Consider the following 72,089-nt stretch of genomic DNA (forward strand, 5'->3'; position numbering starts at 1 on the left):
GGTCATTGAAACTGTTTTTCATTCTAGCACAAGCCAAAAAGGTACCTTGAACATGCAGTGCAAGTTAAATGATTTTTTTAAACAAAGTAAAAATGCGACACAAATTGTGTTTTTCCATAATGAATGAACATATAAGAAGCTTATCTCTTCAGCCCTGTGGGTTACCTACAGTACACACTGTTTGTGTACAGGGGCATTAATATGTATATGTGAAAATATAATATGTAATACTGTACTGTATGTGCAAGACATCCTATGTATGCAGAGAAAATGTAAAAATGCAACTATTAGATCAAAAGTATTACTTGTACACTTCATCCACTCTACTTTGATATGAATCAGGTAATCCAGTCTGGATTAGCAAATGCTCGCATTTAGTTACTGTTTAAAATTTCACTGACTGTTGAATGTTTTTTTCACTCTGAGATTTGTTACTAACATTCATGATGTTTCTAGTTCATTGCTGTGGGACATACAGGTATAATGCTAAATAATTCTGGATTCATCAAATTTGCTGATATAATTATATCTCTAAAAAAGACTAATGTACTAGCATTTGTACTGTACATGGAATTTGTAAGAAGATGACTTTAAAAGCTATTCTTTAATTAATACAATTCGCAAATTTCCCCTCTCATGTTAAAAGAAATGAGGTTTGAGCAACCTTTGTGTTAAGAAGGATAACAAGATTCAGAATATTTCACTCTGTCAGATGAAACTGACAGATACACCAATCACACTGCCTTATAAACCAATCAATCCTTTGCACAGACTTGTAATTTATTGTAAGTCCTCAGTCAGCAGAGAAACCATGACCTCAGAAATAATCATATTTCACTATCTGCGCTGTTCTACTGAGACTTCAGTGCAGATCTAACTGGCAGATGACAGACACCAAATGAAGATATTTACCCTGACATTTGAAAAGACATCCTGACAAGAGTTGCCTGTGATGTCATTCATACTTCATGGTTTGCACTAGGTTTTCAGTATAGAAGCCTTTTATATCTGGGTATTAAACTCAAAGCAACTGCTTCTAGGACAGCAGGTCATTCAGACACTTGCACAGTAGTATGACGGTGTACACACAATGAAGAAATACCTCCTGGGACTAACTGTTCTATTGTTGAACACCCATTGGCATCACAATTCTATCTCCTTCCCAAGAATCTCAAACCTGCCTCTCCAGGATGCTTGATTGTGTTGGCCTGCCTAACTACTCACCACTCTGCTTTTGCCACTTGTTGTCTTTTATACCTTAATGACACTAATGTCACTCTACAGCTATCTGACATTTTTCAGTTTCAGGATCAAGAATGCTTCACCTTTACTACAGACATACATCTCTATACACCGTCATGTCCTACGAAGGCTGTCACGCTCGTTAACCCCTCCTTTTAAGGATGCTCCAGCCCTTCCTAGTTTAGTGTTTATATCTCCTGCACCTGCCTCCGGTTCCTGCCCCCGTCTTATAAAAGCCAGGTGTTCCTGCCAATCTGGGCTCAGCTTTGGAAGATGGACGCCCTGAAGCCCGCCTACCTGCGAGTCCAGGAGCGACTCGGTGGCATCAGCTTCAATGGCGTCCTGACCTTCTGAGTCCGGGACTAAGGAGCGTCTGGTCCCGTGACCCCCCTTTTATTCCCCCGACATTCTGCAGGATCCCGCTCCGGCTTTTAACTCTGTTCGTCTTAGATCACCCGGTCTTGGAGACTGCATCGTTCTCGGATTTGCCACAGACTCCTTTGGATTGTTTGCCGCGGACTCACCCCCCTGAACACCACCGCACCTTGGACATGCCCCCTGTTTTCCTTCCAGCCCCTTTGCATGCTTTTTCCCCGTGTTTTCCTCACTCCTCCCAGGATTGTGCTGTCTGCATAGGGTCCTGGAAGAATGCTACGTGACAACAACAGTCTTATACAGTAACTCTCTCAACACTTTCTCAGCTTTTTGATTGCTGTGTATAAGTCTATATTAACAACACAAGACTGAAATGCTCCGGATAATACAGCATATGCTAAAAACACACTTTGAACATTGAAAATTGGAATGCAAATCAAATCACAGAATCACCTTCATTCCCAAACATACAATCAACTCTCTTCCTTTCTATTCATTTTCTCATTATCATTGTTTTCTCACCCTGCCCACCCCTTTGTCTTATATTACAGCAGGACTGAGTTATGAGAGTCCATCATTATACTTCCAACCTTATACCAGCTATTTGTAATGCTGATGACTTTAATGCCTTCAGAAGTAGACATAAATCTTACAAGTAAACAGGGCTATTTCCCTAATCTAATCAATCCTCGAGAGGTGAGCCTGCCCTTTAATATAATGTTAAAAAGACTAATAGACAAGAATGAAAAATTCAGAATGGAAGATTTAAAAATTAAGCTTAAACATTTCAAACTATATGAAAATATAGGTACTGTAAGTTCCCCAAATTTAAAATCCCTTCAGTTCTCAATACCTGATAGATTGATAGACCTCGTGGGTCAAGGAGTATTCGGGGCAAGACAGGCAGTAGACTGTGTCTTGCTCATTCTTTCTCTCTTCTCCTGTTCTCCCTATGTAATATGCATCAGCAAGCTGAATCATGGCCCAGTCTTGTGTTTATAGTTAGATTAAGAATTCAGCTATATATCACAGAACTTTTCAAAACCATTCATACTCACTTTATCTAGCGACCTCAGACACAGAGGAACCCTTTTCTAGAATAGGAGGCATTGACTAGTATTGGCATTTTAAATATCCCCCTACTCACACATAAATATGTACCCATAGAAATACATCTTATGGAAACAGTGATCTCACATAAAGTCTGTTCAAGCCCGGCTAATCAAAAATCAGACAAAATAATTCATGTCCCATATAGTGTGCCCATAGCCTCAAACACCCTTTGACAAGCTCAAACTATGCCTGTGATTGCCTGGTGTTCTGTGCTCAGTGAGCATGGCCACAGGGCTATGAAGTTGTCAAGTCTTGCTGTCTGTAGGGAGGTTTATTACACCAATACTGAACTCGGTGAGATCAAATGGTATGATAATGCGCTTCAGAAGAAGTGCTGTTAAGACACATAAATAATTTTGAAGTTTTGGCACCAGATGGAGGCTGAGATTTACCCTAGGAGGTGCTACCTAAGACACGAAAGAGCTGTTTTTCTTTTCTTGTTTATGGTTTGACCTGTCTCACTTGGTATATGCAGAAAAAATGCAATTTTTCACAGGTATTCAGCCCAATTTCATGTCCCAAATGCTACTGCTCTAAGGGAAAGCAAGAGACTAGACACTTGTCTTCAGTCTGCAGAGCATGTCTGTGTAAATGGGAGGATGGAGGATAAATGTGTAAACAATTTCCCACAGCACTGTGGCTGATTATTAGTGTCATACATCCTACAGGGGATGATAGACCATTTTAACTGACTGTAAAAACCAGACTGAGATACAGTAAGTTTTATTTATTACTAAATTGTATTTATTATTACTAAAATAAATATTTAAGTGATAGCTAAGGTCACAATGGAATGTGTAGATAAAATATTTTAACATTTTTGGTTTCTTTTATCTCTTATAATATTAATACATAATATGACAAATCAGGGAATCAATATGAAAACTAAAATCATATTATTACTTTAAGGAAAACTGGAATTAATCAATTACTGTATTTTCTCTCATATAATATCTCGCACATTCTTCTCTACATTCCAGCTTAATATTTTCATCAACATGGCTTCACAGCAAATAGGTGAGCAAAAGAGAAAACACACATGTTCCCTCACTCGATGAAGCACAGTCGGGGACTCTTTGCTTCCTGCTACAAAGCAAGGTCATAGTGCCAACAGCAGGAATATACTGTAACAACATAACATCACTTTATTAGCCCTGTACAATTTCTTGCATTAGGACTTCATCTTTTCACATACCCCAGCTTGCTCTCCATGAGACACACAGACAGGGAGAGAAGCTTGGGGTCAGAGCACAGGGTCAGCCATTGTACAGCACCCCTGGAGCAGTTGGGGTTATCGGCCTTGCTCAGGGGCCCAACGGAGTAGGATTCCTCTGCTGGAGGCTGGATTTGAACCGGTAATATATACCGGTTCCAGCCACAGCCACAGGCGCAGCCACAGGCACAGATCCTTTGCCACAGAGCCACCGCTCATCCCAAAAAGGGTCTAGCAGAGGATGGTTTCGATCCATCGACCTCTAGGTTATTGGCCCAGCACGCTCCTGCTGGCCACTATGCAGCGAGTGAATGGAAGGGAGACACAGCTCTTACTGATTACACCCCCTACACATGTGTACACAAACAGCCATACGGGCCCTGCCATAAAGCCAACCAAAATATCCTGAAAATGTCTTCTAATCTTACCTTGCTGGTCAACTGTGTGACAGTCACAGTAGGCTAGTGACTTATCCCAGGAATTTTTTAACTTCAGGAACAGATTACTGTATTTCTTTAAGGACTCCCTTTCATGACGTTTTTCACAGTTTAGCTGCCTAAAGAGCGCCTGATGATTTTGAGTACTACTGTACTGAAATTCTCCATACTTACATTGAAAATACAGTTCTTCATCTCCATCTTGACTGGCCTTACTGTAACCACATTGCCTGAAATAAACACAAGAACACATAAAATGAATAGAGCACATGAAACTCTTCACATTATACTGATATGTAGTGCTCTGCTGTGCCAGAGTCTGGGCAGAAAGAGAATTCAATAAAGACGTTCATTGAAACTATTTAAAGACAAATCCTGTTAAAATAGTTAAACCTTGTAGACATGTATTTTGTAGCACGACAAGATATCTTTGCATAATGGATTTATAGAAATGAACAAATTATGCTAATGAATAATACATTGTCATGATTATCTGGCCATGAATACATTCAAAAACAACCATGTTTCTGAAGAATCTGATTGGTATAAATTGAAGATTGCTAAATGATAAGCTTGTTTTCTTCACACCTTAATAAATCATTATTAAGTGATATTATTATTAAGTCATATTAAGTGACTTTACATTGGTGTTTCCATTTTGGTTCACTACCTGTATTCTCAGTAGGAAATAATTAGTAATAAGGGCTTGTTTGTCCAAGACAAATATCTGATTTCCTATTCATATTTATTTATGAATATAAAAATATGTTTCCTAAAAGGAACTTTTTAGACATCTACTGTATGGACTGAACACTAATGGTAAGAAACACAGATCTGTGCAATTTCCATTCTGAATGGTTTCTTTTTCATTGACAATTAAGAATTATTTTGTGTTCTACCCACCCAATTTCAAATCACCAAATATCTTTGTCAAAATATCTTTCTCACATTGCAGTTGTGCGCATCTACACACAGGGGAGAATGGGGACTACATTATTTCTGATTGCTTTGTTAATTTTGATTTGGAAAAGGGTTCCTGTTATTCCTCAGTGTTTAACATTTCTAATCAAATGTGTAAAGTCAATGTTTAAAATGGGATCTCAAGACATGACCAAACAATCAAAGAGAGGTTTCTGTGTGCAAGCATTGCATATGACTGTTCATGGAAGGCTGCCATAGGGCTACAGTGGGGAGAACAAGCACACTCTAATTGTAAATGACTTCCATATCCAACTGTCACTGTTTTAAACACAAAACAGGCATTTTAATAATAATATTTAATATGCAGACAGGCCTATGGAAGATAATTGGCCATATTAAATCAAATGCCAGTAAAGCTGATAAGGAATTACAGAGCACAGATAAACAAGGGAATTTCACTGGAGTCACTGCAGTGCAACTGACAGCACTGGAATAGGAGAAAATTCATTGAAATGCAATTCTGTAAAGAAGAAGGAATTATAAAGGGCTTATCAGATTAGCACAATAATAAAAAATAAATAAATACAAAGAGATTAGACAAAAATGCTGCATCTCCTTTGTGTTTTTAAGTATTCAGTCCATGCTACAAAAATAGTTCACAGCACAAGATACAATACAATGAGACTCTGCTCTTTCGTCTCCTGTGGGGTTTTTTTTTCATCAGCTGGAAGGATTTCTATCTTTCTCTGACTCTCTCTCTTATGGAAGAAAAAAAAACACTGCAATATTTTTCTCCAGCAATAGAAGTAGTAGATTTTTTCATTTCCGTATCATGGGATGAAAGTCTAACAAAGTTTTAAAGAATGAATTGTATTGACGGTCATTGACGTGTAGCACTAACAATGGGATGTGCGACAAAGCCAGAGGAAAGGAGCTGGATCAGACTAAGAGATGATCGGGGTCAGCTGAAAAGCACCGTGTTTGTCGAATCCTGTGAAGCACTGTATACCAAGCAACATTTACATATCCCTCGGAATATCTGCCCTGTAAGCTGCTTTGTAGCTTTTGTTCCTTTGTTTTAAAGCCCTGAGTGTTGCTTTCAATTATTCTGCTTGCACCCTTAATGAATAAAATGGATTGCCCACTAAAGCTAAAGGTCACTCAAAATGCGTTACAGAAGAATAAAGAGCACTCTATTTTCACATCAAGAATGGTACGGTGAGCCAGCAGAGCAGAGACATTCAGAAGAGGTGATCACATTTCATTACAAGGTTAAAATTGATTCTAAAGATGCAGAAGGACAAAGGCTCATCAAATCATAGATGCAAAAAATTACACATCTTTTCTCCTGCTTTGGAGCAGAGTGTGTTCCTACAAAATAGCCTGAAACTTCATAGAGAGAAACGACTTCCCGGATCCCACAGGGAGATAAATGTCTCAGGAGGATTATGGCGGAAAAGAAAAAAAAATTGGGAGATGCAGTAGATGCCAGAAGAAATAAAAGTACTGAAGTGTGAAAAGGTTGGACTTCAGGAAGGGTAGTACACCATGCAGGAAATTAGTTAGAACACACAGGCAATGGCATACATCGGTTCTAAGTAAGTACCAACTACCCACTCAATAAATAAAAGATCCTTTTCTTGGTTTGAAAAATAACCACTAAATAATAACTAGAAAACATAAATGTATTTGAGTTACAGGAATCTTGTGCTCATGACTTCTGCAAGGTCTGCAGTCTTTATAACTGTCACTGCTCGATATCATTGAGAGGAGAAATGATTCTTCACTAGCTAGAAAAATACATTACCACTTCGTGCAATGAATACTTTCTCTTTCACTGCAAGCACAGGATAGCCTAAATGCTTCAAGGTTAGAAAACCTCTCCACTAAGGAATTAAGAATGTAAACTGTACTGGTCAAGGAGAATTTTGGTGATACTAAGACTGATGGATAAATAAAATTAATCCTGCACTTCCAAATAAGATTATTTTCTTATTTGAAAGTGAAAACACCAGGCACAAAAAAAGAGCACATGCAAACCTTGATACAGTATGTGATAGTTTGACCTTGTGCATCATGCATCATAACTTGTGTACCACAGGGCTTTTACAGTACATGTGTGTGGGAAGGGGTATAACATAAAAATAGTAGAGTCCTTCTGTCTTGGTGAGCTCTTTGTTAGATGTCTGTGATCATAACCTATGTGTAGGAATGGGCTATTACAAAGGAGTAAAAGAGATTTTTCCTTCCTCTTTCAGCAAGCTTAACATAGTACCTGTGTAGATCTAGCCGTGTAGCATTATGAGATCCACAGTATTATCATTAAAAAGTGTCCTTTAACACTTATAAATGGAAGTTCTTAACTGAAGTTCGGCAGGAATAATTACAGACAAACCAGTCTCAGTCTCATCCAGCTGTTTTAAATCACAATCATTTTTTAGTTAAGTCAAAACTTATTGCATTAAATAGTCAATAAACATTTTTGATTCTTGGATGTCGTTATTCCTCATGAATAGTGAGTTGTAACTGTAATCATTTTAGGAGAACAAAGGCTGTGGTTCAAGCATATCAATTTAATAACAAATCTAGTTGGTACTACCCATAAAAACACAACAGCGGATGAGAGCCCTGGCAAAGGATCTTGTGGATGACAATTCATATTCGAAGCACACAAATTATTCCAAACACTTGGAGAAAAGGTAAACCACAGGGCACAGGGCATTTTAGTCATTTGGTATCGACCAAAAGTCACAGAACATAATTTTAAACACTTCCATATTTTAGCCCAGCATGGGCTCTTTCTGGGCAGAATCCATCTAGGCAGAGTTCATATTATATGGTGATGTCCCTACAGTAAATGTTCTCCCAAAGTACAATAATGTTTTTCTTCCTAGAAATATTTATTTCATTTGTACTCTTTTTGTATTAAAAAAATAACTATAGACCAGCAATCTCAAGGTTCTGACATACTGTAACTTGCAATCCTGGACATGCATTCAGCATTTGCTCTGCAAAGACGCACAGGGCATGCAGAGGGCCGGGCACAGAGAGGGGAGCAGAATTGCAGAGAGGGTTAGAAAGGTGTCCGAGGCTGGAGCTGGCAGAGCAGGCAGGGGATGGAGATGAGGCAAGAGTGCAGAAATTCATGTACCTCTGAGGTTGAATGGAGGCAGAAGGAGGTGGTGAGAAGGAGGTGGAGAGCAGGACCACGCTAGTTGGAGCTATATTGGAAGGACTGCAGATACTGCTGAGGAAGAAAAGGCATGTCACCTACCATGCAGAAGGCAGGGTGAAACAAGGCATGCCGTCGGAGAAACCCACCCCTGCCAAACCCCTGATGAAATTGTGGGAAAAGTCGTGTTTTGAAAAGGGGTGTTTGAAAATCTGAATAATAAATGCTGATGACTCATTTACCACTCAGTGAAGATCACGTGGGTTTTTTTTCCCACTGTGGTAAGTTTGATATCTCCAGCTTAACCTCGTTGCTCTGACAATATGCCAGACAGCAGACTGGCAACGGATGTATTCGTTTCTATTAACAGGCACTGCAGGGTTGTTGTTAAAATGTATATTATTCCCAACAAAGGCAATTAACGTTTGACATTTGTAAATGTTTCCTGACAATCAACTGTAACCTACAGTATGAAGATTCATCATCATCATCATAAGACACAATACTGATGAGAACTTTTTAAGAAATAAAAAACACTGTACAACACAATATATTACAGCACAGTATATATAATGAACAAAGAATAGTGGTGGGAAACAGTAAGCCGACCTATTGAAAACAAGTATAAAACTAAGTCAAACCTCAAAACATTAAGTCTTTAAACAAGTTTTGAAAATATCAATATTGAAAGAGTCTCTAATTGATTTGGGCAACATGTTTCAAAGATATGGTCCTGCACATAAGAAGGCTGGCTCTACTGAGCATTTTGTCAAGCTTGGTCTTTATCAGAGCTGGAAAACGTCTGTATCATCAGATCAAGACCAAAAACACGCATATGATAAATCCTTAAAATAATCTGGACATATGACCTACCTACACTATAAAGGACAAAGAACAAAGAACCTAGTTTTGAGTAGGGGAGCAGGAATAGGGTCTAGGACACAGATAGTCGTCTTATTTTAGCTATCATCACAGTTATATTGGAAGCATCAACAGCAATAAAAAAAGAAAAATTCAAACTTGTGAAATCAGAAACGAACATGGTTGCCATGGCTGCAGGAGTTCAGAAACCGTTTATTAATACTATGGATTTTGTTGTGAAATAATTGCATGAATGCACTACATTGCTCAGCAGAGGGAGGGAAAGCATACAGCCAGTGCAAGCAAATTATTGATATTGGAGAGGATGACGGAAGAATTCATGTAATTTCATGAGACTCGAAAAGAAACAAGAGCCGACTTCCTAATCTGGATCGTCTTCCTCAACGGTTACTCACAATATTGTCCAACTGCTTTCACAGACAGCAGCTCACTTGTGTCCCAGGGAAAGAGCAACCGCCAAAATGACTGAATTACGTTAAGTGGACCTTAGAAATTCCTGGGACTATTTGATAAAGTGACTGATTTAATTTCTGCCGAGAGCATGGGAAAATGTGAACTTGCTGCGAATACGCCCATGTCCTTGCCCATCGACTGTAACTTTCTATTTTACAAATTACTCTACCAACTTCTCTTTCTGTGCAAGCCTAAATATGCTGTCTAGCATTCTGCAAGGATTACCAAATGCAGCTTGGGTGATCTGCTTAGTATTAAATGGGTTATTTTGTTTGGTTTTATGTTGCACATTGTCTGGTTTTACATTGCAAGTTGGAAAGTTTTTACATTATCAAAGCGTTATAAAACCAACGAAAACTCTTTAAACCAAATCTAGTCTAGTGGAATGAAAAAAGAAAGGTAATTAACTGAGAGAGGGCAGGGGGTTGTTGGAACCATGGGGCTACATTGATTTAGCTGGAAATATACAGTATGTCAACATACTGCATAGTACATCATTCCCTGATAGAAAATTCAAATACTGTGTTTCTTCTTACATGTCATAGCCTGTGTCCTTTCTTATGTCCTGTGTTGCTTTTTATAATCTCGAGAATGCAGTTTTGAAGGGTTTACCAAATATTTCTAATAAGCCAGTTGTAAGAGGTGAAATGAAGAAAGCAAGAAGGTAGCATCACCTCTGCTCCGTCTCCCAGCCATTTGTGTTAATACTGACCTTTAACACACGTTGGTCCCTGTTTTCACAATTGAGGTTTAAGGACTTTTGCATATTTTCAAATTCCTTCCAAATTTCAAACAAAATACCACCTTTTTGTGAATGTGGCATGGAATATACACCAGAAGACTGATACATTTCATTAATTTATTTTTGTAATATTGTATTTTGTGTTATTTTTTTTACTTAGAGCACCGCACGGTGGCACAGTGGTTAGCCTTACTGCCTTGCAGCACTTGGGCCCTGGGTTCAACTTTGGTGGTATTATCTGCATGGAGGTGTGCTCTGGTTTCCTCTCACAGTCCGAAGACATGCTGGTAGGTTAAACGGGTTCTGGGAAAACTCCCTGAAGTGTGTGTGCCTATGTCTGTGTGCGCCCCGTGATGGACCAGCATCCTGTCTAACGTTTATCCTGCCAGAATGGGCTCCAGCTCCCCCCATGATCCTATATTGGTAAAGTGGTTTAGAAAATGGATGGATGGATTATTACTTACATGTATTTTTTTTTCTTGCATCACGTCTAATCTGCACAATACTCTTAATGAAAAAAAAATACATTAAATAAAGCAGCACAAAAGGGGCATGCTGTGTGCTTATTCTGTTCAAATTCCTTCACAATGTAATCTGGATGTGCAGCAATGGCCATTTATGACAATAACCAAACTTTAGCATTATATGTTATTTGCACATGCAAATACATATTCATATTTAAATAAACTGATGACTCCAGTTAACTGTCTTTCCCATTATGATACAGTGTTAGTTTGGGTCCTGCATGCAGAAACATTTTTTTTTACCGTATCATATCCTAGATGGAAAATTAGGCTCAGTCCCCAATTGCTTTTTTGACCGATGGATGTGTAAATAATTTTGAGAACAATTATGCTGCAAGGCAGAATGTAGAAATACTGACAGAACAGCATGTGACACATTTTGTTGTAAACACGGCACGGCATTCTACTGGAAGAGAGAAATGACCATATTTATTAATGCTGCAAGAAAACAATGGTTGATCTACAGGAGACTGATAAAAATGGGTAAAAGATGTTTTGGAAGTCTTTATTTCTATAAAAATAAGTTAATAATTCTATAATTAAGTATAGTATAAATATGTGATTAAATATAATAATTTAAATAAGAAGGACAATAAAGCATTACGAGGCTTGCTGCCTTGTGTGAGTAAATTATGCACATGTGGTGACAAGAAGTTTGGATGTGTGCGGACAATGGTTAATTAACTCATGGGAATTTGGTCCCTGAAGCAGAGCCTTTCCAGAGTTGACCTCTCTGCCTAATGTGTGCTGCTGCCATTTTATTCCAGGGACCTTGGATACAGAGAATGAACAATATCGCAGAGATACAATAACTGGAATACAATGAAAAAGGAAAGTGACAATAATTAACTTCTCTCGTTCCACATTTTGACACGTCATGTGGTATTCCATTCGGTTCTGCATACAATCACATAACAGATTCAGGGTTTTCCATACTGTATATTTTGTGATTTAAAATTTAAATAAACACTCTGTATGGAGAACCATGGAAGTAAGGGGGCATAGTTAAGAATTACTGTGAATATTTCAATATCTAGTACTCTTTTACATCAATTTATTAAATCACAAAATCTCGGATGAACTAATGACAAGTCTTTGACCCTGTCTCCATAGTGGCCTGTAGTAACTACTGTCATTATTCCTGCTACCATTCATAGGCAGCCTGCCTCAATTCCTCTACTCCTCCATCTCAGACGAATGCAGTGAGTTTCAGCACCATCTCACCACTGCTTTTTCCCTGGTTGTCCTACTTTCAGAAGGCCTAAAGCTCTGAGTGGGGAATCCCTCTGGAATTTAAACAGTTTAAATCTGTAATAAAGTTCTCCATATGGGCTTAAAGCTCATGTAAATAGATAAGCAAATTAAAGTTCAGTTCTCTCCACAATGGTGTGTTTGAGTTTTTCAATTACCTCTCAATACGATATCTTTGAGGCTTTACAATAACTACTAGCAATTCCATTGTCCCTGCATCCTTTCACAGAAAACCTGCCACTGGCACAAAATAAGCACATTTATGAGCTGTACTGTAGGTCCCAACCCACACTCTGAGCACACTATTTATCAATTGAGTTAACCCGCAAGTATAAAGTTCTTGGGACAAGCAACAGCCATAGTGGACACAGACCTGCTTAAAGTATCCACCATCTTCACAGTCATGAACAAAATCAAAATGGACTTCTTTCTTTTTCAATGGATGTGAACAGATTTTCATTTTTCAGACACAACCAAGTAACAATACAACAATTAAAATAAGTATTCCTCACTTCACACCCACCCATACTTCAGTGGTATTCACCTTCATGTTTCTTCCAAATGATCCCTAAAATACGATCCAATGGCTACAAGAAGAGACCTGTTTTGAGAAATAAACCACTTCTGAAAAGTGGAAAGTCCCAAAAATGTCACAAGATACCTGCAGTTACATACAGTGTGTAGTCATACACATAATATGGTTAAAATAACAAATATTAACAGGGGTCAAACTCCCTCTAATAAACCCTGTCTGAATGTATGAACTTATTCAGACTTATGAACCTCTTGCTGGTGTGAAAATACTCTATCACGTAGTTTGGCATCTGAGTAAATCAGTAAATCAGACAATATCTCACACTTTATGTGGGATATTTATTTTTTCAATAATAGTGATATAATGGTGGTATTAAAATCCATCTACAAAAAGCCTTCCTTCGATGGCTGTACTTATCACGTCAAGCAAAATAATTGGGGCCAAAAAGTCAGATAATATTCAGGGGGGACTTAAAGCCACTGCTTTTACCATTTGTCATGTCCTGAGCTGCCTCCTTGAGTTTAGACAAGGATATACAGTAGGTGCCTCCATCACAGCTGCTTCTGCAGGAGAAAGCCTGAGTAAATTAAGAAACTAGAGTAACCTCATACACATACCCTCATCAAACTATACTTTAGAGTAAAGAACGTAAAATGCATAGTTTCTCTGTATGAGATCTGCCAATAATTCTGTGCCAATCTGACTGCAGGAATATCTGCAACTGCAGGAATATCTGCAAAAAGTTCGATAACATAAAGTGGGTGTGTCAACAGCCATTAAGATTTTTTTACTACAACTACATAGATGATCAGTAACAATCTTCTGATAGCTTCTGATGCTGGTTCTCTCTCTATCCTTATACTGTATTTCTTGATCTCAGTGCTGCTTTCAACACTGTTAAGCATGAGACTTTCTCCGCTTGAGACTGTTTTGAGTTTTTGACACTGCTCTTAAATGGTTCAAGTCTTACCTCACTGATCGCTGTCACTTTGTCTCTCTTGGCAGATGTAGATCTAAAATTGGACTCTAATTGCATCTCTGACATAAAAACATGGATGACTCAAAGTTTCCTTCATCTAAACTGTGAAATGACTGAAGTCATGCTTATTGGCACCCCCCAATGGAGTGGCCCTTTTAGCCAATTTCACTGTCTGACTCTTTTAGCTTCTTGCTTGGGGTGGAAGCAAACATAAAAGTAACATGCAATCCAGTGACTACAGCTCTAGGCTCAGACTTGCATTCCAGCTTTTCGATCATGTGTTCTTTAGAATCAACAGTAAAGAGAGGATACAAGTGAAAACTAAGAAAGAGTGCATTTAAAAAGGAGCACAGGAGGCTGTAATTTGCACAAAGTTTTGTTTGAATATGGATACCCAGCTATGCTGCTGAAGATGATACCTTGGTTTCTTTTAAGAAAGAGCTAGACGAGATCCTTGTAGTGAAATGAGCTAGATGGTTACTGGCCTTTTAATAGTAACTGTTCTGACAGTTACCTCTCTAAACGCCTTCAAATCTAGACTCAAAACCTTCTGTTTTAGAAGGGCCTTTACTTAACTGGTTCTGTTCTTTACCCCCTCTGCTCCTAGTGTATTCAGTACCCCCATCTACTGTCTCCTCTGTATCTTATGTATTTTCTATTGTTGTTGTTGTTGTTCTGTAAAGCGCTTTGAGAAGGCACCATACTGTATAAGATAAAGTTTATTATTATAGAAGATACACAACACAATGTCTAAGCAATGAATTTAATTCTTCTCAGTGGCCTGAGAAAAAGAAATATTGAGAAAAGCCAACTCTCTGAATTCAGCTTGAATTCAGTAATTTTCCCAAGGCAAGATTGTTGCAATTGTGAGGCAAACACAGTATAATGGGGCCTTTGAATGTGTCTTTAGAATGCAGCGTTCATCTACAAAAGCCACAATTCAGGTTTTAAAATTCCTCCATTGCAGCTTGAAAATACACCCAAAACATCTCATTTTGTAGCAACAGATTGTTAAAATGTCTGCAGGGACTTACAGTATAACGATTTATCAGTTGGTACAACAATACAAAAATGTTACCACTGCGTCCTCTGTTTTCACAATTTGCGTTTGCAGACAATAGACAGCTGAAATGGAGTGGTCCTTTTAGCCAATTTCAGTGTCTGACTCTTTCAGCTTCTTGCTTGGGGTGGAAGCAAAAACATAAAAGTAACATTAAAAAAACATAAAAATGAGTCCAGTGACTACAGCTCTAGGCTCAGACTTGCATTCCAGCATCTCGATCACGTGTTCATTAGAATCAACAGTAAAGAGAGGATACAAGTGAAAACTAATAAAGAGTGCATTTAAAATGGAGCACAGGAGGCTGTAATTTGCACAAAGTGTTGTGGGAATATGGATACCCAGCTATGCTGTCGAAGATGATACCTTGGTTTCTTTTAAGAAAGAGCTAGACGAGATCCCTGCAGTGAAATGAGCTAGATGGTTACTGGCCTTTTAATAGTAACTGTTCTGACGTTCCTTTGAGTCTCCCTACCACCCAGAAAATTAAACAATTAAACAATCAAACATGTTCTTGAATAAATAAAATATAATTTTGTTTTAATATAGCAGCTAATTGAAGGTTTCACCAACCAGGAATAAGGAAATAATGGAAAATGTGTTTTTAAAAGAAAAACTCAATGTTTTGTACAGCAGTAGCTATACTTTTTTTATTTCAGAGTGACTGCATATTATAATTGAATCAATTTATCAACAACTTAGGCAATCTTGAGTTTTGGTAAATAATTCATTTCAAATATTTATTTTTGGTGAGGAACGGGTATCATGGGGTGTTTGTAATTCCTGGTTATGTCTGAGTGTAGTATTTTAGGACTTATTCTCCATTGTGCTAAAACCAGTTTTAGGTTAATACCCAGTCAAAGGTTGCAAAATGGAAAATGCAAAGATTTTTCCCTGACATAAATTGTTTTTACCATGTAAGTAATGGTTTGTAGGAGGATGAGGGTTTATACAGATTGTAAGAGAATCTTCCTGTGTTTACAATACCAAGGCATAACGACTTGCACACATACTGTCAGCCTGTCACCTTGATTTTCCATGTTTAAGTGGTCACTCCATGTCATCTTTCTGGGATCAAAGATGTTGGTCCCCTTCCATGGAAGACTGTGCATGCCTTCATTTTAATTTAATTGGCTCCAATAACACAACCCACAGCTAACACTAACACTTTTATATCCTCTCCACTACACCCAGTTTATTATACTTTTCAATAGGCACTACATGCTACAGAATTCATATTTACTCCATATTCTTGTCACTGTCTTACATACTGTAGCAGGCACTGGAAAATGCCACTCCACATCATCTAGTTCTCAATATTCACTTCGTTAATCATCTTAGAACACTGGAACACTACCTGGATGTTATCTCTTCCTTGATGTTAGAACAGCTACCCTTATGCTTCACATACAACCACTAACTTTTTTGATCACTAACTTTCCTAGCTGATCCTATTTGGCCACAGACGTCACTGTATAGTCAAAACTTGCATCTCTGACACAGTAACAGATGGTTTGCTGTATTCTCTCTCTTATCTCCCGCACTGAGAGTGCCTGTCTTTCCACTGATGGTAAGTCACAGGGGATATTCAGGACTTAACCTGTGTCATCTTGACTCCCATCTCTCTTGCCTCTGAGATCAAAGTACGCTTCTACAAGTGGTGCACAAGTCCTTCAAATCTTAACACCTCCTATCAGCCCAGATTCAGCTGGCCCGCCCTGTTCCTCCAGAGCACATGACACCCCAATTTAGCCTGGATAACCGACTGTCGAACAGCCGCCTGTCCTGTGCCTGTGACATCCCCTCAGTGCAGAGCTAAAAACAATTTTAATAAGTATCCCTAACTCGTAGCATCCCACAGGCCAGGAATCCAGCTCAATGTGCCACTAAGAACTCCCCTCCTCCCAGGCTAAAGCCCAGACACAGACTCTTCATTAGCCCAGAGGAGTGACCAATTTCACTCCCTCAATTTCCAATTTCACTCGCTCTGAGTGGAAATTATTTAGACAGCTTTGACTAATTTTGCAGCCTTAAAAGCCAACCATCCTGACTTTACGTCAGGATTTTGTAACAACACTATGTTACTTGCTGTCCTGTAAAAGGCTGCACTCAATGTTCTAAATGTGCGATGGTGATGACATATTTAAGTGCTACAGTGCAACATACTCATCAGAACACATTGCTTAGTAGTGTGGTCGTGTCACTGTGCCACAGCCACAGCAGTGATTCAAGTTTCACTGGGCTGAAAAAAAAAATGTGCACAGGAGAAAGGTGCAAAAACAAACAGAAGTGGAAGCTCTTTCACATCTCTTCTAAAAATAGGAGTTTGATTTTCTTTATAACAAAAATAAACATTTGATTTTATTAATGAATCACTTGACTGCTAAATGTTTACATCCATTAACTTTTTAGTGTAATGGAAAGCAAAATTAATTACCTTACTAGATTCTTATCACTGTATATGTATACATGCCTGTTTTAATTTGTTGGCATTTATCCTGTACTTGACACACTGTATTCATGAATGGAAATAGCAGTGTAGTGCTATGAACTACAATATTAATAGTTGCATAGTCAATGTCTAATGTTTGAACTGAAAATTGCAATATTAACATTAATACAATCATGAGAACACATGTGGCTATTATTACTTTTTTGCCCAGGTTCATTGAACCTGCTCATTTTGCTCCCTGACATCATTCCAGATTAGTAACAGCCATTTACCTTAATGAAAATTACAGCTAGTGAAGCTGATGGAAGTTTTAACAAAGCAGCAAGATCTACAGTACAAAGACATTAAGAAATCTGAATAAATAAAATGCCACTTCTGACATTAACACCAAAACAGCACAAAGTATCTATGTGCAGAGCTCTGATGACTACATTCTCTTGTCCCTGTGTAAAATGAATAATGACATACAGTATGTAAAGAGAGAAAACGTAGTACCAACATTTACAATGTCTCTACATGCCAAAATTGTCTTAATGTCATGCTGATTGTAAATGCTGTTTAATGTGCTGAAAATCTGCTACATGACCATTTCAAGCAAATGTAAATTGGGCACATTTAAATGGGTTTTCAGGAGGCTCTCACTCTTTCCCAAGAAAGAAAGAATAAGTTTTAGATGAAAGAATAATTTCATGTTCTAAGAAAACATGAAGAAGGGGCTAAATCTGAGTGCATACTCTTTAATTTTATCCAACAGATGACTCATCTGATTGGATGTGCAGATTACAACCATCTCTCCTGGCCTTTCCAGATTCATTGGCATATTTCACTTCATTATTAAAGTAAACAGATAGGTGCAATTCCCAATATCTCAGCAAGTACAGTATGAAGAAGCCACAAGCCACAAATTAAATAGTGAGATTGTTTAATAGCAAATACTTCAGAAAAACATCAGCATTACAGTGAAATTATCCTCACTAAAATTGTTTTATGTTCGAGAGCTAAAAAGTATTCTTCCGCTACCTTCTTCACTATCTGATTTACCGTTTAAAACAGTCTATACCATATATGACCAATCAGTTTAGCTTTAAATTATTAAATGTAGTGTTGAAAAAAAACTGGTTGTAATCACAAATATTTTAAAAAATGAAACCATTTTTGAACATGTGCTGAAACTATTGCTTTTTTTGTAGTAATGTACATGTTGAGACACACCTTCTCCCCCAAATTCACAAGACACATATTTAGGGGGGTAAAAACCTCTCAAGGCCACCATGATACAATTGTCAAGGTAATCAAGTCAGAGAAGCACCCTGTGACTTTACTCATTTTTATTATTTACTGTGCATTTTATTTTGTGTTCAATTACTGAACAGCAGTCACATCTGTAGAGCAATGAAATATACAGTGTTTACAAATTCATTAAAATGCAATTCTCTCTAATTTTCTGTATTTCTGTTATTGCAATTACTTTTTTAAACATTTTTTTTTATTCATTGTCATTTCATTTCTCTCCCCCTATTAGTCACTTCTCTTTGGCTCTCTACCCCCTCTGTGATCAGCACACAGTCCTGTTAAGCATTGAAGGGTAATGAACCCTGGAGTTCTGTCCTCCAGTCCCTACTTCCTTCTGCAGTATAATGAATGGAAATTCTCCACATGCTGTATATTCAGAGAACAGCTAAGACAGGTTGCTTCTGACTTACATAACCAAAACCCTTACATAACCAGGGGAGTGGATGTACTGTATATAATTATGTTGTACTGTATGTTTCAGATTTAAACCAGATAAGGCCAGACAAAAATGATTGTCAAGAATGAGTCCTAGCACAATGTCCTTATGGTACAGTACCTCCGCCTTTAACTTTCTTCTTGCTGCAGTTTAATGAAAACATGCTCACAAGCCTACCTGCAGCAGGGCAAAAGGAGTCCATTAACATGTTGAAGGCTTTAACCTTACAGGAAGTTTAATGACAGTAATATTACCAACTTGTAGCTTGATGTCTTCAGATCTTAGAGACTAACAAAGGTTGGTTGAGTCGGTTCTGAGATGGAAGACCTTTAAGGAAAATCAGATTTTTGCCGCACAGGGTATTGGTGAAGAAGTACTGTAGGTGGTGCTCTTCTCTCTGGACCAGAATTTCCGAACCAATACTACAATGTGGTAACAGGGGAAACTGAGCTGTAGGGAGTGCTATTATTCAGATGAAACATCAAACCAAAATCCTGATTCCTTAGGCATGAAAGATATTTTTGAAAAAGCAGAGATGAAGTGTGCTGGCTAAATTCCACATAAGCATTGAATGATCTGTGCTCTAAAAGTTCCACTTCTCTACCTGATCTGCTGTGTAGGGGGGCTGCTGGCTGATGGGTGCTGTACTTTAGTAGTTCAATATGGATTAACAGTCTTAGGGATCCGTACCAGGACCAATGCACTACTTAATTTACTGTATACGAATGATCTAGATTCCAGAAGAGTTAATAAACTTGTCAAGTTTGCAGATTATACTTACAGTAATTATATACTAAAGCAGGTGGACTAGTAAACTCTCTAGAAAAAGCAAATGAAATTTTAAAAGATTTAGATAAAATTAATTACTGCAAACACAGGCAGATGACTTTTAATGTAGACAGGAGCTGAGTATTGCATGCAGGTAGTAAAAAACATAAACTATAAATACAAAATAGGAAACACTAAGCTAACAGAGCGACTTATATAAAAGGATTTAGGCCTAATTGCTGCTTTGGAATCAGTCCAGAATAGAGCAACCAGACACATTCCAGGGCTTATGGGACTGTTTTAGACTGACAGGCTCAAAAAACAGAACCTTTTTAGTCCTGAACAGAGAAGACTATAAAGAGACCTACAGTGCTACAAGTATTGAAAACCCCCAAAGACAACTCAGCAGATTTCTTCCAAACAAACAGTGAAACAAAAAGTGAGAAAAAAAACCACAGCGCATTAAAAACTTAGAACAGGTGGCACTACTTACCCAACAGGTTGTGGGAGTGTGGCAGGACCTAGCCAACAATGATGTTAAAGCTAATTACATTATTTTTTCCACAAAATGGCTGTATGAGATCCTGTCAATTAACTACCAAACAGGCTGGATGGGCTGAATGGCTGCTTCCTATTTTTCAACATTTCTTCTGTTACATTCTAACAGTAAGTAGGGCCTTTCCTGTGTGTAATACCTTCAGATCATTTTGAATAAAAAGAGAAATATAACATAAGGGACTAAATTTAACCATTTTGCTAACTACATATGATTCCAAACTGAGAGGTATAAATTGCTGATATAAATCTGAAAAATCAATGGGTTCCAAATGGGTCCCTGTGGCACACCCTGTTGCTTATGTTAACTTTTCTTGCTTGTTTAACCAATTCCATATACAGTATATAATTGTTATATTCCTATATATAAAAAGATCTCCATGTATCCATTTTCTAGCTGCTTCTTTTAATTCAGGGTTGCAGAGGAGCCAGAGCCCATGCCAGCAAGCAACAAGTGCATGGCAGGGTCCATCCTGGACAGGATGCCTGTTTGTCACACACAGACACAAACATACCAGGGTCAATTTTCTCAAAAGCCAATCAACCTACCAATATGCACCAGCAGGAAACCCATGTGAACATGGGGAGGATATAAAAACTCCACACAAACAGCACCCCAGCAGCAGCACCACAGCACCACCATGCCACCCCTCAAAATACTTCACTTATTTACAGTATATACTGTATAGTGTATGTTGGTTCTCAAAATTAACAAAATTGTGTAAATATTCTAGCCTTACTTTACTGTCATTTCTATACATTTAACAGTACCAAATGTACGATGAACTGGTCTATGTTGTCCGGGTTTAGTTTTGACCCCCTGAATACTAAAAGCTCTCATCCTTTCTGACAGTAGAAATATCCTGGCTAGGGGTCTATAAATAACAGATCATAACCTTAATCAGAACACCATCAGGACTTCAGCAACATATTAGTCTTAAGCAATGTATAAGTCTAAAATACTCAGTGGACTAGGATGTCTAAGCAACATATTAGTCTTAGACATCCTAGTACCCTGAGTATTTAAGTGCCAGTTTCAATAAAATTACACAACACTGATGGAGCTTTTTGTATTATCTAGAGCACGTTGTTGAATTCTTCATTGATAAAAATCTACGTAAACATTTTGGACAGTCACTATCTCTGCAATATTATTTTTTCAAGTAGGTACTGTAGCTGCGTCAGCATTTGTAGGCTGCAAAGGAACAAGTAAAGGTGTATTCCATGCTGAAAACAGAGAACCCTAAGAAGGCTCCACAGCTGAAACATTGTGTTTCTTTTCTTCTCTTTTCAGCGTGGAATATTATTTTTTGTCTTTTTGCCTTAATTGACTCAATGTGCCTTTAAACAATTCACTTAAATTATTAGAAAAATCTGAGGAATTAGAGAGCTTCAGGACCAGGGTAAGAGAAGTCTGTATTACAATACACTAGGCATACAAAAACATCAATGTACACCGCTACTGACATACAACAAAATGTAAAAAAAAATAGCTGCAACAATTTATCAAAATGTTATATTCCGGCACAAAGGCCTATTGAATATTTTATATTTCTTTCTGAGATGTGATCATGATTGCTTGGAAAGGTCATTTGTATCCAGTCTTTTTTTCCGACCAAACTACAATATTTTAACTGCATGACAGACAGAAGGGCTGAGTTCCAAAGCTGTAGTGGACCTGGTCTGGAAGTGTCTTGTCTGAGCTGACCCGAATAGAAGGTAGTTAGTCTTTCCTCTGACGGTCAGATCCATCAGGCACTGTGACAATGTTTTCTCAATGATGGACGGTGCTCCCTGAAAAGTACTGTATATTCTTAGATCAGAATTAATGAAAACCATTTCACACTGGCCAGGATTAATCAATTTTTATCAGAAAGATTAATGTGAAGGTGGGATTGTATTTTCTCATTGGGAAGAGTTTGATAGACTTCTTTTCTGCTTGTCTTAGTCATCTGAGCCCCATGCGCTGTTGAGCTCTGATTGTGGTCCACTAAATATGTGACTAGTTTCTTCAAGGTCATGTATAAACAAAAAATCAAACTTCCAATGCAGCAAAGTATCAAAAGCAGTAAAAAATATTATGAATCACATGGACCTCACTTATTCTACAGTTCTTGGAATGTGAGCAGCTCCACAGAGTGCAGGGTATAGATGCACAGATCTACTGAAGAGATATTAGAATATTAGCTGACACTAAAATTAATTTATTAGGCAAAATGACATATCTACTTACAGTAAGTAATTTCTAATAAAGTCTGCATTGGGAAAAGACGATTAATCCAAGGCCCTAATGCATAAGACTGGACATTCCATCCTTATTTAACAACAGAATTGTAGTAATATTGTATGTACTGTGTTGGTATTTTTAATTCTAAAATCATATGGGTAAGACCTCAAATAGAATGCTGTACTGAATTCTGCTCACCTCATCACAAGAAAGATATCACTGTGTAGAAAAGGGTTTGCAGAAAAGTAACTGCAATAACACTCGGTTTCAAAGGAATGCCATACAAAGAGGCCTTAAAGGAATTGTCCCTCTTTAGTCTTTCACAAAAGAGATTATGAGGGGATTAATTCAAGTTTTAAAATCCTCAAAGGTGCCAACAAAGTCAAGCCATGCGATTTTGTGAGATTCAAAGTTAAAGCAAAGTGCAGAGGTCACAATAGGAAATTTAGAGCAGGTGCATTCCGGTTGTAGGGAGGTGGAACAAACCTCTTAGACAATTTAGTACAGAGGGACATGAGAAAGGTTACAAGCAAAAGGAAGCTTATTGATCCATGGATTTCTTCTAACCACTTCTTGAAGGAATATAGAGATTTAACAAAATAACTGAGCAGTTTGTTCCAGACACTCGCAACCCTTTGTGTAAAGAATTGCCTCCCATTTTCAGTCAAACTTAAAGATATTTTTAGTTTCCATTTTCTGTATGCCCTAGGGTAATTTTTTTCACTATTTATCCTCATTCAGTGCATTAGTGTGTTGGAGATCGAATGTGGGATGGCATTAGCTCACCGAGACCAAAAAAAAAATGAAATTCCTGCTCTGATATGTATCTTTACTTGTGCTTGTATGCAATAAAGTATCCCTCTTGTAATTTATGGTGCACTGGCATTCTTAAAAAGATTCCCACCCTTAAGATGACCCTGTCTAACCTAGTTCTACAACTTAGATATTGGTTTAGATTCTGAGTGCTGTTTAGAAGTTATATGATACACTTTTATTTCAATTTCCATACGCTACAAAACAGAAGCCTTAGGAAATTAAACTAGCAATGAAGCAGGTGGTCCAAATGAAAAATTTAATGACAATGGGTTGTAAAATATAGCCTCAAAAATGTGTGTAAATATATTTTTTTCTGGTAAACACTGTCATCTGTATTCATTGATTGGTTTGTTTGAAAGGCATGCATTTAAACCCATGTGTAGCAGGATCCCCAACTTGCACACTTGAATAGTTCAATACCTTACAACATTATAGTTACAAGTCACTTTGTTTGCGTGCAATGATTTCACAGAAGGTTCCTCTATCAGGTAGTAAATTTCAGATACTTCAAATATGAAATATTTAGCCATGAAGACCAAAGACAATTCAAAACTCAGGGATGAAGTTATACATACAGTACTGTAGGTACAGATCATAGACACAGAACGCACAATCTGTAATACTTCTTACTGATCAGGGTTGTGGTGCCACCCAGACACTGCCTAAATCAGTGTCCCTCCTAACTTAGTAACTGTGGACACTGGATAGGGATGCCATAGTGAGGTCAGTGCTGACTTTGAAAAAGCTACAGGAAAAGATATTAATATACAAATATTAATATAAAAATATTATACAAATATTTTTCTTCGTAGTTTTTGCTGACATCTACTTTCACAAATTAAAATAGTTCAGCTTGAGCATTTATTTTTTATTAAAAAATACTCACTTAAAAAGTGTATAATTTGTGTTTCCAAAGAAAGCGTCATTCTGGAGGAATGACAGCAGCCAAGTTCACTCTCGTCTCAGTTGCCTTAACTCACAAGCATTCCTGACTTCATTTCTAAAGTAATGAAATACCACAAGTACTGTATTTTTTTTTTCACATTCTTCTTTTGCGACACTCCTCCTACCCCTAGGTTAACTCCACACTTCACATGGGTATCCCAGGCTCCTTGTCCAAGGAGTTGTCTTTGGCCAAGGTGTCAAACCAAATCGTACTAAACATAAACATTTTTCAATAAGCTACAGTAAATTATCGAGTGTTGTTATTTCTTGTGAAATCATTTATTAATTTAAAATGAGACAAGTGTTCTAAAACCTGGAGGACGTGGAGGTGAATACTTTGTTGAGGTGCTGTAGATCTTGAAAGCCTTGATTAAATTAACTTACTGTACAATATGTTCCTTGTCACAATGCTCTTTTTTCATGTACATCTACCTCTTTTCCGGTCTTTCCGGACCTATTGTATGTGTTTCCACTAATGTTTCTTCCCTGTCATTCTCTGATTCCAGTGCCAACTTACCTGTACACTATGCAGTAGCTTCTATCTCTTGCATTTTGTTCCTTATATATCTGGCATTTAGATTTAGGCATTTAATCACCTTTTGACCTTTTAGCTTTCCCTGAGGTACTTTTTTTTTTTCTAATCCCTGTGTATTCCTGGCAGATTTCCCATGGATTTTGCAAGAGATACACCAGCAGTAGAGAAATTAATAAAATAATCAATAAAGTTGCAGTTATAATACGTTAAGTGAAATCCCACAATGCATTCTTCTGCTCAGGTTCTGTTGAAGGGAAAATTAGGGTTTGGAACCAGAAAATTATAAATATAGAACTTAAATAATTTATATACCTCACTGTGCACTGTCATCACATCATTGAAATTGCGTACAACCCTATACTTTGTTGTTGCTTCAGCTGTACTGTTCACTGCAATGTGATCATATGATTGGCACTATTCATTAGCTTGCACACGTCAATTTTCTAAGTTACAGTATTTTTCACACAAAGGGTAGCATACCGTTGCCTGGATGTTTTTTTAATTGCTCATCTTAGCTTTACATTAGCAAAGTATTCAAATTTTACAAGACGAAAACAGCTTCTAACAACGGAGAACAAGCGACTCATTAATTAATGAGTTGACTTACTGCTTATTAATCACAGTCCCAGTAAAAGTCATGGAAAACTTGACAAGATAGCAAGTGCAAATACTGTACTTGTTTCGCTTGCTATCATTTTGTGATCTGCTTCTGAAGATATAGTATACTGGGTTTAGTTTTTACACTAGCATTCTTACTGTAGATCTGCTTTCAGTAAAACATCTCCTTCTGTAGAAAATCAAGCTAGAAAAAGCTTTTCTTCAGTGTATTTGTGGTTAAAGTATCTGGGAAATGTATATACATCAGTTTTGAGTTTCAATCATATTTCCCCTCTCCCAAAGGATTACTATTCCAATATAGGAATGGAGAGGGCAAGAAAATATGATTTCAAACATTTCAAATGAGACAGATACAGAAACACACAACAACATCAAAGCAACCCTGAAAGAAAAAGTGTAGTAACACACACTGACATGTAAATAATTTACAGTAGTTAAAAAAAAATCTTGCTCCTTTTGCTTTAGGCATTCACTTTTTTTCTACAAAGAACCTTTTCATAATCATGGTATTCATAGTATGGGCTCCATACTCAAAAAAAGAAAAGGGGACAGATTGTTGTCTTTATATGGAATTAAGTTCCCAAAAAACACAGCACAAGTAAAACAAAATCTGTCATTGCAGCCCTATGCTTCAGACGTGGTGGGCATTTGATGGACTGTGGCTCACTAATAACAACAAAATATTGATCACATAAAATCAAGGAGGGAAGTGCAGTGTTTAAAGGCAGTGGTGCTGAGCCCTAGATTTCCGGCTCTGTTTCAAGTTATTTACATCTGTGCATCTGTGTTCTGAAGTGAGTTGTCAATGATCATTCTTATTTGAGTGTCCTCCTTGCTCTCAGATCTTGATGTTAGCACAACACTCTTACAAGAAATTGAAAGGGCAGAGAGCTTGAATGCCTTGAAAAAAAGCCTCGCTACTCGAGCAAGGCTTTTTCCTATTATAATTCTTATTGTGTGGGTTAATGTACAAACGTCTCTGGTTCCTGGTTGCATAATAATCAATATGTAGTTGGATTGTACTGCTGTACTGATTAGTTTGGATGTATTTTAATTGCAATTCCTAGGCATCGCAGAAAATTTTAAATCACCTATTTGTCACATTTTGTATAGTGGTATTTTAATGTGGTTGCAGTATGTAAAAAGAATAAGAGAGAAAGAAAGAAGACAAGAAAGAGAGAAATAAAAACTGTTAAGGCAAAGTCCTCAGACTGCAACACCACTTAATAGAACTGTGATAGCAAGATTGGCATTTTCTTACCTTCTCCAGATCATCAGACCAACGCCCATGGACAGCAGCATGATAAGCGCAGCTACAGACACCACCACAATGATGACTACAGGGTTCTGTTCACTGGAGGCCAGAGCCACTGCACACAGAAAGCAAAACACATTCACACTGCTGTCCATCTCAAGTGCATACCACATATAGGTCTGCAAGCTTTAGATGCTTATTAAAACCAGAACTGTGTGCTTTAAAATGTGTATTCTGCTGGCAAATCAGTTACCATTGACTGACTTCACAGAACTCATTGTACAGACAAAACACTTCTGTGCTCACTGATTTCAGTGCTGAAGCAGGTAACCTGTCTTGTCTCATACAGTATACAACGGAGTTGGTCCAGACAGAATTTCTATCTAAATAAACAAAAAGTGTGTATTGATTATGTTTCCTACAGCACACATATACAATATTAAAGGTGCTATGCGATTATTTTGCGTCTTCAAAGATGTTTTGTTAGAAAATCATTTGATCTTGTTTCCTCTTGATTAGGTACCTGTGATTTAATACTGTACGCAAACAGGTGCAGATTAATAATTACAGTTCTTAAAGTCAGGTACTCTAAAGAGGTAGTGCATGTTGATGGCTGCTACAAAATTATATACAGTCTTTCAACCATGTAACACTGAACTTGAAGAAGAAATCAATCAGAATGACTTATGCTGATCATCACTTTACAAAATAGAAATGTGATCATAAACGTTCCTCTTTCTGAGTTATCATACACAGTCATTTCAATGTAGATCAAGTTAGATAAGAATGGCGTACAGTACATACAGTATACTGTATGTAGATTAAAGGAAACACATCTATAGTATTTAGTTACAATACAATTACACGGGAACTTGACTCAGTTATGCATAATACTGAAAAGCATTGATCATGTTAATTCAAGGAACCTCTAAAAGCCAGCAACAATGGAATAATCCACGGACACAAGATGAAATTAAGTTTTAGAGCATTCAGGACCTTAAATGGGACATAATTCTTTACACAAAGTCAGAAACTCCCTAGCTGCAATGTGGAAGCAACTAGTGTCGGGTCCGTCGGGTCGGGTCGGGTCGGGTCCGTCAGCCTGAAGTATCATTCAGGTAACAAAAAGATATATAATGGGCTAAATGCCTCCTCTTATTGGAATTTTTTTCTTTTTAAAGGGCACGAGTCTCTTAATTTTCAACAGGGAAGACATGAAGGGGACCTGACTCAAGTTTTAAAAATGTTGAAAAAAAATCAACAACATGTAGCAGAACAAATAACTGAGGAAGGAACACAAGTGTACACATATTTAAGACTGGACTAACTGCCTAGCCAAGCTTTTTGAAAGTCATTCTCTGAGATTGATCAAGAAATGGCTGGATATTAATGCAGCAAGCATTGGTCGATTATAGATATAAACTGCAAACTCACCCCACCTAAGAAAGAGAAAAAAGAACTGTTTTGACATGCAATGTTACATGCAGTAAATCAAATGCATCAGGTAGTCACAGCAGGTTTCACTGATGAGGTGTTATTAGATCCGAAGCAGTTCTTTCTTTACTGATTTCCTGGAATTTTTAAATAAAAAAATAAGTTGTCTTTGAGATAAATAAGAAATATTTTGAAAATAATAATTAATACAATTATGTTGTATTCATCCTATCTCCATGTTCTGTATGACAAGAGAACTGATAAGCATCTTCAATCTTTAATGTGTAAAAATATATTATTTGGTGTATGTGTACCTGACCAAGTAAGAGAGACAATAAAGTCCAGAACCACTCTACCAAGACCAATTAACATGGAGCATACACTGCTTTAACCCAACTTGGTTAAGCTATTGAAATTTTTTATGCACTCCAAATAAAAGAATGATTGCTCTAGACCTTTATTGCTAACTATTTCAGTATGTAGTACTTTAAATTTTAAATTGAATGAATATAGATGTATTCAGACCTAACAGATAATGTATTTATATATATATGCACTGAATTTTGTCATCACCTATAGCCGGAGATGACACTCTTCAGACAGTTTTACTGTAAGCCTGTATGACACTATTAAGCTGCATTGCAAATAAATGTCACCGGTTTTTATTATTAAAATACATTCCTTGCTCCTGAAACTTGGTGTATTTGAGTCTGCTACACTTTTTTATGGAATAATATTGGATTCATTTCATTTTTGAAAATGTCTCCAGTGTGGTAAACTGAGGCAATTTAAAGCCCTGTTAAACTCAATCTTTAAAAGTCATACTCTGGAAGATTTCCTTCAGACTTTTTTTTTTTGCACAATTTACAACGGCCTGTGAAATGTCACTTTCCTTGATTCTGATTCTAGGCAAAAAATTTGCCATACTGAAACGATTAATAGAAATATATAGGGAAGCTGAATTTAAAGCTGCACAAAGGCTTAAAAAAGATGACATTTAAACTTCCCAACTATTCCAGGGACAGCAAAGTGTCTCTGTATTATAAAAAGAGGTCTCCAGCAGCTGGTGTGAATTATATGCTTCCAGTAGTGGCTCAGCTTCTTATAATAACAAGTTAGACTCAGAAGATTGCAGGGTATAGGTGTATTATGAGGACAGCATGGATAAGTAATCCTATACTGGTGAAAAAAAAACATTTTGAAAAGAAACATCTCACCAAAGTAAATTCAGGCTTGCATTTGAAGCTCTCCGTGTAATTTTAATATACAATATCTTCAATTAACCCTTAACCTCACAACCAAATGGACTAAGCAGAAGAAAACAAATCCGTTTCTTATCAATCCCAACAAAAAAGAGGGTGTGGCGGTTAGATTATGTCTCCTTTTTCAGTTTTGGAAATAGTAGAAAACACTATTTTGTACCTTTTTTAGAGTTTAAAGGTAAAGTTTGGGTAAAGTTAAAGTTCTTTAAATATGCATTATTCAATTATGAAAATAGACTGGAGAGATTTGAATGTGTTCTCTAATCACTTATTATTGTTATGTTTGTTCAAATTGAAGGTCTGACAGTTGCGTACTGTAAGTATCCAGAGCTGAATTCAATTAACAAAGTTCCTGGTTGTAGCAATACTAAATTTTCACTTCCTGAGGAGTGTTAGAACAGTGCTTGAACACTGTTTCTTGAGCAGTGCTTGAGCAGTGATTTCCTAGAAATTAATTTGTGGATCAAAAGAGCAGCAGCAGTGTCTGACTTAAAATATTAATTTACACCAAGATAAATTGAAATGAGATTATGGGACAGTTTAAGAGATAAAGAGCATATGAATAAGTAACTTTTGTAAAAGCAATATCCACATCAGAACAACAAGGCAGCTTCTCACACTATCTCCTCATATTTTGTAAAAACTCTCCACTAAAAAAGGCAACTACTGTAGTAAACAAAGGCTCCTCATCTTATGTCTTCTGGAACAAGAAACACGTTCGTTCATTTGGAAACTGAAGGGTTGTGTAGGTTTGGTACAAAATACTCAGCCATGTTTTTGAAGCTTATACTCTGGGTTCTTTCAAGAAATTGCTGGATGGGATCTTCATAAATTAGTATCTAACAACCAAGCAGGCTAAATGGGCTGAAGGACCTCCTCTTGGTTGTATTCTTATGTAACTGAAACTTATGTAATGTGCAAACTATAATGCCTCAAATGTTCCCAATTAATTAAAAACTAATTTTTAAAAATGAGTGGAAATAGATTATTGTCTACTTGAAGCTGTAGCAGATCTGCGGAGATGATAAAAATAGAAATTATAAAACCATAATTATATATTATAAATCCAGTATGTTCAAAATTTCAAGAATCTCACCAACAGCATTGTAGTGCGTATCAAGCGCTGATAAAAAGACAAATTTGAAAATGAGGTAGCACAGCTGGTAACAGCAAAGGAACATCTACACTATATAAATCTCAATTGTAAAGTAATTTAAAATAACACTCATCAAGTTTGGAGCGAATTGGTCACGGAAAGGGGCCATTAGAACAGGGTGCAAATATATAATGCATCATTACATCTGGCCATCTGTATATACAGTAGCTAGTTCCTCAAGGAGCCCTGTGCAGTTAGCTCTGTCCACATCGAAGACACATTCAAGACATCAAAGGGACACTTCCATCTTGCTGAGAATGAGTTAAGAGGCCTTCAAAATGCCTCAGTAAAGAGCATTCAAGGAAATATGGAGAAGGAATGACTGTGAGACAAAATACAGCATTGGACCCAGACTCTATAAAGAGCAGCTGAGGATGGCTTCGACATCACGTTCTACCCTGATGTTGGACTCAAAATCAAGAAGAAATCAAGAGATTCAGAGAATCCCTTGAGAAATCAAGGGATTGGTGGAACATGAATGACCACATTGTTTGGCACAGCCCAGACCAGAGAGGTGCCTAAGAATCACCACAGGAAGTTCATGGAGAAAAATGCTGCTGGACTGTTCCTCTGGGACATTCAGTTACGTACAGTAACTCCATGGGTTGCTTGTGCTGTTCTGATATGTGTGTCCTTTGGAGATATTTGAGTGTTGAGCAGTGTTAAATGTGGTAATTACTAGAGAATAAAAATGGTACTTAAGCAATACCGATTGTCTTATCTGGTCTGTGGATGCACTGGTGGTTCTGGGAGAAAATAAGAACCTATGGAAAAGAAAAAGAACCCTTTATAATTGCTAGGTAGTGCAGTCAGCTACAAAGCAAAAACAGTTCCTGCATGTACTGTATGGTTCATCTATCTGTGAGCAAGAAACCTGTTTTAACATTTGACTTGTTTGAAGAGATCATTCTGAAAACCATGAAAATAACCAACAACGAAAGATAACCAAGAAATTTGCTGCCTCCAGATAGTGGCCTTCAATGATTCTAACAAGCATGGCAAGGTGACCTACACCAGAATCAGCACCATTAAGATTAGGGGCAATTAAGATTAGGGGCTCTCTCCTTACAACATGGTGTGATGACAACAACCTCACCCTCAACGTCAGCAAAACCAAGGAGCTGATCGTTGATTTCAGGAAACTGCAAACCGGACATGCCCCTATCCACATCAACGGGACTGAAGTGGAAAGGGTCAGTAACTTTAAATTCCTTGGTGTCCATATCACCGAGGACCTCACATGGTCTCTCAACACCACCTGTCTGATCAAGAAAGTGCAACAGCGCCTGTACTTCCTAAGACGGTTGAAGAAGGCTAAGATATGTCCCCAGATCCTCACTAACTTTTACAGATGCACTACAGAAAGCACACTGACAGGCTGCATCACAGTGTGGTATGGCAACTGCAGTGCTGCTGACCGCAAAGCCCTACAGCGGGTGGTGAAAACTGCCCAGTCCATCACTGGGGTTACCCTCCCATCTATACAGGACATTTATGACAGACAGTGCTTGAGGAAAGCTCTAAGCATAATCAAAGACCCCACACACCCCAGCTACAGACTTTATGATCTGCTACCATCTGGAAAACGGTACCGGAGCATTCGGGCCCGGACTACCAGACTCAGAGACAGTTTTTACCCCCGCACTATCAAACTGTTAAACTCCCAGCCTCTTTCACTCTCACTCTCACTCCACCTCACCTCTCACCTATGATCTGAACCTCACAGTGCCTTCTTCCTTTCTTTCTTTCTTACCAAAAACCCAAACACACATTGAAAATCTACCTCTACCATACATGTCAAAAGCTCACTCCCCATAATTTCTATCCCTTTATTTTATTCTGTTGATGCATATTTTTGCACATAACCTATTAACTTTTTGTTGTTTTGCACATTGCCTGTTGTTGTTTTTTTGCACATTGCCTGTTGTTGTTTTTTGCACATCGTCTGTTGTTGTTTTTTGCACACTGCCTGTTGTCTCTGTCTTTCTTTTGCTACACAATTGTATTGTTGTTGTTGTTTTTTCTCTTTGTACTACTTATGTCCGAGAGCTAGCTAAATAGCATTTCGTTATATTATATACCATGTATATGAGTGTAATGACAATAAACTTGAACTTGAACTTGAAAGGAAGACAAAGAGCATTTGTTTTAGTGAAAGACAACATCATTACCGACACAAATCTCAACCAGACCACGTGATCCTGGATGGAGGTTACCTTCTGTGACCAAACAGGAACAATGAGTATCCATCACAGCCTTGAGTGACCTTTGACTATGCACTCAGATTCAAGGAATATCTAACATAGACATGAACTGGACAAAAGCTGAGCCCTGAAATAACCTCATCAACATACTATTAGGGGTGACTGGGGATGTTGGAGACTCTCTGAACGGCTGCACTTGCCCTTGTTAGTTCACTGCAGACTAATACTCCCCTGGAAAGGTAGTGCACAAAAACAAGAAAAGAACAGAAAAATGGCATCATGTGTATAGTTCTCATGTCCACCTCACTTTGAAGACTTCTGAACTTTCAAATATTGTCCAACCACAGTTCATTATTATTATTCATGTATACAATCCATTATTATTAATTAGAATCAGTTTATTATTTTTTAACTAATACTCTTCCTAAATCCTTTCAGCTCCAACTGGGTGTTGGGTTCCAGTTTAGTAGTGTAACAGACTTACGTTCTCCAAGAGTTTCCACTTCTATGGGAGGACTGTAGGCTCCATAATCCGTGGAGGAGAAGGTTCGGATGTGGAAAACATAAGCTGTCCCAGGCTTCAGGTTATTGATGGTTGTAGTTGTGGAGGCCGTTTTAACTGTAGAGTAACTCTGATCCTTCTGGTCCTTAAAAACAAAAACTCATCTTTATATATTCCTGAAAGAATGTGTGTCAATAACAAACTGCTGACTTGCTATTAGAGGACTCTTGAATCGAATACCACCTCTCAAAATAAAACTCTTACATTGTGTCACTCACTCTGTTTGATCTTGCAGAATATACAGGTTCAGGTTGCAGAGGTGCCATCTTGCAGAGTTTACGGCTTTCATTCTGTCTTAGCTCTTTGAGTTAATTAAATCAAATGTTCATTAATGTTAATTAATTATATCACATTTTCAATGATTTTAGTCAGCTCAAAATCCTCAGTGGCTCAATGCCAGCAAAGTCTATTTATGGCTGTGGGTCTGTAAGACCAGGACTGAGGTAGTGCTGCTATAACTGCATTAAGTACAAACCCACTTTTTTGGTGCTAAAACTTGCATCTTCCCCTACTCAACCTAAACCTTAAGACCGCAGAAACATGGAACACAGGCATCTGGTGTCAGTGGTGACTTCAGGACTGACAGAAGTGGAGCACAAATGTATGGATTAAGAAGGCAAAAAAGCAGTTCTGTGTTTAAACAATTTAATATTTGATTATCCCCTAAGAGAGCATGCAAATGCAATGCCTTAAATTATTAGTGGTATAACAATTATAATAATACAATTATATTTATGAATGCTTTATGAAACTCCACCTGCTGATTTTACCTTAGGTATTGATTATGGCCCATATTAATCATAAATAAATATTATTTTAAATATAAATAATTAATGTCAAGTAGTGAAAGTAGGGTATTTGTTAGGGTGATGACCAACATTACCTACAGCTGTGTCCACAGCGTGTTATTCTTACACCACCCTGCCGTTTTTGATCTAAGAAGACCACCGTCATGTCAGAATTAGCTTCCACTGTCTCAAATCAGTAAAACTGAAGCTGAAAGGTTTCACATTTATTTTTGCAAACCTAATGGATTCTCTCATCACGCTTGAATGGTTCAACGTGATAGGTTTGGTTCAACTGACAATGTGGGTGAATTGTTGGCAGCTTGTCTGAACCTGAAGTATGCTTATAGTGGTTGGGTGATCTGGAAATTAAAGAGCTGTAGCGAGAAATGCCTTTTCTGCTGAAAAGAGAGTGTTCTAGGAATTATAGGTCATCAAAAGGAAGTGCCTTACATTTTGACACTTTAAAAACATGAGGCTTGAGAGTAGCTGAGGTTCCATCAAGCAGTAACCTCTATCCCTGACTTTCTTCACTTTTGGAAAGTCTGGAGTCTGCTCCAAAGATTATGGGCACTCTTTTAGATCACTGGCATTGATCATGGATTTCTTAATTTGAGAAATGTTTTTTAAAGGTTTAGTTAGTAAGCTGTTCTTTACATGACCCAGTTTGCCGAGTTACAGTGTTGTTTTCACACTTGGAAGTGGATCTATTCCAAATACTGCTTACGCCTGTGCAGCTTTGTGAAAAAAACATTATTATTATAAAAATAACACCTGCTGCACAAACAAAAGAACAGGTGGTTGTTGCATCTGTTTGATTTAACTGTTTGCGTACTATTGTATTAAATTGCTGGATATTATCATTAAACAGGGCTAGTTTTTTTCTCTACTGTATATACAGGCTACATGTATTAGTGGTTGAGCTGTAGGTTTCCTTGATATCTGAAAACTGAGAGGGTCTTGAGCTAAAAAATTCAAATTCAAAGCAAAATTCACTTTTTGCCATTTTCACAAATCAGTAACTAGGTTTTCAGAGAAGGAATCTTTCACATGTCTGTAGAAAAGCAAGCACAATCAGCAGAATAAATTGGTTCTAATGTGTAAAATGCTATTCTGTGTTTAATATAAAGGTTGATGAAGTGGTAACTTATTTTCAACATGCTTCTTGGATATTACAGAAGACAAAAATGCTATAAGAATAGTTTTGACTCTAAAACATCCTGAGACAAGCATTTGTTAGCATGGAAATCAATGTGATTCGATGGTCCTATTGAAAAATAACGTCACCTCATTTAACAGGTTGAAGTCCTGCAGTACATCATAGCATGAGCATTGGCTCATCGTTACATGCACGTTATTGCCAAAGAAATGCAGAAATACTTTACCGCCTGTACATAATGTTTACAAAATACTTTTAAATTAAGGGATTCAGAACTCCTGTATATACTGTACTGTACTTTGATAACAGAATGGAAATAAAATATTTATGGCTAATATCCTTTTATGAAGGATATGAAGATGATTACATCTACACTAGAGTATATGTATTTTTATAGAGCAGCATGGTGGCACAGTGGTTAATATTGCTGCTTCACAGCACTTTGGCCCTGGGTTCAATTCCCAGGCTGCTATCTGTGTGGAGTCTTCCCGTGTTTGTGTGGGGTTTCCTCCAGGTGCCTCAGTTTCCTTCCACAGTCCAAAGACATGCTGGCAGTTAATTGGCCCTGTTCATAAAGTGCGTGTGTGTCTGTGTGCCCTTTGATGAACTGGTGTCTCGTCCAGGGTGTATCCTGCCTTGTGCCAGTTGCCTGCTGGGATAGGCTCTGGCTATCTCTTGCAAATCCTTTATTAGCAGTTAGAAGATGGGCGGATGTATGTGTATAATGTCAATAACATATCAACATATCTGCCTTAATTAATTGAACACATACTGTATATATACCCACATTTATAAGTAAAATTTTCTGAACAGTTTTTCATTAACTTTTATAATAATGACAATTACAGTATTAAACCCTTAACAACACCTTTATTTAATGTCACTCACTCTAAGTCCTGCAGAGCCGCTGGGTCAATTTAAGTTTGATTTGACTTTGATACATATCAAATAATCAAGTTTGATCTTCCACATACACTTTTTTCATAAAAAATAGTCATTTAAATTCCTCCGGCTATAGCATACATCTAGCATACATTTTAAAATTATAATACATTTCCCCTGCTTGAAGCAGAAGGATGAGAGCAATGATATCTCTAAAAGAAATGCAGCATGTGTCTTCAGCAATACAGTAAACTGCTGTTTCCATTTGCATGAAAAAAAAAGTAGAATGTACTGAACGGCTAAGGAGAGGCAAAGAAAATTTCTGCAGTTTTTTTTTCAGTTCACTGATTTCAGGATGATAGATAAGGAAATACCTTTTCATAATATTTAATTTCATATTCAGTTTTGTTGTTGCTGGAATAGCTGGGCTCTCTCCACACAAGCGTGATACTCTTTTGTTCGATTTTGTCGGCACGGATGTCGCTGATAAGGGAAGGGGCTGGAAAATAAAAGAGAAAGCATGTGAGAAATCAAAACTTTAGCACTGAACCGGAAAAAAAAACTCACTAGTTAGCTGAATAAATGATACCAAAATATAAATAATGATTACACAAAAAGTTACAAGCCATTGTTGGACACCATGACCATGTAGCATAAATACACACAGGGAATTTTAATCTGTCAGTCACAAAACAATGACAACATGAAAAGCAAGAAAGTCCCTTTAACATTTTTTAAAAGTTTTCTCTTGGGTTTATGTTAAAAGAGTGCCTCGTTAGAGTTTAACTTTATTTTCCAAAATTTCATTATGAAGTGTCTTTAAGATTCTACATGCAATGGCTAGTGTCAACATTTCCAGCTTCAAAGCAAAGGGATGTTTGCTGAGATGTACAGTAAGTGTCCCAGTTTCAGTGATCAAAGCAATCGTAAAGTTTACCTTGGTTTACCTTAGTTAATTACACTCTGGATATACAGTATGATCCAGAATCAATCAACAGTCAATCAACAGTCCCGGAACAGTACATAAAACAGGGAGTCAGAAGAGAAAGAGATATAAGAAAAGAGATAACTAGAGGAAAGAAGGAAAAGGAAGACAAGAGAAGAGGGAAAGTGAGAGCTCCTCATTTCAGATCACCTGGAAAAATCAGACTGGGGCTAGATATTTGAACTTTGTTAAGAGAGCTTGCTATTCTGCGATTTTTAAGGAACTCTGATTTCCCGTATAAAGAATCCCTCGGTTAAAAACAGCCTCTCCTGGTTTGCATTTTAGAATAGAGAGATAGGTTCCTATTCATTTCGCAGCATCTGGGTTTGCAGAGAGATTTAACCTAGATTTTTGTTTAACCTTTGTAGGCATAGACATACTTGATATCAATCTAGTTTTCCTCTGGGTGGTTAAGATATTAGGCCTCTAAAATGCTTTACAAGAAAGTTTGTACATAGTGTGACTTGTGTGTTGTATGTTTATGTTGCGTGTAGTTTAGTGTGCGTATTGTCACTGTTAATATCTGTTTAAGGCAGTGTGCCTGAATCATTACTCTTTTCATCATAGCTAAAGTAAAGAACTCAGGCATCTCTAATTATACCAATCGCTCAGGTACAGTATATTATTGGCAAGAGCTTTAGAAAAAGGGACTTAAGATGATTTAATTTACATATTGATTAATTAGCTTGGTTGTTTCATGTTACTGTCTAGTTTCATAATTACCTATCTGCAACAGTACATTTAAAGCACTAAAGCTAAGCACTGTAAATTTAGGGAATTTATTGCAACTTGTATAGTGCACTGGACAGGGATAAAATGACAGGCCCACTGCTCATTTTTTGTTGTCTCTAATAATTATACATTAAAGACTATAGAGGCGGTCTCTCATATTTGTTAACTCAATATCTTGTACTCTGCATTTAAATACACATTTACATTTAAGATAAGATCACTTTATTGGCCATATACAATTTCTTGCATTAGGAATTCGTCTTTTTGCATACCCCAGCTTGCTCTACAAGCAGTTCATAAAACATACACCACGCATGCTAAGATTACAACCTTTTTGAAACTTTGTATTAACACAACACATTTAAGCTGTAAGATTTTATATAAATCTGTGCAAGTGCTCATTTAAGAGGCCCTATAGGCAGTTTCAATATTTCTTTTTAAATTTGAACACTAGGTCATTTTTAAAAAGTGAAGCAGACTTTCTGTGACAGAGGAAACAATATAAGTATGCCCCTTAGTCACACTATATCAGAAACCACATGCAGTATTCTCAAATTAAGTGTGTGAAAGAATATTACATGTGAGGGTGCCATTTGCAATATGGTTAATTCAAAATGGCACATATGGTCTGCAGCAGTAGATGGATGGTATATACCAAATTCACATTCTATATGCACTGTGCTTTGGTTTTCATCTGTACAGAGCTATGATTGCCTTCCTGGGGTTTTAACATTTGATCATTTTTCATGTTGCAAACTTTAGAACACTATATTAAAAATTATGAATATACAAATTCCAATTTCTTCTACGGCTTTTACATGTTTTAGACACCTCTCTTCCTTTACCCAGATCTCTTGTTATCCTTTAGATTGTATGCACGTTGGGTATGATGATTGAGTCACAAGAATTAAAATTTGAGGCAGCAAGTTTAAAAATAAAAGTCACTTTGTGCCTTTTATGCTATTAATTCTTTCTGGGGATTCAATGACTGGAGCATGGGTTAATGTGCAAAATAATTAATTACATCTAGAATGAAAAAAAAAAACTGTTCTGGCATGTAGACAAATCAATAAAGGAAAATAGATTCAAATAAGAGTGACTAATTCTAATATTTCTACACAAAAATGTAAACGTTAGCACAATTTTCAAATAAATAGTATAGAGAAAAAATCATTTTCTTTTATACAGTAATTGTATACATTTACTTTTATAGATATTTTTCTCTTATGCAATGGTGAAAGCACAGTAAAGTGTAGGTACTGTAAACACAGCAAGAATAACCCACAGCAAAAGACATTTGATTTTTGGGAGAATCTCTAGACACTTAACTAAAAACACAAGAACAGTGTTCATATCACTTGAGAAGACCTTAAGAGAAATATCCCAGAGGCTTGTAAGGAGACATTTGGATTGTATAAAAGGAAATACTAGAACCATTTTGATTAAAATGACCATGCTCAGTGTTAACTCATTGATGTGTGAGGCTTTCTGTGCATGGACACTCTAAAAACATACACAATATCTATTGCTGTTTTACTGTCAGAAGGACTGCTTACAGCTAGAAAAGAATAGGTAAGAATAGTCAAGGACTAGCCCCTTTCAAATCTAAGGAAATGGAAGAGCTGCTCAAGCAAAGGCAGAATGTCAAAGGCTCCCATTATCAGGGTCATTTTAAAGATTTGTTCAATCACAAACCTACTTTTAAACCAACAGTATATCCAATTCCATTAGACAGCATCAATTAAGATGACTTTGGGATACTAACAATACTTAAAGAGGCGATAAAAAAACTTTATGCAAATAAAACACAACAAAACAGTAAGAAGTGCTAGATTTTTTTTTTTGCTGATTTTTCTTAATCATAGTGAGAAAAACAAAGCAAGAAAGTTGAAGAGATGACTATGACCAAACAGCATATCGAAACAGCCACCTTCTGATACAGTGAAAGTCATTCTCACCCACAACAGACAGACATTAAATGACCAGATATCTCAGTATTTTTTTTATCCAAGTAACATTTGTGATAAATTGTGTAATAACACAAACATAAAATGTCACCGTTTTTCTACAGTATGCGGCTCACCTGTGTTTGGAACGTGTAGAGGATAAGTAATATCACTCTATAAACAGTGGGTTCAAGAAAGTGTTTAAAGTCTTTAAGGTTCACTGTTTGAGTAGTTTCAACTACTCAAATGAAGTTTTCTTTATAAATAACTAAAATGTTTTTCACAGTGTTAGCCCCAAAAAGTTCCTCTTCAGAGTTCCCTGCACTTGACCACCCTAACAATGTTAGTAAAATTTCTTTCCTCAAGCAAGACCAAACTCCCTCCCTATCAAACAGACTATTAACTACAAATTAACTACAGTATATAAGACCTGACTTTACATCAGGGGTAGTCACATTTTGCACTTCCATTCCATGCCATCAGGACTTTGAACCTTCCAATATATTAATTATTGAACTAATCCTTAATTGCTTAATTAACCCCTGTACTGAAGATCCCTTTGGTAATTAAGGATTAAGAGGATCAAAGATTTGCAGTTTAATGGTAGTGCCAAGGCTGACCTCCCCTGCTGAACTCAGTGAATGATAAAGCATGTAGAGATTTGACAACAGCCAACATTCTTAAACTGCACTTCGAAACACTCCTTTTCATTGCATCTTTTAATGTATAACATCAGTAAAATGAAATCCAGGAATATCAGCTGTAATTGAGAATATCATCTTTCTGGTGGTAATGTGGTCATATTAATTCATATTAGCTTATTTTTTCTTCATAGTGATTTGAACACCTTTCAGTTTGAATTCCATTGTATAGTACTTTTACATAAAAAAATAATTCAATGTAAAATACACCGAAATATATTAGTAGTATAATGAAAAGTTCAACAGAAGATGCATGCAATCTGATCTGCAAAAGAATAGAGATTGCTTTGGAGTGGCAAAATTATTCAGAAGTATTAAACTAAGCATGACAAAACCAATTTTGGACTCAGATCTGGGTATGCAGTGGTTAAGCACTAAAACTGTAAGTGAACAAACCTTTACCTACATTCCAATGTAGTCAATAGCCTGTGTCTAATAGTCACAGTGAGATTTAGAGCTCTGCGGGTGTTAAAACATCTTATGCAGTGCAGCTACAAAAATGATATTGTAGCTTCACTACAATTCACAGATGATATTACTACAATGTAATTACTTTTGATTAATAAGTAAATGAAAAATAAAGCCCTGTTCAGGATGTTACATTTCCATTTGTAAATTGTTCCTACTGTATATCTGTGTAGAGAAAAAGGGTGAAGCACAAATTTTGCAAAACCTGAAAGGTTTGTGTCTTTATCTTCTCTGAAATAATGTAGCTAATTCCTACATAATAAAGGATAATTTTTACATATAAAGTATATATACAGTATATGAGTATCCTTCTATAAACAGACAAAATATTTTTCTAAATGAAGATCATTGCAACACTGAGCTGATACTATATCGAGAGTTTTCACTTTGAATTGAAAAAGATGGCATTATGTCAAATACAGTACACAAAAAGATTAACAGATACCTCATAAAAGTGAGATGCAACCAATCACTTACAATCTTTTTTCAATTAGACATTCTGTATATTTATACAAACTGAAAGACCATACAGTATTAACATTGGGGAGTTACAAACAATAATAATGTGTTATGAATAAATGCGTTAACACAGCACTGCTCAAGTAAAATGGGATTTGAAGTACTTCACACAAAGTTAAGAACAAACTAAAAGAAACCCTGAAGTAAAATGCACATAAAAGTTAAAACATTTCAAAATCTTTACTACCCTAATTAAAAAAGACAAAATCACACTACACAAACAGACAAGACATGAAGCAATTCTTTATAAATACAATATTTATAAAACAGTAATAACAAAACATGGAATTAGATAGTAATAATCCGATTACAACTCCCAGTGATTTGTGATGGTACTGTATGTCTAAAATAAGCATTGCTACGGTTAATACCTCAAAGTACCATGGCCATTCCAGTAAGGCACGTCTGGAAAACTGGAATATGAAACAAAAACACGCACAGTATGCCCACCCTCTCTATAGCATACAGTAGCTTTGGGGGTATTTCCTCCTATGTAGTCTGTGCCTCAACACACTTGTTGGCTTTTAATCTATGTTAGCACACCACTTGAGAAACATACTGTAAATGAATGTAGTTTTGACCACTATCGCCTACATTTTTTTGTCCAAATTGAAGGGGTAATCTGACTAAACTTTATATTACTAACATTTGTTGAAAACAAAATTCTTACACCTTTGAGAGAAAATGTCAATGTGAACAACACATCTTGAACTTCTGTGATAGTGTTAGATTTTGTGGGCTGGGTGTTTGGTCACTGTGTTGTTATTACAGAGCTGTCAAGTGTGGGCTGGGTGGTTGGGTAACTGGTCACTGTCCTGAAGAAAAACAAACAAGTTGACAAGTTCATTAAACAAATGTGTTTCATGAACAACTAATTATTATTTTACAAGAGATCATCAAAAAGCACCTTAAACAGGGTTGAAGATAAGGTTCTGGGACTGGTTGCGTAACACCTTAAAGATTTAATATGCATCCCGTTTCCCTTAACTGGGCTGGGACTCCATTGTGTTCAACTGCATTGTGAAACACCCTTAAATTCAAAGAAGATTTATGAGGAAAACTATGGAAACATTTCCCTAAAAGATAATTTAGGCAAAGTGCAAGTCAAAGTAGAAAATCTTAAAGGGAAACTGCAATGCTATTTTTAGATTTTGGCATCAGAAAGAATCGGTATCGATGAGTGTGCAGTATGTCAAACTGGAATGAAAGTAAAATGTACACAGTAGCATGTAAAACCGCCAATTTACGTAAAAGTTACAGATTGCGCAGCACCATGTTGCAATCACTGTCTGCAATTCTGAACAACACAACAAAACTGGTGACATGAACTGGCCCTATTACATTGTAAACAAGCAGGCCTGTGAATACATCTCTGTTAATTCAATAGAAATGTTACTCTTGACCTCAAGGCAGTTTTGCACAGGTGCATTTTAGCTCATAGCAGATAACAGTGCTCCTGCCAATTCTGTTCTTGCACTGAAAACTTGTAACAGGAATGTATTACTTTTAAAAAGAACTTTCCTGACACTGACATGAACACCTGCATTGTTTTTAATCTCCTTTGTACCATTACTGCCTCCTTATGTGTTCAGATAAGGACAGACTGTTCATCTGGATTAGTAATAGTGAGTGATACTAATACTAATACTAATATTTCAGTGTTCAAGACAGAGTCTTCTGAATTAAGATGCAGCACTTGCTAGTAAAATTAAAACAAGATTCAGGATTAATGATGCTGATAATTACCTGTATTGGGCTTTGAATTCATTTTGTATGAAAGGGTAAGAGGGTGAGAACAAATATAATGCAAATCTGGCAATTTTTAAACAAAAGAGAAAAAAAGTCTAGCTTTGTGTCTGCCTCAGGGCCTGTTCTGTCTCAGAATATTAATGAGAAAGCACTTAAAAGGAAATCTGCAAGATAAAGAAATTTTATATTGCCTTTTTTATTAATCATACTGTACATACAGTACATACTGTACTCTCTTCAATGGAAGATGCCTCCATGTAACTAAAATTCTGAAATGCACTACCTTAATTCTTCAATATTATTCTATGCAGCAATGTAAGATCAAAATGACCACCCTCAAACATACTGAAATCTTTCCATCGTCACATAATATTCCTGCAGCCACAGCCCAGAAATCATGACCATCTGTTGTACACCGGGCTATGCATTTATACTATAAATGAAATCTTTCTCTGCTATTTAATTTGAACAAAGAAAAACATCAGTAGTTCTGGTTGGAGCTCTGCGCGTTAAGAGAAAATCCCCAAATTGTACAATTCACCAAATGAATAATGTTCAAGTACCGTGAATTTATTGGACTTTTATCATGAAAGTTCAAGAGAAAGACAGACATCCTCTACATCCATGGTGTTTGATAAAACCACAGCTCCCATCAGACCGCCACTGCTGCTCCCACCTGCTGCTTACCAAGAATCTTCATTCCGAGCAATTCTGTTCTCCTTTGCCTTGTGTGTTCGATGGCAGGATACACACCATTTCAGTTTCACTGCCATGAAATGAATGCAATTGCATTTCACCGCCACCTACTGTGTAGGACTAAAAAGTGTGATGCTGTGACAACCCTAGTTCAGGAACCACACACTGGCATGTCAAGTTAAAGCAGATAGCGGTAGTCTGCCATTTTATTTATTTTTTTGCCTGAGACAGCAGCTTATACGGAAAGAAGAAGAACAAAGGTATGACTTTAACAAAGCTTCAACACACTAAAACCAATAACCCAAACAACAAAGTAGCCTAAAACCCCTCGACGGGGAAAACTCTAATTTGTAGTCTTCTGCAATCTTTGCCTTACTAGTATCTTCTGTCGCCTGGAGGTTATCTTCCATTGCTCTCACCCTTTCCTATCACTACGGCCCACCTCAGCAGCCCCCCACCCAGGCTGCTGCCACAAGCACAGTTCTGATTTCACTTCTAGCATTTACAGTAGGCCAGCGCATTCACGCGGAAGACCAGGATTCAATTCGCCAGAAGCGAGCTGTGTTTTCTTTTTTTTTTACAGATTCTCAAGTACAATTTTTTTCTTCTTCAATGCTTTCTTTTAGGGTAGCAATATAACCGACTGCTCTTGTTACTGCATCACCCACTACTTCATCAACTATATCCCCGTGAGTCTGATCTACAGGATCATTAAAAGTGACAGAACTCAGCCCGTTAAAAACGTCCCATTTCGCTTTACTGAAGAAACTCTGAGGATTTCCATTATCTTTTCAGGAGCGTAATCAAACCTCATGTCTACCCAATCTAAGATAATGATGACTTTCAATGGCAGATACATCTAAACGTTTCATACACTTTTACTTTCTGATGTAGTAGAAATCAACATCAGTTATCATTTCTGATATGATGTGTTAACATTCAAGCTAGTGCCTATTCTATAATTTAAACACATCAGGTTAGATTGCTCTTTTATTTGACCACACTCTAACTTTTATTCAAAAACCCGATACTAGCACTACCACACTATACACAAATCATCTTTATTATTGCTTTTATCTGCATTTCTAATGTCTGAAGAATTTGTTCCTTAGATGTTTTATATAAAATTACCAAAATAATCAAAATAAAGCTACTATGATATAAGGTCCTCAATAACACCTCAATAACATAACTATCTACACCAATACAACACTGAAACTGATTGCATCGCTAGCGATACCACACCCATCTCCATCGCCCTTCAACCTCTTATTATAAACTAGCTCATATAGTAGCTATAAACGAAAAAAAATCTCTAAAAAGGTTCATCCATGTCTCTTGCATGCAGGTATAGTGTATATTTAGTTTAGAGAGATGAGAAGTAGTACTCTAGATTATCACTCCACTCATTTTTTCAATTAACATATCACCTTTTTTCACCTGCATTTTTTAATTAACATATCACAGTTTTCTCCTGCTTTAATAATATTCTGTTTTCCTCAGTTTCACTACTAGTTTGTGAAGAACAATTTACTACTTAATGGTAAAAAAATTAAAATACCTTTTTTACTAACCAGCAGTGTTACAGATATAATTAAAATTCCACTTTCAATCCCCTTCGAGGCTCCAGACACATCTCCCACACCACAAAGACCCGCACTATTAGCCTTTTTACCCAAATTTCCTTCCCTTGAAGGCAACTGGGACCAAAATGAAGAAAATGCTTCATGAATGAATGAAGAAAGTCCTATTCAGCACTCGCATCCACCATTAACTTCACTATGTTTACCCCCACAATTGCAACACTTCACCTCCACTCCTGCCTCACCTTTCCCATAGTCCTGTTCTCTTCCACTTCTCCCACGTCACCCACCTCTGCAGACTGCAGCTGCTCTTCACGCCCAGTCCTTTGATGATTGAAACTCCACAGAGGAGGAAGAATGGAGGTACCCCCCCCCCCCATAAACCTAAGTATCCTACAGAAAAACCTGGTACAGTAGCTTCTCCAACAATGTCCCCTCGAAGCTCAATTAACAGAAGAATATATATTTCTTCTCACTCTTCGCCCTATGAATATATTTCTCCCCCCACCCTGCTGTTTTTCCACCCTGAAAATTGCCCTTCTCCTCTTTCATACTAAGACCAACAGACACGCCACTGATTGATTTCCCAAGCTTTCAAAATTCAGAGCTCTGTTGGACTAAATTGTCACCGTGAGGCAAAAGTTGCTTTAAAGGAATTTCTGACTTTGGACACTTTTTAATTTGTACTGTACATTTTCAATTAGAATGGAAAAAAAACCCCTAAGACCTGTTGATTACAAGGTTAGGTCTACCGCCTTTACGTTGTTTGAAATCTTAATTTCTTAATACAAGCAATCGCTGATGGGTGAAAAGTGTCTTCAGACAATCAGAAACTGAACTCATCACAGAAGGCTATCGCCACTCTTTTCTACCAATTCGTGAGGGTGTGCTAAGATATAAATGTAGACATAAATAAATGTATGCTACAATAGAAAAAAATACCACTTGGAAACAATTAGCAGTGAAATTAGCCTGTAAAAATATTCTCTTCATTTGTCAAGGAATATAATGGCAATTAACCCATTTAAATTGTTACTACATCATTTTAATTACCTGCCACGTTTAAACTGGTTAAAATAAAATAACAATACTATCCTTAAATTAGTGTGCTGTGTGTGCCACAGTTTGGGAGGCATTTACATTTCTTTTCCCAAGGAAGAAGGGACACAAAATACTATATTTGAATGCGCCCTTCCAGAAATCTCAAGGATCACTGGTACTGGAATCTACATACTGAAATATTTTTCACTTTTTGCTTTTATTGAAGTTTAATATTTAGATTTTTCATATATTCCTCTGGTAATTTAAGTAAATTACAACTGGGACTAAATCCTTATTAACTGGGAACTGCAGGGCTCCGAGCTTAAAAACAGGAAAATTCTGGTAGGATCAGAAAAGCTCTGGGCTACACAAAGAACTAACACAAAACAAACAACTCATCCATTCTTAAATGTTTATAGCTCAGTGCTGGGAGCATGAAGAATAAAATACTAGAACCTGAGGCTACTGTACTAATTTATAACTATGACATTATAAGAGTAACCAAACCATGTTTTGGTTGTTGAGGAGATTGGGGATAAATATAAAATTAATGGGTATAGACTTTTTTTTCAGAAAGATGGGACAGAATAAGGTGGTGGTGTGAGGCTATACAGTCTATAAAAGATAATGTGCAAGCTAGAGAACTGAAATAAGAATGTACAGGTGTTCTAGAATCTACTGTATAAGTGTTAATCGGTAAAATAGAAATTCAACATGACTATCAATAGGTGTATGCTACAAACCACCTAATACAGATATGGTACAAGTAGCTTGCTGTATAATGGGAATATTGTGATGGTAAACAGAGAAGCTGAAAATTACTGATGGTTGAAATGGTTTATGATTGCTTCTTAACACAGTCTGCAAAAGCACCAACTAGGGAAGATGCTATTATTGACTTAATCTTTTCAAACAACCAGGATACAAATAAGGGAACAGATGTGATAGATCCACTTGGAAATTGTGGTCATAATATGGTATCTTTTGAGTCTAAAATGAATGTTTTTAATTTTAGAAAAATAGACCTTGAAGGAATGAGGTAGAGCTTACAGGCAGTGAACTGGGAACAGATGGAAGTAGAGTCAAGAGAATAGATGTTTCTGCTTAAATAAACATAAAGATAAACTTTCAAAATGAAACAGTGAAGTCTAAGTCCAAAAATTCAGAAGGAAGAGACCACTACATGGACTGCACAGAAGAGTCCATGACTCAGAGACAGAAAAATAATATTTAGAACTACAGGCATAGTTAAACAAAAATATTACAATTGTCGAGAGGGAGGCAGAAAAGAAAATAGCAATAAAAGCAAAATCCTGTTTAAGATGAAAGACTTATTCCAGTATTACAACAATAAAAGAACAGTTCATGTGGGAGTGAACATTTTGGAAGATAATATGAGTTCAATGATAGAAGACAATAAGGATGTAATTAACATACAAAATGAATATTTCACACAGGTGAGTAGGAGACGTCAATAACATGCCACATTTTTTAGATCCAGTTCCTGCAGTACTGGAACAGATATTGAGGTTTTAGAGGAGCTAGGATAGTAAACAAATACATTTTTAGACCTGGGGTCTGACAATATTTTGCCAGTCATCCTTAAGGAAATGAGGGGAGTTATTCATAGACTCCGAACCAGAATATTTCACCACTCGCTTAGAATGAGAGCAGTACCCACAGACTGGAAAATCAGAAATGTAACACCAAGCCACTAAAAGGGGAACAGAACTTGTATAATCATAGGATCTACTGATCAAACAACAAGGACATTATATAACATTAACACAAACAGTATGAAATGATCAATTTAGATTTACGTAGAAATCAAACCTTATGTACAGTATATACAGTACATGGATCAAGAACTTGTTAATGAACAGTAAACTCCAAATACCCTTTCCTTAAGATCAGGTTGATGTGCATGAAATTAACCCTTAACACACTTGTAGTGCCTTAGACATCCTGCTATTGTGCAGTCTAACTTCAGCTTTCATAATTGCCTATCTTATGCATGTGCTGTAAATGCTAATTGTGATCTTATTACTTACCTGTGGATTTTTCTGCACGCGGCTAATTTGGCTTACTCACTTAAAGGTGTGAATAATCAGGTTTTTTCTCTCTAACCAAGAACATCAATGTTAAAAATACCCTTAATGTAAATGCTTCTGTCAGGAACTGTTCTTTCCGGACCCTATGCAGACGATACGATCCAGGGCTGAGTGAGAAAACTCGAGGAAAAAAGGCATGCAGGAAGCGGGGATGAAACCAGGGGGGGGCGTGTCCATGGAGTGCTGGTGGTCGGGGAGGTGTGGCCGAGGCAAACGATCCAGGGATGAGACAAACGGGAAATCCAAAAACAGGCGCAAGACGTCCAAGGCCAGGCGATCCATCCGGGAATGACCATTAAAAACCAGAGCCAGGTCAGGACCGGCAGGGGAACGGGAACAAGCTAAAAGCATAACGGAGCCAGGCACATCCAGGTCCAGGTCCCGGGATGATGCGGGAACCAGTGCGGAGCCCGGAATAGCTTCAGCGTCTGGCTTTTAAGGGGGAACTGAAAAGGGGCTGGAACAGGGAACAGGTGCGGGAGATGAGGCAAACAAGGAAGGGCTGGAGCGCCCTTAAGAGGAGGGATTAGCGATCGTGACAGCTCCATCTTCCTATGATTACATGGTTGGGTTTACACACTACATTGTAGTAAATTTGATCCTTTCAATAAATATGGAATTTAAATGCTAAAGGTTGTGATCAGGTTTAGTCCATCAGTGTGTGAGGGGCTTGTCCGGTTGATTCAGCCTCTCAGCCTGGTCACTGTGCCTCTAAACCAAGCAGCTTAAAGCTATCTTATCAATAAATGTTGTTTCAATGACTCCTGCGCCTAAATTGGAGTTTGACTGCCCTTAAAGATATTTGAAAACTTATTGCAAGGGTTCACAGAAAAGGGCGGGTATAGTCAATGGCCCTTTCAATATCTCGAAATCCTAAATAAAGTAACATTGGCACTCAAAGATTTTTAATAAAGTCTTTGAGCACAAGGCAATACAAATGGCTACTCAGAACATGGCCAGTCAGTTCCAATTTATCATAAAGGCAAGTGAAAAAGTTATAATGAATATACATAACTTTGCAAGCTTCAGGCTTCTTATTATTAACATACAGTAACTTTTACATTTTCTACTAGCAATAAAACCACTGTTTCAGGATCAGCATGAGGACATGTGCTGTTCTGCTTCAAATGTAGTTACAATAGGAGGAAAAACAGCAAGTAAGGTCTTGGCATCTGTAGTGCAGAGCAATCAGCATTGCTGTCAATCACCTGTTGTGTCCAGATAGGTTTTAATGTAGTGGAGGCGGCAGTGTAGGAACAATCACAGAGATGGAACATGATGATGTGTCAATCTTGGTGTGCTGACATGACTCTTGACCCCTCAAACCATGGCCTGCCATTAACAGAATGTGTTTTGTTGGAATGGTGTGGCAGGTTAGCATTTGCTAGCTGTGAACACCCCAGACAGTGAGTGACAGTGCCCTGACTTAATCCAGCCTCCATCATGCCAACTGCACAAAGGTGTTGTTCTGCTGATAAGGTGAGCATATTGGTTTCTTTCTGTGTAACTCTTTCTTGATTTTCACCAGGCTTGACATTTAACAGGTAAAATCAGTTCATTGCTTTTTCCCAGTCAACTCTCCTACTAATAAGGTGACATAGTGCTCATGGCATAGTCAAGGTGACTTGTGTGTATCACAGTAATAAATGATGAATTCATCAAAATGATGCCAAAATATGTAATATCTGTAAACTTTATTTATTACATTTCTTCTGATGCTCAGTACATAAAAAAGTGCTCATCAATGCTACCTTTTTGTCAAGATTACCAGTTTGTTTTCCTTCCAGAAAAGCATATTACCAAGACTGAGCTGAATCAAACCAAGCATGAATTAAAGATTACTGACACATTACACAGAGAGAGGTATGCCACAATAAATTATAAACAGCAGCAATATGACCCAATGACCCATCATTGCAATTAAGATTCAATTAATAAGGCAGAACATCTGTGTGCAGTTGCAGATAATATTAATGAACTCTTCATTAATATAATGTCAGATGCAGACAGCTGTATTAGTAGATTGATCTTCAGGAACTGCAATGTGGTTTAACTGACTCCCCAAATGAATGAAAAAAAATCTTAAAAGCAGGTACTCATTATACACCAAAGGAATTTTAACCCTCATCAATAAGTAGTGCTTGCAAACAGGAAGATAAAATTGGTTTCAAATGGAATAGCTTACTAACAAATGCACTCATCATTGCTGTTTACATATTCCAATAAAATGTTCATTGTTTTTATTTCCACTAACATCTAAACATTTGTCACAACTCTTAATGGTTACTTCAGTAAATACCCAAAGAGAGGGAACCAAAACTGGTCCACATCAAAGTAAAAACACCCCCAAAACATTTAGCATATATATATACAGTAAATACAAGCCTTCTTTTATCTCCTTCCTAACAGTAAAAGCTAAATTTCTGACATAGTCCTATACACTGTACAATACTTGTGGTTTTTCCATCTTTGATGTAATTATTTATGTTAATAGGTCTACACTTGTTCTAAAATATTTGACAAGTTAAATCCATCCATTCACTTTTTAACCACTTCATCGAATTCAGGGTCACGGGAGAGCTGGAGTCTATCCTGGCAAACTCCATACTGTAGGTAGCACCCCAGATCCAGAACTGAACCCAGGGCCCGGCACTGTGAAGCAACAATGCTTACCATTGCACTGCCATGCCGCCTAAGACATTAAATTTAAGCTGTAACTATTTCTAATGTTTTCATTTTATAGCCCTCCAATTTAGACACGCTTTTTCCATATACTGCCCTGACTTGGCCTGAAGAGGAGAGCTGAATTCTAGTGGAAGAGTGGTGTATCTCTGGCAGATGTCACTACAGACCTGTGTTTGCCTGAAAGAGTCCTGGCCAACTAATCCCAACCCTATCGATGGATCATGGAAGGGATAGGGAAATTGCATGTCACCACTTAAGGGATCATTGTGATTCTTGGCTACTTTGTACAAGCATGAACATCATGTCCAGATCTGGACTTGGATCTCAACCTTCATTTGCAGACATCCCAGCTTTTTCGTGCTACGGTCCTAAGGAGGGAATACTGTTGAACAAAAGCCTTGTGCCATTGAATTTTCTTTTCCAAAGACCATCATCCAGTACTTGTTAAAACTGTGTCTTACAGTATATTAAGGAAGCATGACAGCAGCAGTAATTTTTTTTTTAAACCCATACCCTGCACCTTTCCTTAAAGGGAGAAAGATTTTTTTTGTCAGTCCGGGCTACTGTTGTGTCTAAGTAATGTTCAGATTTGCCTCAGTTCTTCTAATGGGCTGCTCTACAATGTCACGTGCAGCTGTGTCTACCAGGGGAGTCTGGGACTGAAAACATGGCAGATTGTGTGCTGTGAGATCCTGTCAGCTCACGCCTGTGCACCTACCGTCAGCACTTGGCTTAACAGTGTGGTATCTGGCTCCTGTACGTAGTGTTTACAGAAGGCAGCAACTAACCCCATACAGTACATGTTGAGATCCGTGACAATGCCAGAAAGCAGCAAGATCCAAAGTGTTGTTTATGCTCTTAGTAAACTGCTGATATACACTCTCACAGGCCTTAGCGTTACAAGGTAATACAGTTTTTATCACCCCTGACAGATTGATAAGCTCAGTAAGATATGTACTGAACTTGGTCATTATATTGACTTAATGTGCGGTTGCAAGTCTGACCACTTTATAATTTCAGATTGGGTACACAGTTCGCCACTGATCTCACAGCAAGCATAACCTCTGGGAGTTACACTTAAAGCTAATAATTTACTCAGTCCCGAAAAGAATCAAATCATGTGTAACTGAAAGGCAAAAATATTAACAGAAATATTTCCTTAGCTAAGTGCAAAGCATATTAAATTATTTGCTCAGGGACACTGCAAAAAAAGAAATTGTGACTGGAAGTTTATACCCCTTGTATTAATAGCAGTGTAGTTGAGCTGACACAGGGAAACATAATTTTCGTGGTGAAGCAGCATTTTTAAAGAGTTATTGGTGTCATATACACAGTTTTTACTTTGACAAATATGTTGAAATGATTCTCCGAGTTACTCTGCACCTGCCTAAATGGCTTGACTATTTCAGTGCAGCAAGCTTCTTGCTCAGAGAAAACACAAATGGAATTTCATGCCTTTTATTTTATTCTTTAAAAAAAAAACAACTCTCAGTGAGAGACTGGCAGATAATATTTAAAGATAGAGACATTTATTTCAGCACTGTACAGCAGAAAACCCAGACAGCTTTTGGAGAGACGCCAGAACACTTAAATTAAATGCAGGCATAGTGTACACAGAGACAGCCCAGGCAATTTCTGCAGTATTTATTTGTTTTTATCTGAACTGTATAATAATACAGTACTACTCTCACACCATACTGTATATTGAAAATGTAGAGGATGTTGCTTCCATTTGTTTCTCAGTTTCTAACAAGGAATCCCCAGGAAATCACAGAGTTTTAAGACTGACCCTCCACCCCAGGACGCAGACTTTCCAAGTAGAACCTGGGCCGTCTGTCAAATTATTCCACAGCAGGGAAATAGACTAACAAGCCACTAATGAATTTCTGTTTGTGTGTTGTAGGAAATGCCATTTAAATCACCTCAGATTGATACTCTGACAAGCTGATATTTCTGGAGCATTAACTATTACTCCCAGAGGTCTCATCTTTTTCAGGAACTGACAGGAATTTGAGAGAAATCCCTCTTATTGGACAATGGATATTTGGACAGATTATCTGTAATGTAATGCTCTCTAGCTGACGTGTCAGGGTATGGTATTTTGAAAAAGTCTCACCTGAGAAAAATTAATTGAAATGTATATTTTTTTTCCGATCACTTCATGATACGGCCTTGCCTGTACCACTTTTTGTTCACACAAATGAGTTTGGAGTACCCAGTCTCGATACCTGCTTTGGATGCACTGTTTTTATCAGAGTCTAGCGGCGAAGGCATGGCTGGTACTGTACCAATACCAGCTATATATTGGCTGGTACAGCCAATACCAGTTATCCAACTAAACAGATAAGGTGGAGCTCAGCCTGCAGTGACTCTGCAGGAACGTCAGGGAAATCTGCATGAAATATAGATCAGTTAAAGTTTATATAAAATGTGCAGCAAGATTCTCGGCCATAATCAAAACACTCTCTTCATCCATGACTTAAAAAAACTGAGAAAAAACAGGTAGTATAGTAAGCCTTTCAACTTTGATTTGCCTATTTTTTCTATACGTCAGGGATGTTAAGTTAAAAGGGGTCAACATTTTAGGTTGGCAGAATGTAATGGATCAGAATAGATATTTTGATCATTGAAATCTGTGTTCCTGTGTCTGTGTGTTTATGTAAAATGAGTTATTGTTATTTTTGTCAATGTGTTATTAACTCCCTAACTCCTGATGTACAGTAGATGATGGTCATAAAATGGTGAACAGAAAATGAATAGCTGTGTTACCTTGCACACATTGGTGCAAATGGTTGCTTTAATAAATATACCACAAAATCCTTTTTTTTATGTTTGATTGAAACAATGCAGCAAGATGCAGGGTTTTATCCCTGAAATTTAGAAGTGCTTTCAAAGAAGGAAATTTCGATTTTCTGGTGAAGTCAAGTCAAACAAAGTCTTACAAAACTTTTCAGTTATCATTTCATTTGTTTCTTAGATTCTTAAATAGTTTACAGAACCAAAGTACAAACAAAAAAAGCACTAAAAAGATTCATCCCATTGCCTACAGAATTGGGATTTGGAAAAGGTAATCAAGCTCATTCTAAAACTTTCCAATGCATTTTAATGAACCTTTTAAGAAGTCAACCTCATAAAAGCGGCTTCAGCTCATTCTGTTCCTGCAAATGTTTTGTTTTTTTAAGTTTATTATGTATTTATCTGCAAATTCTGGTTACACAAAAGACACTGCAGCCTGTTTGCAAATACCCATAACCCACCATAAAACAGGATTATCTCTAAAGGTTATTATTAGCTGAGCAAAGGTCCAGAAATACAGAACATCACAAAACCAAAGGGAGCTCAAATTTATTTTTCTTTCTATGCATATTCACCATGATGCTTTCGTTTTGGATTTGTGCCTTTTTGCAGGCATGAGTTACTGTACAAGCAGTTTAAAAATCCTTATCTTCAGTATAAGAAGAACAATGTTTCACAGCATTTCTAATCTGTTTAATTTTACATCAATCTACAAAGAAGACAGGCAAAGGGGGATGATATTTGTAGTCTTGTACTTCTCATTAGGGGTTCTTTGGACTGTAAAGTAACCGAGAGAGCACGATAGACAAAAGCCTTAGGCTATAGTTTACAAGGTAACTTTTATTAATTAGCTTTCATTGATATATTTCAGCATGGCTACAGCATTTAAATATTAAGCCTTGAAAATTCATACACCTCTGAAATGTTTAACTTTCTTAGCAATACAGAAAATTGCAGAGATTTTAGTGAATTCTGTGGTGGCATAAATACTAGATGAGGTCTGAGACCCCACTTTTTATCTTTCAAGAAACAGCTTAATGGGATCATTGGACCGGTCCTGTAACCTTTTGTTTTTAACGTGATTTTATTAATACATTTGTCACTTCAGTTTATTTAGTTTAGCTTCCTGTCATGTAACTGAATAAGTGCTAAGTGTGTAAATTTTAAATATTGTCTACATTGTTGATAATGAAGTCTGGCCATTGGAGTGTGTAGTATAGATGAGGGAGACAGAGTAGAAACAAACAAAATTGTCTTTATTTTTTAGTTAATACAGGGTTGATGTACTATACTGTAAGACTTTACAGTTTTAGACAGGCATACTGTTCATTAGTAGAATCTGCAAATATAACTGTAACAAATTCATTAATTAAACTAATTATTAGAAGAATGACAATACCTTTATTCTAGAAGGTACGCAGATATGGTATTGCGCAGAAAATCATGTTAAATTCAATATGCTAACTAACATTTGTCACCAACAGGATTGATCCAGGGGGTTAGTATTGTGAAAATGACAGGCTGGTAGAATGTGTGGTTATCATTGTTGTAGTATACAATGTGCATTTGCATTGCATTCAGAATGTGGAATTCTGCCTAGACAGGCATGATCCTATTCACTTTTCTCATCTCTAGATGGCATCCTTGCTAATTCCACTAATGAATGAAAAGGTTAAATGACCTTATTATGTGTCTCCAATAAGCTATCTCACTATCTCACTCTCGCTTAAACACCAAGTCACTCAAGTGTATCACAGTCAAGTCATATTTGATCAATGAGTCACAATGACACCAAAAGACTTAATCAATTCTACAAATTGATACCTGTAGAAGGCTCCACGTTTGAAAAGTTATGTTTCTTTCCTTTATCTTTCAGCATGGGATTTACTTTCACCTGTTCCTTTGCAGCCTACACCCCTGTTCGAACTAATACTACAAACACTCAATGCGACTTGGCATCCTTAACACAACTGTGACATCTTTATCTTTATATCATAAGAAATCATGAGGCCATCTATTGTCTTGTTGGCATATACTGTAGTTACCTTAAGATGAGCCTGCATAAAAAGGACTTGATGAATGTACAGTAGTAGTCAGGCTGCCTTTAGTCACAAGAAGTTGCGATCTGTTGCGAAAAGACACTCCTGCCCTGTTCATCCCAGTAGGATGCTAACAACTCTCTCAAAGAGGTTTTGTGACTCACTGTCTGGCAGATCATGGACTATCAGTTTGTTTGGCTCAAATGTCTTGCCAGGTTAGAAATTGTTAACTGTGAACTTCACAGATGGTGAGTGACAGTAAGCTAATGTCACCCAGCCTTGAAAGTACCAGTGGCATGAAGGCATTGTTCTCTTGATAAGCATTTTGGTTCCTTTCTGTGGTTAAATTACCTCATTATCTGTGTCCAATCAACTCTATCACTGAAGTAGTGATTCATGGTTATACAACAAAGACACTTATGTGTATCACAGTCAAGTAATATTTGATCAAAATGAGACCAAAAACACTTAATAAATATACAGTACATATTATGTATACTGTATTTTATTTTTTTTCTAAAAATAGAGTATTTGATTATTAGTATACAGTAATAACTAGATATCAATTGTCTATTCTTTCCAATTTTTATGCGTGATTGTCAATTATTATTTTGCTGAAGGATTTTCTGAGAAAAGTTTAATCCTTGAGCTTCCTCCTTATTTCATAGAATCTTACAGATTGTAAAGTGAGGATTACCATGCTCAGATATACAGTACGTCAGTTGCACAAAAACCAATATTAACAGTATTCCCGTTTTGAAATTACACAATCACTACAATGAAAAGATCACACGTGTAATTAACCTTTTTTTAGAATGTTTTCAGAAGATTGGATTTAAAGAGTATTACTTTGTCAGAATTACAAAAGAATCTTTACTACTGCTGCATCAGTGGCATCAGTCTCTTAAATGGGCAAATTAAAAGGCACTGTATGAATGGGTTTGGATTAGATTAACCTTACGCAGACTGAATTAGCCACATTACATCAAAAAGGCATTAAAAGATATACTGTAAGAACGTGTACAATATTCTCCATTTATTCTTTATTCTTATGTCACTTTTGATACTATTATGGACAGGTGGTTGTCTTTTGTTGCAATATACCCCAATATAATCCTTTGAAATACAGTTGTTCTTAAAACCTTCAGAGGTATGTAGTTATTGTATCTATTAAAAGGTTAACACTTTCTTCTAGAATTTGTAATTACAATTAATTTAAAATGCTTTATATATATATTATTTCTTTCATATGCCAGTTTAGGAAGCTTGTTAACAACTGTTAATAATCACAGATCTCCAGTGCAAACAGTAGAGCTGAGGGTGTGAGACAGTGGACTGCATGAAATTCTTCTGTTGTATGTGCTGAGTGAGGACAGTCATGACACAGATCTGCACCTTGCTCATTCCACACATTTCAGGCAAGTACTAAACCCATTGTGCCTAAAGACAGCTCATTTACTTTAAGGAGCTTAAATTCCCTTGATAATCTGAGGGTGAGACAGCACTATAATAGTCCCACTGTCTGGAAGTGCTCCATCCTAATATTCAACTGGAGCTGACTTTCACTTTGTAGTGTACTGTACTCTTATTGAATGCACAATATGCAAAGTGAAAGCATTCTAGAAATTAAAGGAATGATCTACACTGTAAGGCTAAAAGAACTGAACATTTGTTTCGTTTTGAACAGACAAAACACTTAAAATAAAACAGGACACTTAAAATAAAATTGATAAGATCCTTGGATCAAATAACTATTAACTACTAAACAAACTAGATGGACCAATTGGCCTACTTTTGTTTGTATCCTTCCTTCTATTCTTACAAATGCCACATATACAGTATGTAAATGTAGGTGAGCACATCATGCTGACTTTGAGAACATCCAACACCTCTAAAGCTTGGACAATGGAGAATCACATGCTAATCAACTTCTTCAAAGAAAAATGTAACTTTTAAAAAAGATTTTATCCAGACTCAATGGTACTGGTCTTGACTATGGAAATATACAGCTGGGTTAATATCTAACAGTTTCTTCTCAAGCTACCACAGGAATGTTTAGCATAATATAAAATCGTCTGGGTCTATTTAATCTCAGCAATCAGTCTGCTTCCTGTTGGACAGGGTCCAGATAAATTTGAGCTGGGATTGAAAATTAATGCAATTCTAGCTGCTATTATGCTGTAAATTATTGCAGGTCAAACATACAAAATGAATATTGCACTGGATATTTTCACAGCCAGAGGCGTTTGATACAGAATCAGGTATTATCATTTATATTATCGCTGAAATTGAAAAAGTGCCTTGCGTTTTGGAAATAAAAGGTCCCCCAGGATCAAATCTCCACCACACTGGGTGTTTGCATTTCTGAGAAAGACATATTGCAATCGAGATTCAATAAAATACAGAGCAGCAACAAATAAATTTACATCTAAAGTGCACAATTATGTTACTTGCAGCTGCACCTCGCCTGACAGACTGCACTCCATCTGTGAGCATGTGTTTTTTTTAATGACATCCTCCTCTTCCCTCTAAAAGAAGCCAATCCTGAAACATTTTCAATATATCAAACTCTACAGATTTTTTATCACATTTCTCTTGTATCTTCTATATGTTCAAAATGAAATTTGATTACTGTACAACAGCTGTTTGATACTTGGACATCCTGAACATACTGTACAGTACTTGCTTTTAACGTTCATGGCACCTTCACTTTTCAAGAACAATTCTGACAGTGCAACCATGGGCATTTTTGAGTAGACACTTAAGTTTAGTTAGTTTAGTTAAGAGGATAATTAATCATTCAGAGGTTTATATAGGATTTGGTGTGAAGACCCATCCATGGTCTAGAGTTGGGCTAATTTTAATTCAAAAGGGGCATTTGAACAAATTCTGAAACCAACTTGACCTTTGCATTGAACAGACTCAAGAAACCTCAGGAGAGCACAATTCAAACACAGGGTTTGGAATTCGAGACAAGCCAGATGGATTGAAGCTATGATGTAATAAGTAGTCATTTCGTAGAAGCTTTTATCCAAACAAATTGTAGAATGAGACCCCCACTTGCCCCTTGTGAGCTTGTCTATACGGTACAAAGACATTGTCTATAGTACAAACCCACTGATGTGAAACTTCCTGTGCTTAATTTGTGCTGGAACTCGTACGCACTCTGGATCCTCTAAGCCTGTTACAGGCACCTGTTCATGACAAAAAACTGGGTTTAATTTACTCTCACAGAATAAATTAAGTCAGGCTTACAAATAAATTAATACATTAAGTAGCAGCTCTAAAACACTTCTAAAAAGCCATCTTTGGCTTATAAAAAAACAGTTAACTGAGCTTAAGATAGATGGAAATTCAGATGATACCTTGACTTCCAGAGCTTGAGTCTTGCACCCCTTTAGGCAAAAACAGGTATTACTTATGGGTTTTCAAATTCTCAATCAAACATCATTACTTTATTACTACTTACTATTCAAACACGGAACACTGCACTTGTTTCTCAATCTGCCCTATTCCTTCAGCCTTTAAATAACACAGTTTTCCACTTGGAGCAACAGATGTCACTCTGGCCATCTGAGTAAACTACAGTATACTAAAACAATAAGAATTATATATATTGTATACTGTAGTTATCCATTTGCTTAGCAAACTGGATAAGGGGAAACTTAAAAAAACATTTCACGTGTGTGTATTTATATTTTGTAAATACCTTAAGAACAGACAGGAAGTGTAAAAATCAGAACAGGCAGGATGTGGAGCCTCACACTATGCTGTGCTGTCAACGCACTGTGCACGCTGCCAGTACACAATGCAGAACTGGCTAATAGGTTTTTTTTTTCTTAACTTTTGTACAAGAATAAATGTAAATTAGACAAAGAACAGGTTTAATTTCATCAAACTTAGTACAGAGATAAGATTAAAAAGACATGCATCTTTGCATTGCAATGTTCCATGCTCAAACATTCAACAACACATTTCCTCAGAAATGAAGAGAAACTTATTCGACACAACCATACTGTACATTGGGCTCCTAAAGTTTGCCCTGTGCTAGATGAGCCCATAGTTTGAACAAAAATATGCCTTCATCATGTTAAAACATTCTTGTACCTTTGTTTCACCAAACATTAAGAAAATAAGGTTTTAAGAAAATAATGATAATGATAAGAATGTTCATTAAATAAAATAAACTGATATAATGTTGTCTTAAAGTAATTGATATACAGTATCCTTCCCCCTGCCAGTATTGAATCATGGTCACTTGAGTGCTCAAAGTTAGTCTCTGCTGTACCAAAGACTGCACATGACTCTTACATTGCATGTGCCATTTAAAATTCATTTGTGTGCTAATAATGGCATGCGTACCATAGGTTGCCAATGTCTGGTCTACACTCCATCTTAGGAGATGCTATTAGTTAGGGTGACACACAGTACACACTTAAAAAAAATCTGAATGAGAAGAAAAACAGAAGTAAGGCAGGCTCAGAGGAAGTCTAATGCATGTGCAGAACAGAGAGCAGACTGAAAACAGTGTCCACAGATTGGTAAACAACACGTACAGAAGACATTTATTTTCCAGCTTTTAACTTTTAGCACTTCACCAATTAGCTCTGGTACCTGAGTCAACTATTCCAGAACAAAAGCTTGATGACTTTTATGCTGTCTAATCTTTTGTGTTAAATTATAAAGCTCAAATAGACTGTTTATAAAGTAGAACACTGGAATTTTAAGAAGGAACAACTCAAACATAATAAGAGAATGTTTTAAGTATGGTTTGATTTTCCAAACAACTAATATACTGTAATACTGTACATATTACTAGATCACTTTCACTGAAACATTTTTCAATAATCTTTTAGACAGACGGAATGAAATGTAATTGTAGATACCTAAGAACTGCTATGTAATTTTCAAATGCTTTTAAATAGGCTGTAGCTGAAGCTTTTCACCCTCTGTATTCTACTGAATGAAACAACACACAGTACATACACTTAACAATTCAATTCAATTAGAGTATTAGAAGCAGGAAAACTGAGTGCTTTGCATCTACAAATGGGCCACTGTACACAATATCATACAGTAAATCTGTTTTTAACAGTTTGGGTGGGTCTGGTGTTTTTTTAAGCTACATTCTCCAGTAATGTACAGGAATTAAGCAACACAAAAATAGCAGCACTTTCCCTTGCTAGACCCAGTAATAAAGAAAGTTTTATGGAATTATAGGAAGTTAAGCATAATTCTTGATTCAAAATAATATTTGAGTTAAGAGCGACATTACTCACAGTCTCAGAGCTAGCTGTACATTAGTTGAATGCTGTATCATTATTTAATACGTTCAGTATAAAATACTGCGTGATTTAACATGTAATATTCTGTAATCTAGTGCTAATCCTTAGAGGACCATCATCTGGGTTTAATTTACTCTCACAGAATAAATTAAGTCAGGCTTACAAATAAATTAATACATTAAGTAGCAGCTCTAAAACACTTCTAAAAAGCCGTCTTTGGCTAATAAAAAAACAGTTAACTGAGCTTAAGATAGATGGAAATTCAGATGATACCTTGACTTCCAGAGCTTGAGTCTGGCACCCCTTTAGGCAAAAACAGGTATTACTTATGGGTTTTCAAATTCTCAATCAAACATCATTACTTTATTACTACTTACTATTCAAACACGGAACACTGCACTTGTTTCTCAATCTGCCCTATTCCTTCAGCCTTTAAATAACACAGTTTTCCACTTGGAGCAACAGATGTCACTCTGGCCATCTGAATAAACTACAGTATACTAAAACAATAAGAATTATATATATTGTATACTGTAGTTATCCATTTGCTTAGCAAACTGGATAAGGGGAAACTTAGATTAAATACAAGAAAATCTAAAATACAGAAAAGTACTTAAAGTATAGTAAAAAAAAAGAAGAAATACAAATTATATTGCTGTATACACACATTACAGGTGCAATTCTGTTGTGTGAAAATGGTATCCATTGAGTAGTGAACACATTTAGGTAAGGACTTATGATTACAGCAAGGAAGGAATGACAGCTAGCAGAGTGCAGGATCATCTGGTGTTAAAGAGATCACAGGGGCTGTCTAAATAGAATTAGAGCTGTCTCTTGAGATGCCAAGAGGTGGTCGGGGACTGAGCTTTTTGATTTCAATGGTACAGTAGTTTATACCATCACTGCAGAGCCATAGAGAGGAATAAATGGGTCTGGGTGGAACAAACAGTCTGATGGAGGAGAAATGAAGTGGTAGGGAGGGGAGATGGATGCAGCACGTGAAGAGTATGTACTGGGACAGTGAAGTGAGTGTGTATTTTTTTCTGTATACTAATGAAATGTGAATTGCAGGTCAAAAGAATAATATGAGGCAAACGTATAATATTTGTTTCAGGGTATTATTATACAGGTTTAGCCATGTTAGAACCAAAAGTGTTCTTGTGTTAAATCCTTCCCAATTTCAGCATTAAGTATTGTGGACAAATTAAAGTACATTAAGCTAGTGTAAAGGTAGCTGGTGTAGTGTTAGCATTTGGTCATGTCTGGAACTCACTGATATCACCAGACTCTTGATATGTTCCTTTGATGAACTTTGCCATGCCTTAACTGAAGTCATGGGCACCAGGAGCTGAATGAGAAGCTGTATAGAGAAGTTAGAGAGGAAGGGGCAACTTTTCAGCATGGAATGAACCTTTACCAGTGCCTTTACGGCCTATGCATGCTGACACAGCTACCTAGCAGAAAGAGACGTAGACAGAAGGGGAAGAAAAGGAGATCAGATTTTAAAAAGGTCCCTTTTGAGATGATGGCAGTGTATCTAGGTGGACTTGACTTGGAGAGAGGAATTAGTATGAGTTAATATGAGTTGAGAGGAGGTGTAGCAGATCCTCCTTACCAGGTAGTGAGGTGTGGAAGACTTCCTGTATGTGCACCTGAGCTCTCTCTGTTAAAATGGGGAGGAATGGAAGTAGGCTGGAGCCCTGTTGTTTAATCTTTCCCAACCTATTATGGTCCGTCACCCATCGGCCTTTCCATTTTCCCTATTTACTGAAGGCCGGTTCGTACTGGCTGATCCTATTTGGTTAATGTAATAATCTATTATATCTGTGATAGTAGTGTCCTTGGCACAACAGCAATTGGTAAGCTATTTTATTTTATCATTCTAAACCTTCTCTTATTTCAGTCCCAGACCCAAGACTGAACTTTTTAATATACGCATTCATTGGCGCGCCATGAGACTTTACCAGTCTGTTCTGAATTCAGAGCAAATAACCTCTGTTGTACAGTATTCCTCAACCTCTTTTAGAGGGAGAAATCAGCCTGCGGACAGTTGCGGCTGATTTCTCTAATAGTCTTGTGAAGAATGCCAAACCTTATTTAATTATTTTTCCCTCCGGCATAACCCAGTATTGACACTTCAGATCCAGCTGCTGCATTACAGAAGTGTATCAGCGGGAGGAAAAGAGAAAAAAAAAATATCTGAGTATCCCCTGCAGAGGTCCAGGGAGTGGATGGAAAGAGAGAACAGTAGAATCCCCAGGAGAGTCTTGGGGGATACCAGTGGAGTGTTTGAGGTACAGAGAGCCAGCCACACCAGGAGACCTAATATATATATTTGGCAAGTTAGGAGGAGAAACAGATGTGCTGTAAGCAGTGCCAGAGATCCCCAGGTCAGCAAGTTTTGACATAAGGAAAGTGTGATTCACAGTATCAGAGGCAGCAAAGACATCAAGGAGGATTAAGACAGATGAGAGGGATCAGCACAAGACGATTATAGGGCATTGGTCATTGAAAGAGGAGTGCGTTGTGTGTGTGTGCTGAGTGTGTTGGTGAAAGCCAGAGGGGTGGGAGTCAAGTAGCGAGTATGAAAAGAGATAAGAGGAAAGTGGCACAGCCACATCTTAGAGAGAAAGGTACAGTAACAACACAAACTCAAGATAAAGCAGCCTGGAAGAGGTGATGGATAGAGAGTCCTGAATGAAGGTTCTAAGTTTCCAGCCCAGCATCAAGGAGGAGGTGTAAGTGTCAGAAAGAACTGTGATGGAGGAGAAAGAAGGAGGGTTAATCAGAGGACCGAGAGGGGTTGGGGAGTGAGTAGGTTGAGGTGGGGGAGAATGAGGTGAAATGGTGAGGAACCTCCAGATGTCAGTGGTTTAGAGGAGAAGAAGCAAAATCAGGGCTTAAGGAGAGGACAGGGAAGGAAGGCTGAGAAGGCATTAGAAGGTGGACAAAAGCTTTTGCAGTTTGCCAGAAAAAGAGTGAATGATTTATTTATTAGTAATAGTTTGTAGTAGGAGCACTGGCAGAGGTAATATCTGAGGAAAAGCGTGAGAGAAAGTAGCGGCAGAGGTTTAAATTGGAGGTCAGTTTAGATCTCCTCTATGTATTCTCAGCTGAGCACAGCCTGGATCTAGAATGGACCCCATTACCTTTGTTCTAGTCCAAACCTTGTCCAGCCCCATCCTTCAGATGAGCTGTAAAAAACAAAGCCTAGTAAATGACACTGCAACAGCAGCTGTTAATACACAGTTCACCACACAAACTGTATTAATCACTTAAGATGAAGGTGTACAGTAAATTAGGTGTAATAATTATTTACATCATTAAACGGTAAGAACATTAGCTCCTTTAAGCACAGATGAAGGCCAGTTCATTGGAAACACTCTCTAAAAATAATGTTCTGTTTTCTTTAAGAAGAGCACCCATGAACAAGTGGGATACCGCCACCCACAAGGCTGGAGGCACTGAACTTTTATAAAAGTGCATGTTAACAAGCCAGTAAGGAGTGTTAGGCCATATTCTGTCTCTACTCTGTGGAGGTATAGAGGTCAATTCAATCGCTTCCTCTTTTGTTTCTCACAAGGTTAAGTGCTGAGCTATCTGTCTTGTCTAGCTTGAATGTGTGTGTGGCCTCTGCTCCTTCCCTAGATTGATCTACACTCCATGCTGTTTCTCTTTTGAGAACACTTTTACAAAGCTCTCTTTAGACTTACGTTTTGTAAGAACATGGTGGGGATTTGGTCTCATTCTGCTGCCCTCCTGCCTCAAATGAGGAGAAACAAATCTTTTTTCTTTTTCACTTCAACATTTTTTTAAAAAAAGAGTCTCACCCCTCCCCTGCTACTTTTTCGACCTTCTCTTGCTGAGTGTTGGCACCAAGTTCTTTGGTTTCTTCTCATGTTTCCCAGTGCTACGGACTATCTTCCTTAAGCGAAACAGAAAATATTTTCCTTTATTCTGTTCTCTTTCTCTGAGGGCAAGCCTCTGGGTTCCCCTCCTTTCAGTTTTGACTGTCTGTACCGTAACTGCTCAGCCACCATCTTTTCTGTACTCCTCTCTTTCGCAGGTTTTTTGAAGTTGAAAGAAGACAGAGAACGAGACAAATAACGAGGAAACCACTCCACTTTCAGCCTGTTTGCAGTTCAGTCTACACAACTGTTTTAGGTTGACCGCTGCCTTGGACAAACAATTCTTATTTAATGAAGTTCAAGTAGGTACTGTAGCTGTGTCAGCATGTGTAGACTGCAAAAGAACAGGTAAAAGTTTATTCCCTGCTGAGGAAAAGAAAAGAGACACAACATTTTGGCTGTAGGAAATAAACCTTTACCTATTCTTATTTGATGCCTTTGTGCACACCCATGTGCCAGTGTTTCTACTCCATGCCTCTATTCACCCAATGTGTTCTCTGACCCGCTGCTGCCATATTCCCATGCCCTCCAAGAGCCTGCATATTCTCTGATTTTCTGTAACCCAAGTATTTCCTCCTATTTGCTACTCTACATACACTTAATTGCATTAATTAATTTAAAAGCCCTATGGCACCTTCTTCCTTGCACACTCTGCACCCTTCTGGTATGTGGTGCATTCATGAGACCTGGCCATGCCACCTACATCTTTGAGGACAACATTATGTGTGCTATTTGTGACACTGTCTCGCATCATATTCTTGTGTGCAGAGCTTGTCAAGTGAAATGACAGGGAACCTAAGGCACCCCTTACACTGATAGGTACCAGGGTATGACCAGCCATTTCTCATGCCTGATGTGCTATCTGGAGCTCACTTCTAGCCTGACTTCACCTCTCATACAGCCTATATCCCAACCTTAATACTTCTACCGGAGTGTTCAAGACCATCCAGTTAAGGTACTGTACTGTATGCCCTGCAATTTATATCTCCCTTTTAAGAAAGCTGTGGCTACAATAGTTCATACCCTGTATCACAGTTCCTCTCTTACCCTAGAAATAGATGTGCTAAACATCTATTTGATAAGACATTCAATCCTCTTATCTGTTGAAGTCACCCTCAAAATTGTTCCGGTGCCAGAAAAGGAATGGGGACTCTGAGACACCTCATCAAGTCAGTCAGGACTGTATGCTTCACGGTGCATAATCACATTGTGCAGATTGTGTGGGTAAATTATTCTCTAAAATGGATTGAAAAAAGTACAAAACTTGTGCTGTCCCCTACAGTCAGGTTCTCTCTTCACATGTTCACAAGGCATGGATGTAGTCCTCCCCACTACTGTGGCTGCAGGACATGTTTGACTTGCACTATAGCTGTGTCTCACAAAGTTCTTGTCACAGGCCATCTCCATGGTCACGGTCTCACAGTCAATTAGGAGACATGCAGTCTCGTGCAAAGGCACTTCAATTTATTTCTTCACACGTACTAGTTAAAGTGATGAGGGCCTCGGTGTCTCTCGACATGTGTCTCTCTCACTTCAGGATGAGGAGGCAGTTACTGTTGCGGTGTGTCAAAGGCTCCTGGGACTGATGACAGCTGCTATCTTGGCCTTGCTCATAGGCCTGCTCCATGTTCAGCCACTGCAGGCATACTGTAGCTTCATTATTTTACTTTTTATTCTTAAGTTGCCTTTTCCTTCCTTTGCTAGTGTTCAGGCATATACTTGAACATGTTAAGTTTCTAAGTTGGATGCAAACTACTCCACAGTCTAAAAAACACTGACTCAATGCTTATGCAGAATATAGCACAAAAACATCACAGCTCTACCTAAAGCATGTTCAGCAGGAAAGGCAGTGTGCAGTAGCGCTGGACAATACACTGAACAAACTGTTCTCAGGTAATTAAAAATGAGGACTTTTGTGCGCTAATAATTTGGATTTGTTTGCCTCTTAGTTATATTTTGGTATGGCTTAGTTATATTAATAAATATTATAAATTTTACATGTGTTTATAACCATAGCATTACTTAAAAAGCACAACAAAAGTATACAACCCAAAAAATGTATTTTTTTTCCATATTTTGCCTCTTGGTGGTCAGTCATTACCTTTTATGCTTTTTTTGTTCTAATTGCAGTTTCTAAACAAACATATGAAAACTGAGCCAAGTATGCTCCAAACCTAGATGGGAGGCCAGGGTCATTATGTTGCTGTTGGTCATTGCTGTTAGTGACCCAGGACCTGGCACCCCTCCCTTTGGATCCAACTTCCCACACTAGCGTCTGGTATAAAGGCATACACAGTCGAGGAAGTGTTATCATTGGAAGATTTAAGATAAAATGTTAATGTTAATTGGTGGTAAATTAAGATTTAATGACTCTGTTCCAAACACAAGGGGTACATATTCCTGTGGTTCTCCGAACTTTCAAGTGAATCATTTTCACACTCTGGTCTAGTGTAATTCAGTGGCTAATTCTTCACTTCCCCCCATATCTCCAGTACAGAGAACTGCCAGGGAGAGAAGTGTGTGAGTCAGCCAGTTCAGGGTGAGCTACACTATAGTGGGGGGAGAATGACTCCTCCTCATTACCTTTGCAGAGGTGAACTTAAGGTGGTATTATTTCTTAGGACCTTTCCTTGATTTTTTTCCAAGCCGTAGCTGTACAGCAGGAAATCAAACAAGGCTTTCAGGCCAGCTCAGATCTGCATCCTCTTTGTCAGCAAGAGCTATGAAAAGGGGTATAAAGTGGAGAGACGCACAGAGAAGAAGCTGTGCAGCTGGGGTATGAAGTGCAATTCCTTTCTTCTTCTTTCTGTGCGTGTGTGAAAACAGGAAAATTACTTGCATTCTGTGGCCTGTTGAAGTGCTTCTCAAGAAGATTAAAGGCATCCCTTGAAGAAACGACAGGTTTTTTGTCCTTATTCTTTAAACATGAAAATATATTAAATTGACAGGTTGAAAAATGAGCAGTTCATTCGTCATTGTAAAGGAAACAATGTACAATGGTAGCAAATGAAAATTTACAACTGAAGCCTAAAGACATCAAGAAGACACCTAAACATTTTTTTGAAGAACAACAGACAGGAAATTTCCTTCCAACCTATGATTCTGAAGAAGAAGCTGAGTCTTCACTAGTTTTCATGAACTACTTTGAATCCCTGGAGCCTACACATCATGCTGATTAGTACCAGGGGAGGATCATTAAATGCTGGGCCTATTTCTCCCTCTGTAGCACAAAACCTGCGTTTTTCTGGTCTACAGAATCTCTGGTCTACTCTAATCATCTGAAGGCAGACAATGAAGCAAAAGACGATTCCAAGATGTAACTGTAAAGGTCAAGCAAAACATTGTGGTTTAGGTCGCATTAATTTGAAATGTCTACAACAGCAGTTTATTCATTATTATTAGGGCAATTAGTCCCATCGGCATTCTTATTCATTTCCGCACTTCCTCCAGAAAAGCAGTTATACAACAGAAGAAAACCTTTAACATGATTTCGTTTTGAAGGAGAAATATCAATTTATGTTTTTCTTGCTCAGTCATCACTGAATGTTTACACATTATTTTAGAGAAAAGTGAATCCATCAATGACTAAAATGTACATTTAGAGGTTACAGGAGTTATGTGATACATCTGGGAGTTATAAGAGCTACAGTATGTGATATATTACATTGAACTGCCACATCTACAGTACAGTTGTGAGAATGGCAACAAGATTGATTTCTTTCATTGTGTGATCTGTTGAAATTGAGAATTTGGATTCCAGTTGTGTAACACAGATTGTGTAGCATAGCACTGCCCTGTGGTGTGAGGTAACACACCTATTTTTCTTCTTTTGCCAAGTTGAACATGTTGAAAGAATAAAAAATAACACTACTTTTTGCTTAATCTCCTTAATCCCATGGCCTCTGGTTATTTTCAAGTGTAGAAAGTTTACTTTGTTCTCAAGGCACAAAAGATCATAGTTTATACAGTACAGTATGTGTGATGTTATGCTGACGATATCAATGATCATTATGGGTCTATACTGTATTTGTAATATTATTCATGCATGAACCTGTTTATTTGTTTAGTTCAATTTACTTACAATAAGAAGGAGAAAAAGAACACATCCCCATGGATTACAGAGTTGATGTTCAGTTAAAAATCCCCAAAACTACACTAGCAGAATTAACTGAGCACACACTACTTCAATTCAAAATAATTTAAATCGAGTTTCTAACAGACGTTCAGGAGGAAGGTTAGATCCTAACCTCATTCACTTCAACTCACCTACCTCTATGCACAGTATATAAAATACATACCTAGGTATTTTGTACCCAGGGCTTTCCTTTCACTTATCTCTCACATCCAGCCCCCTCCCCCCATCTACACCCTTGCAGCAAGGGGGGATTGAGTAGCTTATCCTCATAGGTAGGCTGCATATTTCATACAGAATTCATAAGAATGAATGGCTGAATTAAAATTTATCAGGACAAATATCTTTGATCAGACAGGGATCACACAAGAGACAATCATGGAATTCATGGCCAGATCCATCTGCCCATACAATTAAATTATTTTAGCATTTTATATTGAAGGGTTCAGTAAATATAAATCCATAAACTTTCAAGAATATAACTCCATTAATATAAGAAAAGACCATTGTGTATTTTTTTATTTTCAAACTATTTAATTACCATGTGTTTTATAGATGATGTTGCCATGACTATATACTGCATGAACAGTATATACTGTAGATTGTGCAGAGGTTTGGGATTCTTTTCCGGTGAAGGTTCTTGCCACTGTTACAGTTTGTACACATAAGACTGCACTGCTAATAGAAGATGATCACAAGGGTCTGTAATCATAACCAAGCAGTGTCTTTGTGAACTGCTCCCTGCTCCCACAGCATGTCACGTCTATTCTGTGGCATTCAGATTCCACCCAACTGGTGTTTAAGTAAATGATAACATCCCGCTGCCCACTCTCTCCTCAGGCCCCATGCTCGTAGCAATATGCTGTGCCGAGCACAACCCATAGCCAGATCTCCACTACTGCTCCCAGGAACAACACCAGCTGCCTTGATGACAACTCCAGCACAACTCCATATGTCCAGGCAAGTGTGAACACTCTGCGCTTCACACAGATAAGACAGGTATTCACAGCCAGAACAGACAGATGTCAATGCATTATTGATTATAGCCGAGAAATTCCATATCTCACATTCCTGACGTACGGAGCTGTCTGCAACAAATACACCGTTGACAAGGATGTTGCCAAACCAGAGTAGCTATACCACACTGTGTCTTGTAAAAACACAGTTAAACATTGAGCACTGAACAAAGTGAAAACATTTTTGGAATCTCAAAGGAACATGGGGTTTGTACAAGTTGATACTAAGATAGATATGAACTATGTTTAGAAAGCTAGAACAAATTTTGATCTCTTCGCTTCATGAAAATGGCACATAGACAACTGTGTCAAATCTTTATTATATACAGTACAGGAAAAACACTTTAGATTGCAAACAGTCAATGTTCTAGATATATATCTTTCCTACCAAAGATCTTGCTTTCTGCTGTATACATGATTAAATGCAGAAATTGGAGTACCTATTCTAGCCATACGTTTTTATTTCAGATGGAGAAACAACTGGTTTCTAAGGCTGTGAGTTCTGTAAATACATTACTTGTGCAAATAGGTTTGATCACTAAATCCAAGGCTAATTTACAAATACATCCAATCACAAAGAAAAAACACCAGTATATACTGTATTATACCCAAATTACAATCTGTGAATGTCACAAACTATGTATGAAGGGTCATGTTCACCTTGAAACGACATATAGTTAAGCATTAATATCCAGAGATGATATATGTATACACTGTAGACATTTGGCAGCAGAAATGTGTTCAGTTAAAACTAAAACTGCACACCATTAACAATACACAATTAAAAACTAGCACCGATACACTCTTTGAATAATGAAACAAATTATTGTTAATAGACGAGAACGTTATTAGTTGGCTTGTAACTGGGACATGAAATTCAACTTAATGAAAATACAAAAGCTGGTAATAGTTTACAGTGTCTCTTAATAATGTTGAATGATACAGTATACAGTACACTGAGTAAAACCCTGGTTAAGAGGGATTGTCTGTTGCTTCCTGTGAATTTCAATGAAGCTCATCCATTACCAGCTCTACAAAAATCAATGGGGGCAGCCTTTCCAAAATGTAAACTGTACTGTATGTCCTAGTTCTATCAGCTTCAGCATCAATTTGCTGATTATATACATTGTAGGGCTAAAACCAACCTAGCTTTTGCTACACACATTTCAAACTATACTGGGCAGTGTAAATGACATCTTCAAAAACTGATACTGTAGTGCCAGTTACAAAAGGACCTCAGTCTAAAACATCATCCAATGACAGAGACCAAGTAGGTTTAACAATTCATGTAGAGAGAGACAGAAAGCCGGGAGCACACCAGCAACAACTGCAAATCTCTTGGTACCATAACATTCCTGTTTAGACTATGTTAGCTATCATTGGAATTTCTGTGTTTTGTATCATACTGCTTGTGATTTTCTAAGTGTACTGTGACTGTGTTTTTGAGTCCACTT

The sequence above is a fragment of the Atractosteus spatula genome, chromosome 14, assembly GCF_055471065.1.
Source record: "Atractosteus spatula isolate fAtrSpa1 chromosome 14, fAtrSpa1.hap1, whole genome shotgun sequence".
Classification (NCBI taxonomy): domain Eukaryota; kingdom Metazoa; phylum Chordata; class Actinopteri; order Semionotiformes; family Lepisosteidae; genus Atractosteus; species Atractosteus spatula.